The following is a 55224-nucleotide window of genomic DNA, read 5'->3' as shown; positions in this document are numbered from 1 at the left end:
TGGAACCATGTATGGAACAATGTATCTAATGGAACCATGTATCTAATGGAACCATGTATGGAACAATGTATCTAATGGAACCATGTATCTAATGGAACCATGTATGGAACCGTGCATCTAATGGAACCATGTATCTAATGGAACCATGTATGGAACCGTGTATCTAATGGAACCATGTATCTAATGGAACAATGTATGGAGCCGTGTATCTAATGAAACCCTGTATCTAATGGAACCATGTATCTAATGGAACCATGTATCTAATGGAACAATGTATCTAATGGAACCCTGTATCTAATGGAACCATGTATCTAATGGAACCATGTATCTAATGGAACCATGTATCTAATGGAACCATGTATGGAACCATGTATGTAATGGAACAATGTATCTAATGGAACCATGTATCTAATAAAAAATATATATCTAATCGAACTATGCATATAATGGAACCATGTATCTAATGGAACCATGTATCTAATGGAACAATGTATCTAATGAAACCCTGTATCTAATGGAACCATGTATCTAATGGAACCATGTATCTAATGGAACCATGTATCTAATGGAACCATGTATCTAATGGAACCATGTATGGAACCATGTATCTAATGGAACCATGTATCTAATGGAACCATGTATCTAATAATACGATTAGAACCATTGACAGCGTACCTTTGCTGAGATCTTTATATCCCATGATACCACGAATCGCTAAAGTTCGAGTCTTTTTAACTTTGAATATTAACAGACGAAAGTTAAATAAACTTCATGGTCAGACGTCACTCGTAAGGGAACATTATTATCCCGTAACGTTTATCCTACCAATGTACCGTGTTAAACTGTTCCTAACAAAGGAGCTAAATTCTGTTAACCGTAATAAAGTTCGTAAGGAAGGAAAATTCATTATCTATTCTAGATAAACGACTAGTGTCTGTTGTAATTTATTTGTAAGTTATGTAACTTTACAAATTGAAATATTGATGTAATGCATGGAAAATGTCCGTGATAAAATCAGAACGCCGGGGAAAATACAGCGGGCTGAAGTTAGCAGTGGGTTCCTTATTCGAATTCCCAATAACGAATAACGAATCCGCTGCTAACTTCAGCCCGCTGGAAAATACTAAAGAATCGTAACTCGAGTGATTTTTTTTCTGTCTGTTTATTTGTCTCAAATGATATTGCCATGTGTATTTACAATAAATTACCAGTCCTTTTAACAAAAATTTAAACGAAAAAAAAAAAATCTAGACGAAATGTGGCCTTTTTGTCAAAACGCCCTGCGTCCAGGTTCCGTCGTCAGTCCTAAGTTAATTCTTGCTATATCCTGACAAGTACTGTATGGATCTCTCTCAAAATTCCTCAAATGGTCCCTAACTGTGCTCGTTTGATTTTGGGACTGATCAGAAAAAACAAAATGTAAAAACAGGTGACTTATTCAATTACGTAACTCAAAATGAACTTATTTCATTGGCTAAAATTATTGATATCAATGAGATAATTAATCCACGATACTGATGTCCATCCTGTTTAGAGAATAAACAAACGCGATGGGCGATCGAAACGAAATATGTGCGATAGATGTCATGGTTGATATAGAAACTGACTAAGAACAATGTCAAAATGATTTTATAGTAAGATTGCCTATATTATCCTACGTATAATTAGAAGTACTATTGTAAGCTTATCTATATTGTTTCTCAGCAGCGCCAGTTTGTGATCAAACAGGGCCCCTTTGAGACAGGACCATGTTTTGACTGTACATTTCAAGCGCGAACATACATATAATCAGCATCAAAGCACATGGCAGAATAAAAACCGACGATTCTACGATCAACACCAATCGGCCAGACATGCTCGCTCAGTAGGCAATGTCCAATTCAATTAATCAACGACCATCAACTCTGTTTAAGATACACAAATTTGTGAGGACGATGTGTGCCCGTTGTTTTTGTTGCCTTATGCGATTCCACAACTGTATATACATTGTAGTACATTCTCTAAACCCTTGTCAATTTCTTATAACTGTATATGGTTTTTTGAAGCTTATACTATATGGACGATTTATGCTGCTCCGATAGGGGGAATGTTTCAGTACCCTGTGTTATGTATTATAGGGGAGGTAATGTGTCAGTACCCTGTGTTATGTATTATAGGGGAGGTAATGTGTCAGTACCCTGTGTTATGTATTATAGGGGAGGTAATGTGTCAGTATCCTGTGTTATGTATTATATGGGAGGTAATGTGTCAGTATCCTGTGTTATGTATTATAGGGGAGGTAATGTGTCAGTACCCTGTGTTATGTATTATAGGGGAGGTAATGTGTCAGTACCCTGTGTTATGTATTATAGGGGAGGTAATGTGTCAGTACCCTGTGTTATGTATTATAGGGGAGGTAATGTGTCAGTACCCTGTGTTATGTATTATAGGGGAGGTAATGTGTCAGTACCCTGTGTTATGTATTATAGGGTAGGTGATGTGTCAGTACCCTGTGTTATGTATTATATGAGTGGTAATGTGTCAGTACCCTGTGTTATGTATTATAGGGGAGGTAATGTGTCAGTACCCTGTGTTATGTATTATGTGGGAGGTAATGTGTCAGTACCCTGTGTTATGTATTATATGAGTGGTAATGTGTCAGTACCCTGTGTTATGTATTATAGGGTAGGTGATGTGTCAGTACCCTGTGTTATGTATTATAGGGGAGGTAATGTGTCGGGACCCTGTGTTATGTATTATATGAGTGGTAATGTGTCAGTACCCTGTGTTATGTATTATAGGGGAGGTAATGTGTCAGTACCCTGTGTTATGTATTATGTGGGAGGTAATGTGTCAGTACCCTGTGTTATGTATTATGTGGGAGGTAATGTGTCAGTACCCTGTGTTATGTATTATATGAGTGGTAATGTGTCAGTACCCTGTGTTATGTATTATAGGGTAGGTGATGTGTCAGTACCCTGTGTTATGTATTATAGGGGAGGTAATGTGTCGGGACCCTGTGTTATGTATTATATGAGTGGTAATGTGTCAGTACCCTGTGTTATGTATTATAGGGGAGGTGATGTGTCAGTACCCTGTGTTATGTGTTATAGTGGAGGTAATGTGTAAGTACCCTGTGTTATGTATTATAGGGGAGGTCATGTGTCTGGACCCTGTGTTATGTATTATAGGGGAGGTAATGTGTCAATACCCTGTGTTATATATTATAGGGGAGGTAATGTGTCAGTACCCTGTGTTATGTATTATGTGGGAGGTAATGTGTCAGTACCCTGTGTTATGTATTATAGGGGAGGTAATGTGTCAGTACCCTGTGTTATGTATTATAGGGGAGGTAATGTGTCAGTACCCTGTGTTATGTATTATAGGGGAGGTAATGTGTCAGTACCCTGTGTTATGTATTATAGGGAAGGTAATGTGTCAATACCCTGTGTTATATATTATAGGGGAGGTAATGTGTCAGTACCCTGTGTTATGTATTATAGGGTAGGTGATGTGTCAGTACCCTGTGTTATTTATTATAGGTAATGTGTCAGTACCTTGTGTTATGTATTATATGAGTGGTAATGTGTCAGTACCCTGTGTTATGTATTATAGGGGAGGTAATGTGTCAGTACCCTGTGTTATGTATTATAGGGGAGGTAATGTGTCAGTACCCTGTGTTATGTATTATAGGGGAGGTAATGTGTCAGTACCCTGTGTTATGTAATATAGGGGAGGTAATGTGTCAGTACCCTGTGTTATGTATTATAGGGGAGGTGATGTGTCAGTATCCTGTGTTATGTATTATAGGGGAGGTAATGTGTCAGTACCCTGTGTTATGTTTACTCTACAGACCAAACATACAGTAAAACCATCGTAAACATATCAATGACGGTCATATAACAATTTCCTGGTAACATAGACTGATCATCATTTAATACGAGGTACAATAGAGGATGTAATGAGACAATGGTAGGGTATAAAGTGAGCTAGTGTACATTTAACGTCAGTATATCAGATATAGGTACCCTGGACGTGTACACCACCTTACGTTCTGATCGATATTCCGCCTAGTTGGTTGCTTTCTTAATGACCTGGTAAAAATATCTCTAGTCTGCAGACATTATACGGGCTAGCTTGCAAATTGGAAAGGAAGAAAATTCATTTGATATAACATCGTTATTGACTTTCCTCTGGCTCTGACTTCTATGATTATGTAACAAACTTTGCGGAAAAAAATCGTAATCAGAGGGATTGGTTCCGACTGTTCACAGTGTAAACTTACTCCAGCACACTAATAATACATAGAAACTTAAACTAGCTATAACAAAATCGTAACAATTATAATTAGTGTGACACGAATTTTGGTGTCCACTTCACTGCTGACGTCATATCACTCGATCGAGGAAGATACATGTACTTTAAAGCACTTTTTTAAAGTAATTAATTAGTAGAGGGCTATATGGACCAATCGGAACCCCTCGTCATTTTCTCCGAAACTAGGACGAGGTGTTCCGATTGCTATATGGACCTAACTGATATCAACGCGTTCCGAACAACCGAGAGGTTCCGAACGTGCACCGGTTGGTCATCGCAATTGTCAAATGTGCATGGATAAATATTAATGATAAGTAGTTATATAATAACATATTGAATGCACCCGAGGAATCCTAACTACTGCTGTTGGACTTGTTGTACAGGCCCTTGTGTCATTATACTGATAGGCATTAGTCGGGGGAGGGTTACATTACACATTAACCTTGACTTTATTGCTCATATTATACTCTGTTCTTTGATCTTTTTTCGTGAAAGTAGAACTGCCTAATAATAATGATAACCCTATTAGATAAAAATAAACCATGAAAATTACTATTGTGACGTCACCTTATTCTAAATGACAGCCCTTAGATTTTTTTCCGAATGTTTTTTTTTTCATCTCTATTTTTCTAGTTTAGCCAGTAATTGCATGTAGTCAGAGAATGCAGCCATTAGCTGTTGAACGACCCTGTGGCATGCCACTTCGCTCATCAACCCGTCAGAAAACGATACCGCTAGAACCGTCCAAAACAATCCTCATGGATCATCGTGGAAGTCGTGCCAAGACAATGATAAATTCAAGTCGTGCATCTCATGCATGGCTAGTACTTAGTCGATATTTCGTAATGTTGATAATGTTTAATGTTCGTTCTCACTCCTATAAGAGTATTACTGAAGAAAGTACATGTAGCCATAGCCATTTATCTCTAATGAATACCAGTGTCCGTTCATCTCTAATGAATACCCGTGTCCGCTCATCTCTAATGAATACCCGTGTCCGTTCATCTGTAAAGAATACCCGTTTCCGTTTCTCTCTAATGAATACCCGTGTCCGTTCATCTGTAATGAATACCCGTGTCTGTTCATATCTAATGAATACACGTGGCCCTCATCTCTAATGAACACCCGTGGCCGTTCATCTCTAAAGAATACCCGTGTCCCTTCATCTCTAAAGAATACCCGTGGCCGTTCATCTCTAAAGAATATCCGTGTCCGTTCATCTCTAAAGAATATCCGTGGCCGTTCATCTCTAAAAAATACCCGTGTCCGTTCATCTCTAATGAAAACCCTTGTCCGTTCATCTTTAATGAATACCCGTGTCCGTTCATCTCTAATGAATACCCGTGTCCGTTCATCTCACTTAAGAATATCCTTGTCCGTTCATCTCTAATGAAAACCCTTGTCCGTTCATCTCTAAAGAATACCCGTGTCCCTTCATCTCTAATGAATACCCGTGTCCGTTCATCTTTAATGAATACCCGTGTCCGTTCATCTCACTTAAGAATATCCTTGTCCGTTCATCTCTAATGAATACCCGTGTCCGTTCATCTCTAATGAATACCCGTGTCCGTTCATCTCACTTAAGAATATCCTTGTCCGTTCATCTATAATGAATATTCGTGTCCGTTAATCTCTAAAGAATACATGTGTCCCTTAATCTCTAATGAATACACGTGTCCGTTCATCTCTAAAGAATACCCGTGGCCGTTCATCTCTAAAGAATACCCGTGTCCGTTCATCTTTAATGAATACCCGTGTCCCTTCATCTCTAAAGAATACCCGTGTCCCTTCATCTCTAAAGAATACCCGTGTCTGTTCATCTCTAATGAATACCCGTGTCCGTTCATCTCACTTAAGAATATCCTTGTCCGTTCATCTATAATGAATATTCGTGTCCGTTCATCTCTAAAGAATACCCGTGTCCGTTCATCTCTAAAGAATACCCGTGTCTGTTAATCTCTAAAGAATACCCGTGTCCGTTCATCTCACTTAAGAATATCCTTGTCCGTTCATCTATAATGAATACCCGTGTCCCTTCATCTCTAAAGAATACCCGTGTCCCTTCATCTCTAAAGAATACCCTGTCTGTTCATCTCTAATGAATACCCGTGTCCGTTCATCTCACTTAAGAATATCCTTGTCCGTTCATCTATAATGAATATTCGTGTCCGTTCATCTCTAAAGAATACCCGTGTCCGTTCATCTCTAAAGAATACCCGTGTCTGTTAATCTCTAAAGAATACCCGTGTCCGTTCATCTCTAATGAATACCCGTGTCCGTTCATCTCTAATGAATACCCGTGTCCGTTCATCTCACTTAAGAATATCCTTGTCCGTTCATCTATAATGAATATTCGTGTCCGTTCATCTCTAATGAATACCCGTGTCCGTTCATCTCTAAAGAATACCCGTGGTCCGTTAATCTCTAAAGAATACCCGTGTCCGTTCATCTCTAAAGAATACCCGTGTCCATTCATCTCTAAAGAATTCCCGTGAGGAATCCCATTCTGTAGTTACCAAGTACTCGTTGTCTTTACGGAACCGTGAGTTACTACAGTAAATTAGAATTAACAGAAGGTAGGGTTTTCATGTTGAAGTTAGTTAGCTGCCCTGAAACAAATGGAAAGTTTAAAACACGTGGAATACTTTAAATAAATGTGTGTTATCGACGTAACAGTACAGTCATTCAGTTCCTTTCATCTCTCGGTGTAAGTGTGACGTCTGACCCACAAGTTTCTTCCAACGCTTGTACCGTACGGGATGCATTTTATGTAACCGGAAATTGGAAGTGGACAGCCAATTTTCACCAAGGGCTTTTTCGAGATGTGCAATTTAAGATCTGATTACTTAATAAGCCCATACACATGTGTTATTTTCGGAGCAGACACATTGATCAAGGCGTCGACTTAAATCTACTTAATAACATTTTCTCAACATTAGCAGTTTAGCATGGCCTGTAAATTACTTGGCTTATATTTTGGGAACACAGTTTTGATCTCAGCTAAATGTGATCTGCGAGTATGAAACTATTATTCTTCCTCACAGATAATGCTGGCACGAGCCAAACTAGAAACGCACTGATGTTCAATCTCTGACACGTGGCCTCGGCTTTTCAGAATTGAAATATTACCGGTAATTGAGTTTTTTTCCTAGTTAAAACAATTTCCATAATATTATGCTTATCATAACTTTAAAACGCAAAATATATACATAAACCCACCTTTATATCTCCCAAACAATGGATTTCAAATAACCCCGCCTACCATCTCCAATACAAACCCAATCGGAACACCTCGCCTCTAGTTTCGAAGAAAATGACGAGGGTTCCGATTGAACGTACACAGTCTCATATCACGTAAATTCCTCATTCGCTTGTGGTGAGGCAGTGCTGGTTGTGTTTTGACCGTTCCTGCCACTTTCGGCGTTCACATCATGCTATGATTGTAACATACCATTATAATAGTGCATAACTTCATCAGTATGATGGTCGACTCTGACAAGCGTCTTAGCGACTCCGACGTAGACAGAGATTTTGTCATGTTACTATCGTTTGTTATGTAATATACAATCGGGAACCGTCGGCACTTTCCGTAAACGAGAAAGTATTTTCGCGTTTACGGAAAGTGCCGACGGTTCCCGATTGACAATCGGGAACCGTCGGCACTTTCCGTAAACGAGAAAGTATTTTCGCGTTTACGGAAAGTGCCGACGGTTCCCGATTGATGTAATATATAGTCCTTATTCTGTTTCTTTGGGTATGAATTAGATTTAACTTTGAGTTTCCGCCGGAAGTTTGAAATAAATTACACGAAAGCGAAGCATATGGAGTTCGACATCGGACCGAGAAGGACCACCTAGCCGCGTCATGTCCGTCCCAGGGAGATGTCCGGCCCTGTGGACGTACCGGATGGATAGGACAAGACTCACCTGAGGGGGACACAGGCACCGGAGGCACTCGACCACCGGCCCCCGCACATCGCCTGAACATAGCTAACGCAGTGTCAAGAGTTTGTCTTTTATTCGTCAAACTGCGAGTCATTAGGCCTACAAACACGCTATTACACAACACGCTTTAAATGGCGGAGATCTGCACCAGCAGCATCACTTCGAGCTCTACCCGGATTTGTCTCTTCGTAGAGATTTGCGCTTCGTTCAATCGAAGGGAACAGTTCGTAATAGAAGAAATTACCCCCAGAAAAGTTTCGTTTCTTCGGATTCACTTGGCTGAAATAAAAATGCAGCTGTTTTTAGATTTTGATACCAATGTATTACTTTAAGGTCTGTGAAATTCTTTAGTCAGCCGAACATTTTTTTTTCGAAATATTTTACAGAGATATTTTCCAGTATTAAGTTCATTAAAACCTTACACCGACAGCCTCCTCGACTAGTACATGAATGGCTGTACCGGCTTATCAAATATTGAGGGTAGTTTCTCCCGAACACTAAGACAATTACCTGAAGTCGATTGGAATATTTCAGGGGATAGCTGTGGATTGTGTATACCAGAGAACCGAAAAATATCTTAGTGGTTGACACAGAGGGATTGCTACCAATCAGAGACCTCCAGGTACGAAACCAGATGATTGTCGTTAGCTTTCAACGTTTTCCGTAGATAAGACTACAAAATAACCTATCTACTGAAATACCTTCTTCTTTAAAGGATTAAGATGTGTGTATTTTAATTATCTATTTCATGTAAAAATAATGTGAACGCATATTTTACTGTGTGTGCAAATTATAATAAAACAAATATATATGGTTATGGAAAAGTTATCGTTTATATTTGTATGGTTATATTGAAATTAAACTGCAGTAAAAAAACAACAATGCAAAAAACCAATAAAACCTGAAGACATTTTTTTTCTATATTAGTACAATAGCGAAACAAATTTTATACTAACTTATATTGTTCATTCTCGTGATTGAAGCACGTGAAGGGATCTCATTGTACCAAGGTACTCTAGATGAAAGAGCACTTACCACTGCGCCACTGTATTTCAGTTTACTCTTCATGATCTCACTGTCATAACATGCGCACTGTATTTCAGTTTACTCTTCATGATCTCACTGTCATAACAAACATTTCAGTGAGATAACGCTATATAATTTCAGGGAGTGCCCTTCACCTTTTTCTCAATTAGGCCAGGATGTAATCTCCTGGAAACGCAATTGTTTTTTCTAGTTACTGTCAGTGTCTTATTGACTTCTTACAAAATTAGGGTCGCACAGACTCGCTATCAGAAATAGATAGATGTTCTTGTTCCTGGCATTTTTTTTCTTTTAATTTGTTGCGTCTGGCCTGGAGGATAGTCGAGGATATTACTTAATCCTGGCTGCACGAAACCGTTTTAGTGAAAATCACCATTTAGAGTGCAGTAATAAGAAGACTTGATTAACTTATTTTCACGTTAAAGTCTTGACACGAGAAACGTTTTTCCTGCGATAATCCCACGTTACTGCCGTGGTGTCCTACACATCAGTAACGACAATGGCGAGTCAGAAAATGACACAATCAACGGACATAGACAATAAATATTACACATACATGCGCGCACTCTACGACAGGTAAGCCAGGTGTGCCAATGATATATTGATGTATACACGTGCTTTTGTTTAAATCGTGTAAAATCAACCCCTGTGGGTATTATACGCTGTACGTACGCCGTGTAGTTGTACGAGATACCACCATTACTCCAGCCTTTACGGCGAGCTATACAGTAGGTTTGTGAAATCAAACTCGCAGTCACCAGTTATTGAGCATCTGGTTAACGATACAGGTCGCTAGTGTCTCTCGCCTGATGTTGTGGCGAGGAGATCGCTTGCGTGCAAAGGATTTAGACCCGGAGATCCAGTAACCTCCAGAATACATCCTCCTACATGTACTAGATTGCACATTGCACTTTAGCACGTGAAAAGAAATCGACGGATTGAACGTTTTTTTCTTGAAGTACTTTAGTGTTAACTTTAAATATATATGTTTCCTACTGATAAATACTTATGTTTAATGACGTGAATTGTTGAGAATTCCTCGATTTAGTTTTTGTTCTTGTGTTATGGGGACGTACCTCGCAGTGTACAAAACGGTGTGGAGCACTCAGGTAAGATTTCCTAAATTATTCTTACTATAGTATTATATACTACATTTGGTTTTGTATATTGACAAGTTTTTTTATTACATCTGTACATTATTTCTGGCTAGGCGATTGGATGCCGTAGATCGTGAGTTCGAGGCCCGGTCAGGGCACGAGTCATTAAGCCGTCTTCCTTCGTTAGTTGTGTTACTATGTTATATATCTATTTATTAGCACAATGTATCATATGCACTATGTGTTGGTGATCCGAAGATAAAGATATGAATTTCCTGTCGTAGTTGTACTGTGATGAATACTTATTTTAGATATAATGTACATATCTTATATATAACCTAGTAACACAAATGACGAAGGCGGACAACTTTTTCACTCATGCCCTGACCGGGCCTCGAACTCTCGATCTACGGCACCCAATCGTACCGCTGCGCCACATCGGCGTTCTTAAAAAAGAACGTTTCAATGGCGCAGTGATGGTCGGCCCGATACTCTGACATGATCATTGTGGAAGTCGTCTATACGATGATATGGATATCTGGATCGCAATGTATTTACATACATGGATACAAATTGTACATATACATGTATTATAAATATTTCTCTCGGTAAAACTACGACAGGAAATTCAAATATATATCTTCGGATCGCCAACACATGGTGTATATGATACATTGCACCTGATCGCCTTGCCAGAAATATCCATTTTATAGCCATTTAAAACCACTGTTATACACAAAAAAACAACAACATTTAAATGGCGCAGTGCTGGTAGGCCCGATACCCTGAACTGATCACAATGACATCGTCTATAAGATGAATACATCCCAATGTACATATGTTCAACACAGTACAATATTACAACAGGAATTTCAAATCTTTAACCTTGGATTAACAACACAGTACATGATGCATTGTGTTTATGGTTAGATAAGTGACATAGTAACACAAATGACGAAGGAAGACAATATTCCATTCATATTTTATTGAAAAAAACAAACAAAAAACACGAAAATAGTCATTGCACATTCACAATAATTGCGCATGTGCGCACCAGTCCGGCTATGAACAATGAATTCTGACGCGTCAAATTTGATGTTTTCACACTTGTAAGCGATGTTTTCGTTAGTAAGGTTATATACCGAACCCACACCAGAAATAGAAAAATAAGTGTGTGAATTATCTAACAAAGTACTTAATAGGCTTAGTATCATGGATATAAGTCGTGGACATTTCGTGATATTTTCATGAACTTTTTTGTTGAATGAAATTGAATTAGACTATTAAGGGGGTGTATGATAACCGTTTACCTTATTTCATGTATTGCTGAATACATTTCAAACTGATGTATTTTGTTGCTAGTCTTCACGACTGCCTTTCTTAAAAAAAAACAAAAAAAAAACCCAGCAGTAACACAGTACATATTCAGAAACAAAGGACACTTCAGATGAGTTATAAACGTGACCTCTTCGATATCAAAGAACCGACTTCCTCACGTACAACCTCACTCGGAACACCTCGGCCGATTCTCTACGGTCATCTAAACCTCGGATGTATCACGGCACTCGGAGTGGTACAACCTACAACCTACCACTCCCGGAAAAAGCAAACACGACTTGGCCATTATGGCCAGGTCTGATATGTACTAATCGGCACGTGAGGTCTAGGTCACAACCGTAAACACGGAGTTTTTAATGTTGCGTCCTCTGTGTTTTCTTTGTCGTGTCAAAGAGTTATAGAAGGTAGTAGTCTAGATGCAGAAAAATAAGTTTAGCAGTTAATTCGTAATGTGGGAGTAAGAACGACGTAAACGTGCCGTGCTGCCCGCAAGAGTGACGTCAGAAGTTCGCAGTAAAACTCCCGAGAATTTGCACGTGCGTGCTTCGTAGATGTAGTAAAGTTGTCTTGCGACATACTTACGGCAGACGCACATACGGCACACTTATCATTGCGTCCCTACCACTTTCAACGCACGTGTGGCCGTTCTGTCCCTCTACGTGTCTTGTACGTACCAAGACGATGACCGCCTTATATTCCGAATCCCCTATAGTCCGAATTCCCTATAGTCCAAAGGCCCAATGGCCCGAAGGTCGATTTAGTTCGTGAGTTGTAAGTGCGTCCGTCGTACTAGACAATAAGCAAATGATGGAGAAAAAACAATAAGTAAATTATGGAGACAAGCCAATAAGTAGATGATGGAGACAAGACAATAAGTAAATGATGGAGACAAAACAATAAGTAAATTATGGAGACAAGACAATTAGTAAATAATGGGAGACAAGACAATAAGTAAATTATAGAAAGAAGACAATAAGTAAATGATGGAGACAAGACAATTAGTAAATGATGCAGACAAGACAATAAGTAAATTATAGAAACAAGACAATAAGTAAATGATGGAGACAAAACAATAAATAAATGATGTAGATTTGACAATAAGTAAATTATGGAGACAAGACAATAAATAAATGATGGAGACAAGACAATAAGTAAATTATGGAGACAAGACAATAAGTAAATTATGGAGACAAGACAATAAGTAAATTATGGAGACAAAACAATAATTAAATGATGGAGACAAGGCAATACGTAAATTATGGAGACAAGACAATAAATAAATGATGGAGACAAGACAATAAGTTAACGATGGAGACAAGACAATAAGTAAATAATGGAGACAAGACAATAAGTAAATGATCTAGACAAGAAAATAAGTAAACTATGGAGACAAGACAATAAGTAAATGATAAAGACAAGACAATAAGTAAATGATGGAGACAAGGCAATAAGTAAATTATGGAGACAAGACAATAAGTAGATGATGGAGACAAGACAATAAGTAGATGATGGAGACAAAACAATAAGTAGATGATGGAGACAAGACAATAAGTAGATGATGGAGACAAAACAATAAGTAAATTATGGAGACAAGACAATAAGTAAATTATAGAAAGAAGACAATAAGTAAATGATGGAGACAAGACAATAAGTAAATGATAGAAACAAGACAATAAGTAAATGATGGAGACAAGACAATAAGTAAATGATGGAGACAAGACAATTAGTAAACGATGCAGACAAGACAATAAGTAAATTATGGAGACAAGACAATAAGTAAATTATGGAGACAAGGCAATAAGTAAATTATGGAAACAAGACAATAAGTAAATGATGGAGACAAGACAATTAGTAAATAATGGGAGACAAGACAATAAGTAAATTATAGAAAGAAGACAATAAGTAAATGATGGAGACAAGACAATTAGTAAATGATGCAGACAAGACAATAAGTAAATTATAGAAACAAGACAATAAGTAAATGATGGAGACAAAACAATAAATAAATGATGTAGATTTGACAATAAGTAAATTATGGAGACAAGACAATAAATAAATGATGGAGACAAGACAATAAGTAAATTATGGAGACAAGACAATAAGTAAATTATGGAGACAAGACAATAAGTAAATTATGGAGACAAAACAATAAATAAATGATGGAGACAAGGCAATACGTAAATTATGGAGACAAGACAATAAATAAATGATGGAGACAAGACAATAAGTTAACGATGGAGACAAGACAATAAGTAAATAATGGAGACAAGACAATAAGTAAATGATCTAGACAAGAAAATAAGTAAACTATGGAGACAAGACAATAAGTAAATTATGGAGACAAGACAATAAGTAAATTATGGAGACAAGACAATAAGTAAATTATGGAGACAAGACAATAAATAAATTATGGAGACAAGACAATAAGTAAATTATGGAGACAAGACAATAAGTAAATTATGGAAACAAGATAATAAGTAAATGATGGAGACAAGACAATTAGTAAATGATGGGAGACAAGACAATAAGTAAATTATAGAAAGAAGACAATAAGTAAATGATGGAGACAAGACAATTAGTAAACGATGCAGACAAGACAATAAGTAAATTATAGAAACAAGACAATAAGTAAATGATGGAGACAAAACAATAAATAAATGATGTAGATTTGACAATAAGTAAATTATGGAGACAAGACAATAAGTAAATGATGGAGACAAGACAATAAGTAAATTATGGAGACAAGACAATAAGTAAATTATGGAGACAAGACAATAAATAAATGATGGAGACAAGACAATAAGTTAACGATGGAGACAAGACAATAAGTGAATTATGGAGACAAGACAATAAGTAAATAATGGAGACAAGACAATAAGTAAATTATGGCCGTAAATGATCTAGACAAGACAATAAGTAAACTATGGAGACAAGACAATAAGTAAATGATAAAGACAAGACAATAAGTAGATGATGGAGACAAGACAATAAGTAAATTATGGATACAAGACAATAAGTAAATTATGGAGACAAGACAATAAGTAAATGATTGAGACAAGGCAATAAGTAAATTATGGAGACAAGACAATAAGTAAATTATGGAGACAAGACAATAAATAAATTATGGAGACAAGACAATAAGTAAATTATGGAGACAAGACAATAAGTAAATTATGGAAACAAGATAATAAGTAAATGATGGAGACAAGACAATTAGTAAATGATGGGAGACGACAATAAGTAAATTATAGAAAGAAGACAATAAGTAAATGATGGAGACAAGACAATTAGTAAACGATGCAGACAAGACAATAAGTAAATTATAGAAACAAGACAATAAGTAAATGATGGAGACAAAACAATAAATAAATGATGTAGATTTGACAATAAGTAAATTATGGAGACAAGACAATAAATAAATGATGGAGACAAGACAATAAGTAAATTATGGAGACAAGACAATAAGTAAATTATGGAGACAAGACAATAAATAAATGATGGAGACAAGACAATAAGTTAACGATGGAGACAAGACAATAAGTAAATAATGGAGACAAGACAATAAGTAAATGATCTAGACAAGAAAATTAGTAAACTATTGAGACAAGACAATAAGTAAATGATAAAGACAAGACAATAAGTAAATGATGGAGACAAGACAATAAGTAAATGATGGAGACAAGACAATAAGTAAATTATGGCCGTAAATGATCTAGACAGGACAATAAGTAAACTATAGAGACAAAGACAATAAGTAAATGATAAAGACAAGACAATAAGTAAATGATGGAGACAAGACAATAAGTAAATTATGGAGACAAGACAATAAGTAAATTTTAGAAAGAATACAATAAGTAAATGATAAAGACAAGACAATAAGTAAATGATGGAGACAAGACAATGAGTGAATTATGGAGACAAGACAATAAGTAAATAATGGAGACAAGACAATAAGTAAATTATGGCCGTAAATGATCTAGACAAGACAATAAGTAAACTATGGAGACAAGACAATAAGTAAATGATAAAGACAAGACAATAAGTAGATGATGGAGACAAGACAATAAGTAAATTATGGAGACAAGACAATAATTAATTGATGGAGACAAGGCAATAAGTAAATTATGGAGACAAGACAATAAGTAAATTATGGAGACAAGACAATAAATAAATTATGGAGACAAGACAATAAGTAAATTATGGAGACAAGACAATAAGTAATAAGTAAATGATGGAGACAAGACAATTAGTAAATGATGGGAGACAAGACAATAAGTAAATTATAGAAAGAAGACAATAAGTAAATGATGGAGACAAGACAATTAGTAAACGATGCAGACAAGACAATAAATAAATTATGGAGACAAGACAATAAGTAAATGATGGAGACAAAACAATAAATAAATGATGTAGACAAGACAATAAGTAAACGATGCAGACAAAACAATAAGCAAATGATGGAGACAAGACAATAACTAAATGATGGAGACAAGACAATAAGTAAATTATTGAAAGTAAACAATAAGTAGATTATAACTATATAATTTATAAATCATGAAAACTGAACAATAATTAAATGATGAAAACTAGACATTAAGTAAATTATGGCGCCTATCAGACATGTTCTCATCATACGTCGATTTCAAATATTTCCTCAACTTTTCTTGTCAGGATTTTTATGGCTCTGCCGTTTACCTATTATGATTTAATGTTTGATTCTGCGTATCGATAGAAATATAGGTCTATAGAAGTATAGGTATATTTATGATATTTTAGCTTCAAATCAAACATTGATAAATTATTCTAGCTAATTAAGATTAAATACTGGATATTAGACGCCCGTTTCAGCGCCGAATATTGTCATTGTTTGGTCGATTTGGGGCGACGGACGTCTGTATGTCGACAGAAGAATGGTGAGCAAATGTCTGAGAACAATGTTTCTTTCTTGTCTATGTTCAGAAATCTAAAAGTATGTGCCTCGGCCGGGGATCAAACCCAGGACCCCTGGTTTACTGGTCAAATACTCAGCCGATCAATCCATCTAAGATATTTCGATATTTTTATCGACCAATCGGTCTTCTCCTTTCATTGTCATTCCATACGTACTCCCTTTTAAAGGATAACATTATTTCAGATGTTTGAAGTGAGTTATGTTGGCGGCGATTTTAACAGAAGCAAATTGTTTATACATGTATATTACTTTCAGAATAATGGGGTATGAATACTGGTATGATGCTAACTTCTTGGGAGACATTGCCCGAGCTCGAGTGTCTATCAGGTACAAATTGTATATGTAGTTACTATGTTCCGAAAGACTCAGTCAGAAACGAGACCAATTGTATATTTTGTAGACCGAAAGGTTGCTACGGTTGTGAGATTGTACTATGTTTCTAACCTTGATGCACACATCGTTCATGCATGCACTGTGCGTACACTCTGGTCTTTTGAATCAAGGTTACTCAGACTCTTCAGGGACCCGATGTTTTTAAACAACTTTGTACGGTTTCCGATCGCATTTCAAGTCATGCTTTAGATCAACAGACCTTTTTAATTCTGAGATTACCCTACATTGGTCGATGTTGATCATTATGTGCCCCTATAATCCCTTGTGACTTAAGTTTCAGGGTCAGTTTAACTGGTGACAATTTTACTGTTACATTATTCAATGCATGGTTTTTGTGAGGTGTCGATGACTTATATAATATTCCGATTTTGTTTTCTCATATTATCGTTTACTTTTGTAATCCGAACTTTCATCATTCATTAGGGTGAGCTGAATAGCAAATCCTTTGATATCAGTGATATCTTACAATCCTATATATCACTACTACGGTCCAATTAAACATAAGTAACTTGATCAGGTGTTAGTATGTGTCATGGCTAACCAAGGACATTGCTGCACGGGGACATGTCATTTAATAAGCTGGCTGTTAATTTCGACAAAACCTGCGAAACATGCATTTTTAGTGGGACGCAATAAGCTGATTTGGATCTCCAATATTACACAAAATAACCATGCCGTTTCGCTCACTAGTGTCTATATCGAACAATAGAAACATTGGTTTGACCGGATTTGATTAACATATGTATAAACAAGGATTCTATTTTGACCTTTCAAATGGCGACTGTGAATAATATTACACAAATATGGCATGTCAGGAGGCATTTCAAACATAAACAATGCTCAACTGTGAACATGGCAAGAAGACTGCTTTTAAGAAAACAATGTTCAACGCTGAGTTTGAAGTAAAAAGTGCATATTTCTGAAAAAAAGGCCACCAACTCAACAGTTTAACTTTTGGTAAACATCCTGCTTGCTATGATCAGATGGATTACGAAATAAGAGCCTTTATATTGATTGAAATGCCTCCATTTATACTTTATTTGTGTATTATTATTCACAGCCGCCATTTGCATTTCAAGTTCAACAAAATAAGCGTTTATACGCACTGAAGTGAAATCTGGTCAAACAAAAGCTCCTATCGTGTGGTATAGACACTAGTGGGTATAGCAGCTTGATATTTTCCAGGTTTAAGTGACATATGAATATTGCCCTGCTTTATATTACCACAAAGTAACTCTACAAAAGAAACTGTGTGCATCTACAACAAATTATTGATGATTTTAAGAAACTACATTTTGGTATATTACTACATGACCAGTTTTGTACAAATGTGTAGATATTTTATTCGTTTTTAAAATTCAATATTATTCTATATACAGTCAAACCTCGATGATTCGAACTTCGTTGATTCGAATTTCTCGCTGTATCGAACTTTTTGCTTGGTCCCGAATTTTTTCACTATATAACACTACTAACGAAACTATGTATGATTCGAATTTTTATAAATCGAAGTTTTCGATGTATCGAATTTTTTTCATGACCCGTTAGCTATGATATTATAGATAATTGACATCTCATGATTCGAACAAAAAAATTACCTGTACTGACCACTGGACAGGTGTTTGTCGTGACCCCTGCGGCAAGATTTCACACCTCTCCCCCAAATGCCCTGACTGACAATAGGGATAACGATAGCGTGTGTTGTCACTCCCGGTCATGGGGTTAATTTAATAATCAGACCAAATTGATAGATAAAAGGTGTATTTAGAAGCCATGACATTTAATCACTCCGGTAAAACATTTCGGTAGTCGTCTCTGATAATCTCCGCCGCCATTGAAATCAGCGGTCGGTGAGTAAATTTTACGGAACTGTAAAACAACCGGACCAATTTTAAACACAAACAATTAGCGATAGCTTCACTCATATTCAAAGTGTCACGTTTCAAACTTATACATAAATATCCAAGTAAATCGATTATTTGTCATTCAATCATGCATTCTCCAACCGATCGGCATTCCGTATTTTATATGCACATAACGTAAACGCACGTGTCTTTAGCAGAAAAGCCTAACGACTTACGTAAGTGTGCATTGTACTTCTTTTGCTTTATCTGTTAAACGCGATAAAAGTGTTTTGTAACCGATACATATTTTGTTTAATTAATAAAATGCTTAGGTATAATTAATGAAAAGAATTTTTATTTTGTTGTGTTTGAGGTATAAATTAACTAAACTTTTCGATATGAGCCTGACAGGCGACGATCAACACGAAGACACTGAGGACATGTAACGTTAACAGATATGGTAATTATCAAGAAAACATCGATCTATTGTCAACCATGAATAATTCGAAGTCCCGCTGTTTCGAAGTTTTTCTGTTAGTCCCTTGAACTTCGAAACATCGAAGTTTGACTGTATATATATATTGAACTCTTCGATATACTTTCACGTGCGGGGGAATTCAAAATATCTCTGCCGTTGGTCGCATAGCGTTCTAGTGTTGAACATGATAAGGTCACGCTAGTATCCGCCTTCGGCCCACGTTTGCCGAAGGGTTCATTGTAACGTTGTTTCTCCAGTTACTAAAACATTATTCTTATTGTATTTTATTGTATTTCCAGTACTTCTTATATATATTATGTGATTGTATTTGTAATTTTTTGTGTTTTGATAAAGGGGCGGATTGCCTCGAAAATTTAACAAACCTTATTGTTTACACTGTTTGAATTACTTCTTTGCCCCATATAATCATTACGAGTAATTCGTATCCTCCATACATTTATGTGAGGATCCAGTGTTATCTGGATTATACTGTTTATATTACTTCTTTGACCCTTATATATATATACATGTATATATATGACATGTAGACGTGTATACATCGCTGTGACTCTTATTCCTGTCATTATGTATCTGTAGACCTGTATTTTAACAGTTTGTCCCCAAACATATGGGTAGTATAATCAGGATTGATTCGTCCAGGTAATTACTTGTTGGTATATTACTCCATCAGAAACTTGACCAGTTAGTGTAGAGTGAAACTGGTCATTTTTCAAAACAATCAGTTAGTGTAGAGTGAAACTAGTCGTTTTTCAATATAATCAGATAGTGTAGAATGAAACTGGTCATTTTTCAAAACAATCAGTTAGTGTAGAGTGAAACTAGTCGTTTTTCAATATAATCAGATAGTGTAGAATGAAACTGGTCATTTTTCAAAACAATCAGTTAGTGTAGAATGAAACTGGTCATTTTTCAAAACAATCAGTTAGTGTAGAGTGAAACTAGTCGTTTTTCAATATAATCAGATAGTGTAGAATGAAACTGGTCATTTTTCAAAACAATCAGTTAGTGTAGAGTGAAACTGGTCATTTTTCAAAACAATCAGTTAGTGTAGAGTGAAACTAGTCGTTTTTCAATATAATCAGATAGTGTAGAATGAAACTGGTCATTTTTCAAAACAATCAGTTAGTGTAGAGTGAAACTAGTCGTTTTTCAATATAATCAGATAGTGTAGAATGAAACTAGTCGTTTTTCAATATAATCAGATAGTGTAGAATGAAACTGGTCATTTTTCAAAACAATCAGTTAGTGTAGAGTGAAACTAGTCGTTTTTCAATATAATCAGATAGTGTAGAATGAAACTGGTCATTTTTCAAAACAATCAGTTAGTGTAGAGTGAAACTAGTCGTTTTTCAATATAATCAGATAGTGTAGAATGAAACTAGTCGTTTTTCAATATAACCAGTTAGTGTACAGTGAAACTGGTCATTTTTCAATATAATCTGTCTTTACACCTATTTACGGTTGAAATCGCCAATCATAATCACTTTTCCTTTGCTAGAAAACAGTTCCATATTATTCTCCAGTTCCTCGACCAACTTGACTTTCTGGTGGATTATAAACACAACATAAGTATATATTACCTTCTCCGAAATTTGTAACCACAGCTGAAACCTAGGTCGTTATGCTGAAATCAATAAATGTTCTCATTTTTTCACCTTGCTTTTGGTTTGATTTTAATCGCTCAACACAGATGGCTTTAAACCCACCCAGCTTAACAATACTGCTAGCATTCACTTAGGAATATAAAATCGTAGATTTTTTAATATACACGTATTTCCCTATTCACCAACTTGGATTCCAATCTTCTATTTATATTCCACGGAAGATGTGACCCCTGAGGATACTCTCCTTGGATTCTATTATATTCCATGGAAGGATTTAACCCCTGTATATACTCTCCTTCCTTTCTTATTTGTTTCCTATTTGTTTATACTCTCCTTCCTTTCCTATTTGTTTCCTATTTGTATATACTCTCCTTCCTTTCCTATTTGTTTCCTATTTGTTTATACTCTCCTTCCTTTCCTATTTGTTTCCTATTTGTATATTCTCTCCTTCCTTTCCTATTTGTTTCCTATTTGTATATTCTCTCCTTCCTTTCCTATTTGTTTCCTATTTGTATATACTCTCCTTCCTTTCCTATTTGTTTCCTATTTGTATATACTCTCCTTCCTTTCCTATTTGTTTCCTATTTGTATATACTCTCCTTCCTTTCCTATTTGTTTCCTATTTGTATATACTCTCCTTCCTTTCCTATTTGTTTCCTATTTGTATATACTCTCCTTCCTTTCCTATTTGTTTCCTATTTGTATATACTCTCCTTCCTTTCCTATTTGTTTCCTATTTGTATATACTCTCCTTCCTTTCCTGTTTGTTTCCTATTTGTTTATACTCTCCTTCCTTTCCTAGTTGTTTCCTATTTGTTTATACTCTCCTTCCTTTCCTATTTGTTTCCTATTTGTATATACCCTCCTTCCTTTCCTAGTTGTTTCCTATTTGTATATACTCTCCTTCCTTTCCTATTTGTTTCCTATTTGTTTATACTCTCCTTCCTTTCCTATTTGTTTCCTATTTGTATATACTCTCCTTCCTTTCCTATTTGTTTCCTATTTGTTTATACTCTCCTTCCTTTCCTATTTGTTTCCTATTTGTATATACTCTCCTTCCTTTCCTATTTGTTTCCTATTTGTTTATACTCTCCTTCCTTTCCTATTTGTTTCCTATTTGTATATACTCTCCTTCCTTTCCTATTTGTTTCCTATTTGTTTATACTCTCCTTCCTTTCCTATTTGTTTCCTATTTGTATATACTCTCCTTCCTTTCCTATTTGTTTCCTATTTGTTTATACTCTCCTTCCTTTCCTATTTGTTTCCTATTTGTATATTCTCTCCTTCCTTTCCTATTTGTTTCCTGTGTCTGTGTTTCCTCCTCTATTGTACCGACCATCCAGTATGGTTGTCCCCTCCTTTGATCCGCCTGTCTCTCTCTCTGATTGATATAGAGAGATTTGTCCTTTACCAGAATTACCTTCTTATTTTCGTCCTTTGATCCGCCTGTCTCCCTCTCTGATTGATGTGGAGAGATTTGTTTCTTACCAGAAATGACTTCTTATTTTCGTTCTTTGTACATTTCATTGTTGGTTATAACGCCTTCCATTTCGCATTAATTGAAGTCGGAAACTATTCACTGGTCCCAAAAGTTGAATTTAGGCTGCTTTCCCTGTACACGAAGTCTGTGACCCAGGCAATTATCGGACTATATGGCTCCGGTGAGATAGGTAGTGGCACAGCTCCCGACAGATGAGATAGGTAGCGGTACAACTCCCTACAGGTAAGATAGGTAGCGGTACAGCTCCCTACAGGTAAGATAGGTAGTGGTACAGCTCCCGACAGATGAGATAGGTAGCGGTACAGCTCCCGACAGGTAAGATAGGTAGCGGTACAGCTCCCGCCAGGTGAGATAGGTAGTGGTACAGCTCACGACAGATGAGATAGGTAGCGGTACAGCTCCCGACAGGTAAGATAGGTAGTGGTACAGCTCCCGACAGGTAAGATAGGTAGCGGTACAGCTCCCTACAGGTGAGATAGGTAGCGGTACAGTTCCCGACAGGTAAGATAGGTAGCGGTACAGCTCCCGCCGGGTGAGATAGGTAGTGGTACAGCTCCCGACAGATGAGATAGGTAGCGGTACATCTCCCGGCAGGTGAGATAGGTAGCGGTACAACTCCCGACAGGTGAGATAGGTAGCGGTACAGCTCCCGGCAGGTGAGATAGGTAGCGGTACAGCTCCCGACAGGTGAGATAGGTAGCGGTACATCTGCTGGAGTTTTAGTACTACTTGAGGCTGGCGGAAATGTGGTTTCAGATATACTTGAGACATGGATATCAATACTAAAGTAATGAACAGCTGGAACACTATGAGGATGTTAAAGCTAAATAACAAACGAATGGGGAATGTCTATGTTATATAACGTCGTTCCATCTTGCTTTGAAAACGGCATTTCCCCCGTGATATAGAGGATAATAAAACATAGAGTGACACCAAACTCTACCAATCTAATGGGTCCGCTGGAGTTTCGTGTGAGAAGTCCTCAGTCTCTGTCTTGTAAAGCGTATTGTTGCATTCTCAACAAACGTCTAGCGCCGTTGTTGGAGTTAGAAAACATGAAAGAGGATGACCAAATGACTTACGGTACCAACGAGTTGCCTGGAGCATATCTTCTCTCTTTATAACGTTAGTCAGAAAAATAACGCCAATGTCTCGGCATTTTAGTGTTTCATTCAACTACAGAAGGCTTTTGATACTGTTTATAGGGTATGCTTGTGGTACAAGCTCTTTTAAACGTGTGGTACAAGCTCTATTAAACGTGTGGTACAAGCTCTTAACTTGTGGTATAAGCTCTTAACTTGTGATACAAGCTCTTAACTTGTGGTGTGCGCTGCAAAATTTATAACGCGGCCATGTCTCTGAATAGTAACGTTAAGCGTCACGTCAGATTAAATGAAGTTTTAATGGAATGTATCAACGTTAACAGTCGACTAAAACAAGACTATTTGTTATTGTCAGCATTTTTTCTATCTGAAAAAGTCTGACTTAGGACTACATATCGGTATTATTACAAGCTCCCTGTTTTACACAACATCTTTATTATTGCTTCAACTGCCGAAGTCGCCGCAACAAGTACTTTAAAAAGTCATTATTGATAGTTTACACAAGGTTAAAGCGACTCTAACTGTAGATTTCACACTCATTAAACAATGATTTCTTCTTTAAGTAGTAAAGGTGGGTTTAAGATATAGCAATTTACGAGCCTATACCGTAAACATGCTTCATAGATAGATATATTTACGAGTTTTAAAACACTATTTAACTCACTGGATGTTTGTAAAGAATTTTTTATGTAGAAAGTCGAATGGAGTCACATGGGTGGCGAGTCCGCACAACGTCCTAATTACGCGTGATATCATACATTACTGTAGGACCTACATAATTGTACTGTTTGGATTTACAGAAAAAAGTTGCGAACTTTTTAATTCTCGTAATTAAGGGAAAGGTTAAATGTCAAGCCTGATGATATCTTCCAACAGTGATTTCAGTTATAGTCGCTTTAAAAACATTGAAGTTCTTCATTATAGAAGTGTTTCTCCAAATGGAGTCACTTGATTGTGAAACGGTATTTTTCTACAGAGTCACTAACTACCACATCTTGGTCTAACTACTAACACACTACGGTGTGGTCGTGACCTAACTACTAACACACTACGGTGTGGTCATGGTCTAACTACTAACACACTACGGTGTGGTCATGGTCTAACTACTAACACACTACGGTGTGGTCATGGTCTCCTACTAACACACTACGGTGTGGTCGTGATCTAACTACTAACACACTACGGTGTGGTCGTGGTCTAACTACTAACACACTACGGTGTGGTCGTGACCTAACTACTAACACACTACGGTGTGGTCGTGGTCTAACTACTAACACACTATGGTGTGGTCGTGGTCTAACTACTAACACACTACGGTGTGGTCGTGATCTAACTACTAACACACTACGGTGTGGTCGTGGTCTAACTACTAACACACTACGGTGTGGTCGTGGTCTAACTACTAATACACTACGGTGTGGTCGTGGTCTAGTTACTAACACACTACGGTGTGGTCGTGGTCTAACTACTAACACACTACGGTGTGGTCGTGGTCTAGCTACTAACACACTACGGTGTGGTCGTGGTCTAACTACTAACACACTACGGTGTGGTCGTGGTCTAACTACTAACACACTACGGTGTGGTCGTGGTCTAGTTACTAACACACTACGGTGTGGTCGTGGTCTAACTACTAACACACTACGGTGTGGTCGTGGTCTAGCTACTAACACACTACGGTGTGGTCGTGGTCTAACTACTAACACACTGCGGTGTGGTCGTGGTCTAACTACTAACACACTACGGTGTGGTCGTGGTCTAACTACTAACACACTACGGTGTGGTCGTGGTCTAACTACTAACACACTACAGTGGGGTCTTGGTCTAACTACTAACACACTACGCTGTGGTCGTGGTCTAACTACTAACACACTACGCTGTGGTCGTGGTCTAGTTACTAACACACTACGGTGTGGTCGTGGTCTAACTACTAACACACTCCGGTGTGGTCTTGGTCTAACTACTAACACACTACGGTGTGGTCGTGGCCTAACTACTAACACACTCCGGTGTGGTCGTGGTCTAACTACTAACACACTACGGTGTGGTCGTGGTCTAGTTACTAACACACTACGGTGTGGTCGTGGTCTAACTACTAACACACTACGATGTGGTCGTGGCCTAACTACTAACACACTACGGTGTGGTCATAAATCTCAGTTTATTGTCATTCATTCCATAATTCTGGAAAAAACCATGTCTGTTCCTCTCAAATGTGTATTTTCCATTTAATTTCATCGAGTACATTTATACCCATCCGTAGCGCGGCCGATCATCTCGTTGAGATCCCATAAGCGCGTGCAAGCTAAGTGCTTTCTAGTTCCATGTTATTATACGACCATTTGGAAACCTTATATAATATTTTGTCCTGTGGTACCCACTAAAGGCGACTTAAGACAGAACACTTCAAATCGATGTTTTCCTACGGAAGAGATCCAACCCATATCTCCCGGCTTCCCTCACGGGAAGTATTTCCTGCTACAGCATTGCTGTATTTTGAATGTTATTTATAGCACGGTGCTCGATATGTCAAATTACGCACTAATAGCATCACGTGACTTTTGCAAACGCGGCATTTCATTCGTAAAAAGTAACATATTATTTGTAAAAAGCTGACGTGCAGTACGTAAACAGCTGTTTTTCCGATTCCGTTGTTGGTTTTACGGATATTTTCTTAAGCTTTGTTGAAGAGTATTTTCCCCCAAAGTACTCTATCAATAAGAACTAAAGACAAGCCGTGGACGACCTCCGGGCCCATACAAATCAGGGATAGGTTGCATAAATTCGCAAGGTCGACCAAATCTCTTTCAGACGTTAATAAATTTAAATTGTGACGAAATTACAGTTGATAACATGAAAAGTCAATGCGCGTATCATCCTTTTTGTAAATGTTCCTGGTATTATTGATGGGTATTCATCTTCCAATCCTATGTCATATTGGTGGCGCCTTACGTGCCCTGTTAACGGTTAATCAAACCTAATCCAACTTCGCTAGCCAAGGGTGTTCAATGCGGTACTCTCCTTTTGAACACACTTGGCTAGCGAAGTTTTTACTCATCCAGTGGATCCATTTTCTGATGATATTGTAACTAAAGACAAAGACAAAGCTTAGTTATTTTATAATTATCTTAGTAGTATAGCAAGAGTAGATGACAGTAACACAGCTATTCCTGTGGTTCAGTCATAAACTGGTAAACAGATTAGTGTTATAAATACTACCGAAATACTCGATATACTACAATATAATGAATCCTTGCAAGGCCTCGGGTGGACAGGGTGTCGGCCATCGTAGGTTACATCATACACTGTACACCTCTCGAAACATTTCTTAATATGTCTGAGACCAATACCTGGAAATTAGCTGGTGTCATGTCTTTATTTAAAAAGGGTGACAGATATCTTCTAACTACAGGTCGATATATCTACTCTCCACTGTTGGAAAGGTCATTAAAAGATAGAAATATTCCATAGAATATTCTATAGAAATTCTTATTTTCACAAACACCAATCAGGTTAAATGCATGATGTATTTAGAATCATGGGTGTGCTGCATTTGAAGAGAAACATATAAACAGTATGTGCAGTTTTGTTTGTTTGTTTGTTGTTGTTGTTGTTTTTTTTTTTTTTTTTATATTTGCAAAGCTTTTGATAGGGTTTGACATAGGTGTATGTAGGTTAAATTAAAGTACAGGATCCCTTAATTGAGGCTATCTCCTACCAGCTCTGCTTTTATACCTTCCACACTTCATAATTAGAGTGCCTTAAATGGTGCCGCGCGTTCACTACTTTCATTAGATTTTTACAGTCTCCCACGACTATATATTTTGGGTCGGATATCATAAGATAGATATTTTTCACAGAAGGCCTATTCAGTGATTAAAGATCTTTTTAGCCAAACCTTATACATTATGCAGCATGTACTTGCGGTTACCATTTTTAGAAGTCTTTCAAAACTTTTAAGAATGTCGTCTTTTTATAACTCAAAGGGTACTCTTATCCAAAATGCTGATAACGTCTATTACATATTTCAGTAACCCCAAAGCATTACGCTTCTCTCCACAAATGGATACACACATACACAGACCACATATGATTCGATCATCTTTTATGTAAATAAATCCCGGTCGGGGGGCTTTTCCCCAAAGACGGTTGCTTTCGGAGCAATAGTGCGATATTATCTTAAGCAACTGTAAAATGTCTAAATTGTTATCCTTGTTCTTATTGACATTTTATGGTTCATTGATGTCACAATGTAAACTCGCTAAAGTACTATAATCCCAACAAACTCCCGAGAATCAATCTACATCGCCCTCCATGTTGTTTCCGGAAGTAGATGATATCACGTGATATGCAAATGTACTAGGGAAGATGAAACCTCGGAATATTCAAAACAGTTTTCATAGCCTTTCTATTTTCTGGTGTTTACCGCAGGAAATAGTTGTATTTTTGTCTGTTTTATCATTATTGATATTTTCCAACACATTTTAAAATGAATAGTCAACGGTTTTGGAGTGTCATTGATTTTCAGCTCTATAGTTTCAGAGGAGGATGCGATGGATTCCATTTGGAAACAGTTTTGCCTGGAAGCCCGCGTCTTACCGTGGACCTGAATTAAAATGTCTTGATATATGTGCACACTTTTAGTAAGTCAAACAAACTATTTTGACAGTAATACATATTTATTATTGTAGGAATATGCATGTTTTTCATTGTTTCACTAGTCTTCTTTTGTAAATGTTTTTGCGAGAAGGTGTAGATAAGTTGTTATAATTTTTGTCTTATCCTTTGTTATCAGATTTGCAAAAGATATAAAAACAAAAATCAAATCATGATATGTGCGAACGATGTATCAACGATGTGCTTGGTGCGTTGTGATCATCTTTATCGGCCATCTTAAAAAAAACCATTCACAAACTTGTACACGACTGTGAGTATTTCGCCCTCTTGGACAAACTTGTTTCTTATTCATAATACATACCACAGCTGTATTGGTTGTAGTATGAGGGGACAATAGCAGGTACAAGGAGACATACTAAAAAGTATTTTTCTTTACCCATCAAAACTTTTAACCAAACAATCCGATTGAGTATTTGCCTGGCGTTGTTTGGTCAGACATTACCTGGTTTCCACGATTGTCTATGTATATTCGACATAGAAACATCACACATTGGCTTGTTCTGGATCTTTGTTCATATGAAGCCCAGTTTAGAACTTTATATAAAATAAAGGTTGCAAGTATCCATCAGTATCGGCGTTAAGTTCGTCCAGCCTTTGCCGATCAAGCTTTATATAGCGCGCTGATCTAAATGTAGAAAACTCTTGTATTTGATGACACTAGGATTAGTCGCCAAGGAACTGCTCGGAATGTGATTTTCAACCACCTCGCATGGTTATAAACGGTCTTAGTTTCTAGCTGTTTACATACAAATCGTTTGTTTCCATAGCAACACTGATTAATTGACTACTTTTACTGGTACGTACCTTAAAAAGACATATATGGCTCTTTACGAAGGGTGATTAACATGGTACCATTGTAGGTATTATAGAAAGGTTTTACCAATAGCCTATCTAAATCAGAGACAAATGTAAAACGATATGTCATACATGTACATTTATACACTCTAAGTAACAGAGTCCCCCAATTTCACTTACAGGTATATCGACGATGTGTTAATAAAAAAACCTTTATTGGTCGTATCGACGGATATACTCAGTAGGACTTTAAATCAGTCATTCACATCGATCTTTGCTTACATGGCAAACCATAAATGGCATTTTATAACTGAAGGTGATGATTTCAATTTCCAAAGTGTTAATTTACCATTTCTAGATAGCAACATTCCTGCATCCCCTACTGACGATATTAACAGTTGATTCGATATTCAATGGCGTGTTATCATTATATATTTCTTTGACAGATGTCCAATACTGATGGAGACATTAACAAGGTTTCCAGAGATGATGATGTTGATGAAGATAGTAGAGTTTTACGGTGGACATCATGGTCTCATTGGGAAAAAATCGATTTCCTGATGCGATATGAAGTCAGACGTGCTTAAGGCTTGTTAGTATACCAAACGGTTCCATTGTCACCACTTTAACTCTCCTTTGAACATGTGACGTAACCAGAATTTTACCTAGATTGGTATGGCGACTGTCGTCGTGACCTAGATTGGTATGGCGACTGTCGTCGTGACCTAGATTTGTATGACGGGTGTCGTCGTGACCTAGATTGGTATGACGGGTGTTGTCGTGACCTAGATTGGTATGACGGGTGTCGTCGTGACCAAGATTGGTATAATGGGTGTCGTCGTGACCTAGATTGGTATGACGGGTGTCGTCGTGACCTAGAGTAGTAAGGCGACTGTCGTCGATACAGCGGAAGACGCTTACTCTTCTGGATTTTATGGTCTTATTCTCCGTTTACTTTTCAGAAGTCTTTAACATTTGTAATGATTTATATATTTTTGTTTGTATCCCTCTCCATTCATCGGTTTTGAGTTATAATGATTGTTTCTTTATAACGTTGGTGTTGTGGAGGTGTTTTTTCTTTGTACTTACATGTACCTGTAAATCAGACACCAGTTTAATTTTGTTATGTTGGCATGATATGAGAAAGCTGTACTACTTCCTTTCGTTCCTTTTGTCCATTCACGCATAATGTAGCTCTACCATTCGCTGCATGAAGTGTCATCGTCGCTAGGCAACTTAGCAACACGATGTCCTACAGTATATCGCCGAAGCTGGCCTTAATTGGCGTGTTGTACTAAACGATCGGAGGTAAAAACAGGAAGTACTGAAAATTACTTAAATACACATTCCATCAAAACCAATACCGTTATGGTCTTTCACATGTTCAGACAAGACATACCAACACGCGTATGCACTCTTATTCTATTTTCTTTCGTCTTGCAAACAAAACTAAAATGACACCGTTATATCCAGAATTTGAAACGTGCCCTACTCTGAAATGGTCAATTTAGTAACCAAGAATGATCTCTACCATTATTTTGTAGGATTTTATTAGTTGGATCAATTTTAATGATGTGTGTTTGTAATACTTAACATAGCCTACAGGTAAATCAACCAATAAGTCACCTTTTACATAGCCTACAGGTAAATCAACCAATAAGTCACCTTTTACAAATTACAGGTAAATCCAACAATAAGTCACCGTTCATGTAGCCTACAGGTAAATCCACCAATAAGTCACCTTTTACATAGCCTACAGGTAAATCCAACAATAAGTCACCATTTACATAGCCTACAGGTAAATCCAACAATAAGTCACCATTTACAAATTACAGGTAAATCCACCAATAAGTCACCTTTTACAAATTACAGATAAATCTACCAATAAGTCACCTTTTACATAGCCTACAGGTAAATCCAACAATAAGTCACTTGTTACAAATTACAGGTAAATCCACCAATGAGTCACCTTTTACAAATTACAGGTAAACCCACCAATAAGTCACCTTTTACTTAGCCTCCAGGTAAATCCATTGATGTATTCCAAATTTTCAATCTTTTCGTCTTTTTATACATCATTTGTCATCTCTGATGACCATTTCGAACTCACATCCATCATTTGGCGTCCCCTGATACCCAAACGCTTTACGCAGTTGGCACAGTCAGATAGTATCCCTTCGGTTTTAGGTTGAAAGTTGTTTTATCACAGCATATGTCGGATAAGTAAAAACAATCGATTGCATATGTTAGAATGTTGTTTAGTGACGTAATAGTTTAAACCAAGATAGATTTTTCAGATTTCGCAAATATTGTTTGCATTTAGTCGTTGGCAAGTATTGGTGAGCGTAAGGGCCGATAACTCTGTATAGAGATTTGTTGTTTCGAGCGTGAAGCAAAGCCGCTCAGGATGAGTTAAAATGATGGACAATGTAGATCACGGGTTTATAATACGACTGGAGATATTATTATTCTTTATGGGGAGGGGGGGGGGGGGGGGGGGGGGGGTATATTGTGTATTTTGGGTATTAGTTATACTCTGATTGTATCATGGCTTTGCTATCCGAATAATACAAATATACCTACACTCAAAATTCGCCATCTTGAACGCTGATAACTCGAAGACCATGTTTAACTCAAAGAAAAAAAACCCAGTCCTAACAGTAAAATGCTTTATAGAATAAAATCAGTTACCCGTAATACTCGGATATCTTTATCTTATATGATTTTTTTCATGACCCGACTGGCTTCGAGATAACGAGACTCGGATTGGAAGTTCTCTATACGGACTGGGCCAAAGGAAAGTGGCGGAAAGTACACCAAACCTCATTTTGGCAATTTGATAAAATCTACATATAAGTTAATAAATATATCCTCAATATAATTATATATAATATACAAATATACAAAATATTGTTAAACAGTGACCCGGATGTACATATGTGTATTGGTAATCAGTGGCCCGGATGTTCATGTGTATATTGGTAATCAGTGGCCCGGATGTACATGTGTATATTGGTAATCAGTGGCCCGGATGTACATGTGTATATTGGTAATCAGTGGCCCGGATGTACATGTGTATATTGGTAATCAGTGGCCCGGATGTACATGTGTATATTGGTAATCAGTGGCCCGGATGTACATGTAAATATTGGTAATCAGTGACCCGGATGTACATGTAAATATTGGTAATCAGTGGCCCGGATGTACATGTAAATATTGTTAAACAGTGACCCGGATGTACATGTGTATAAGGTGTGTGGGTAATCAAACCGGGCACGATATATGTCTAGCTATGTGTAACTGTTAATTTGGCTGATTTCCACGTCATTTTAAATCACAATCTTTTATAAACGCTGTGCGTGATAACTGTTCCATTAATGAAAAGTGTTTCTCGCTTTCTCGATGTATGGTATAAAACTTTTTGCCAGTCTCTGAATCTTATGTAGGACTATAATTTTACGTTCGCTAGCTTATATTGAAGGGTGGAATTAAAGTCGTCATATACTAGTAATCAACTCCTCAATATTTAGACCCATTTTGTACTGTTTATATTTCCCATTTTGTACTGTTTGTATTTCCCATTTTGTACTATTTATATTTCCTATTTTGTACTGTTTGTATTTCCCATTTTGTACTGTTTGTATTTCCAATTTTGTACTGTTTATATTTCCTATTTTGTACTGTTTGTATTTCCCATTTTGTACTATTTATATTTCCTATTTTGTACTGTTTGTATTTCCCATTTTGTACTATTTGTATTTCCCATTTTGTACTGTTTATATTTCCTATTTTGTACTGTTTGTATTTCCCATTTTGTACTATTTATATTTCCTATTTTGTACTGTTTGTATTTCCCATTTTGTACTGTTTGTATTTCCCATTTTGTACTATTTATATTTCCTATTTTGTACTATTTATATTTCCTATTTTGTACTGTTTGTATTTCCCATTTTGTACTGTTTATATTTCCTATTTTGTACTGTTTGTATTTCGCATTTTATTTTGTACTGTTTGTATTTCCCATTTTGTACTGTTTATATTTCCTATTTTGTACTGTTTGTATTTCGCATTTTGTACTATTTATATTTCCTATTTTGTACTGTTTGTATTTCCCATTTTGTACTGTTTGGTTTCCCCATTTTGTACTGTTTGTATTTCCAATTTTGTACTGTTTATATTTCCTATTTTGTACTGTTTGTATTTCTCATTTTGTACTATTTATATTTCCTATTTTGTACTGTTTGTATTTCCCATTTTGTACTGTTTGTATTTCCAATTTTGTACTGTTTATATTTCCTATTTTGTACTGTTTGTATTTCCCATTTTGTACTATTTATATTTCCTATTTTGTACTGTTTGTATTTCCCATTTTGTACTGTTTGTATTTCCCATTTTGTACTGTTTATATTTCCTATTTTGTACTATTTATATTTCCTATTTTGTACTGTTTGTATTTCCCATTTTGTACTATTTATATTTCCTATTTTGTACTGTTTGTATTTCCCATTTTGTACTATTTATATTTCCTATTTTGTACTGTTTGTATTTCCCATTTTGTACTGTTTGGTTTCCCCATTTCGTAATGTTTGTATTTCCTATTTTGTACTGTTTATATTTCCTATTTTGTACTGTTTGTATTTCCCATTTTGTACTATTTATATTTCCTATTTTGTACTGTTTGTATTTCCCATTTTGTACTGTTTGTATTTCCCATTTTGTACTATTTATATTTCCTATTTTGTACTGTTTGTATTTCCCATTTTGTACTGTTTGTATTTCCTATTTTGTACTATTTATATTTCCTATTTTGTACTGTTTGTATTTCCCATTTTGTACTGTTTGTATTTCCTATTTTGTACTATTTGTATTTCCCATTTTGTACTATTTATATTTCCTATTTTGTACTGTTTGTATTTCCCATTTTGTACTGTTTGTATTTCCCATTTTGTACTATTTATATTTCCTATTTTGTACTGTTTGTATTTCCCATTTTGTACTATTTATATTTCCTATTTTGTACTGTTTGTATTTCCCATTTTGTACTGTTTGTATTTCCCATTTTGTACTGTTTGTTTTCCCATTTTGTACTGTTTGTATTTCCCATTTTGTACTGTTTGTATTTCCCATTTTGTACTGTTTATATTTCCCATTTTGTACGGTTTGTTTTCCCATTTTGTACTGTTTATATTTCCCATTTTGTACGGTTTGTATTTCCCATTTTGTACTGTTTATATTTCCCATTTTGTACTGTTTATATTTCCCATTTTGTACGGTTTGTATTTCCCATTTCGTACTGTTTGTATTTCCTATTTTCTATTACCTAAATAATACTTACAGTATGTCGGAATTATGTTTATTTCTGTCGCTATTCTCTGTTACGGTTCAATTTTCACTCAACCAGGTTCAGTTTGACTTTAAATTCCTTGAATGGTAGACACAACAAAGGGGGTATAAGATACTAAACAAGTCTTACCTATACACAGAGGGTGTAATTTTCATTTTATTTTTATCCGTAACAAATTCACGGGTCCCTGTGCCAACAACAACAGTACAAATTAAGACCAACTCTCACACATAATCTACAAATTCCACGGGTAACCTACAAATCGACTGTAAACCTGCAACGGCGAAGAAAATTCTTTGCCTATTGATGAAATATGTTGTAGCAGGCAACGGTTTCTACACTGTCTCCAAAACTCGTTTTGTCTTTTTCAAATGTCAGTTCTCAATACTTAAACCAGGAACGAATTCCATTTCCAATTCGAAACCAAAAATGTTCCAATTTTTTTTAGTCAATCCATAACATTTTCCACTGAACTTGTTATCAATTTCTTTTTAACGTAAACGAAATCACTTCCCCCTTTTAATATCATAGTGCTTTGAGCCTAAACATTATATTGCTTAAATGCGGATGTCCTTTGGGAGTCTTTCTGGCAATGACGATAAACACGAGGCTGTTTTGATCATTTAATATGAACAAAAACTCACGATGAATCACGCCTCGAGTTTTACATTTCGCCCAACTTTGCGGAGAATTCACAGTTGTTTATGAGCTAACATCAGCAGATAAATGTCGTTATATAAATGTTAGCTATTTCTGAGTCAGACTTTTTACATATATCGGTCAGAGTGTACTTATAAATAAATGATTTTGTAGCTTAAAGTGCACATCCAACTCCTGTGATCATCTTGATCCGCCATCATGAAAGACCATTCCCTAACGGGAACACGGCAGCGATTATGCTATAGGTAATACTATGGAGTAATGGAAATTATCGTACCCTCGCTGAGGCTCGAACTAGCGGCCCGTTCTCCGAGTGGACATCAATCTAAATGGACATTCTGCCTATCCTGAGCTATACAGATTGTTTTATACTACACACTCTCGACTTAACCAGTTCCATTGTAGGGAGTAAGAGGTTCCAAACACTTTCAGGAACAATTGTGGTATACTTGTGAGGCCTGATGGTGGACTTGTAAAACCTGATGGTGTACTTGTGAGGCCTGATGGTGGACTTGTAAGGCCAGATGGTGTACTTGTAAGGCCAGATGGTGGACTTGTAAGGCCTGATGGTGTACTTGTAAGGCCTGATGGTGTACTTGTAAGGCCAGATGGTGGACTGACTTGTAAGGCCAGATGGTGTACTTGTAAAACGTGATGGTGGACTTGTAAGGCCTGATGGTGTACTTGTAAAACGTGATGGTGGACTTGTAAGGCCTGATGGTGTACTTGTAAGGCCAGATGGTGGACTTGTAAAACCTGATGGTGGACTTGTAAAACCTGATGGTGTACTTGTCAGGCCTGATGCTGGACTTGTAAAACCTGATGGTGGACTTGTAAAACCTGATGGTGTACTTGTCAGGCCTGATGGTGGACTTGTAAAACCTGATGGTGGACTTGTAAAACCTGATGGTGTACTTGTCAGGCCAGATGGTGTACTTGTCAGGCCAGATGGCGGTCTTGTAAGGCCTGATGGTGTACTTGTATGGCCTGATGGTGGACTTGTAAGGTATGATGGTGTACTTGTAAGGCCTGATGGTGGACTTGTAAGGCCTGATGGTGGACTTGTCATGCCTGATGGTGTACGTGTAAGGCCTGATGGTGGACTTGTAAGGCATGATGGTGGACTTGTAAGGCCAGATGGTGGACTTGTAAAACCTGATGGTGTACTTGTAAGGCCTGATGGTGTACTTGTAAGGCCTGATGGTGGACTTGTAAGGCCTGATGGTGTACTTGTCAGGCCAGATGGTGTACTTGTCAGGCCAGATGGTGTACTTGTACGGCCTGATGGTGTACTTGTCAGGCCAGATGGTGTACTTGTTAGGCCAGATGGTGTACTTGTACGGCCTGATGGTGGACCTGTATGGCCTGATGGTGTACTTGTATGGCCTGATGGTGGACTTGTAAGGCCTGGTGGTGGACTTGTCAGGCCTGATGGGGTACTTGTCAGGCCAGATGGTGGACTTGTATGGCCTGATGGTGGACTTGTAAGGCCTGATGGTATACTTGTAAGGCCTGATGGTGGACTTGTAAGGCCTGATGGTGTACTTGTAAGGTCTGATGGTGTACTTGTAAGGCCTGATGGTGTACATGTAAGGTCTGATGGTGTACTTGTGAGGCCTGATGGTGGACTTGTAAGGCCTGATGGTGTACTTGTAAGGCCTGATGGTGGACTTGTACGGTCTGATGGTGGACTTGTCAGGCCAGGTGGTGTACTTGTAAGGCCTGATGGTGTACTTGTCAGGCCAGGTGGTGGACTTGTCAGGTAGCGCCTCTAGTGATAAGTTCTGTAAAGTTATATTAGGTAAACAAACGAAAGATGTGCTTGTTGGTTTAAGTTTTTTCTTATTTAATAGAAATCAATAAAGCGAGTATGTAAGGGAAGCTGTGTTATATCGTTGGTTATTACTTTACAAAATCACATGATTTAATGACGATAGTGCCAGTCTGGTTGTGAAATATCGATTTAGTATAACGTTTACCACAAGTAAGGACTCGGTTGTGTTGAATGCCAAAAGTTATAAATTCACTCATTTGTTTCATACCTCAGGGTTTGCTTCAATATAATATCAAACGATCTCACTATTAAACTGTTATATCTCTACAGATGTTATACCAGTAGTTTGGGAGATATTTTTAGAGATCTTACTTCCAAAAAAATAATGTTTTTCCTATATTTGAAGATTAGATAACTCGAGTTAGATAAACATGATAATCAGTCGTTACTTGTTGGGGAAGTAATATTTATCTGTACATATATCTGTCAGTAAGTATATATATCTGTATTTTGATATATATATATTTCTGTCCCGCGTACGATCGGGTCGCAGACCGAGAGACACAGGAGCTACTTTTCCGGCGGCGATGTCAACATTTGTGTTAAGTTGTTCAATAATTACAAGTGTTTTAATCAGGAAACATGTAATATCGCTATATAGCTAACCCAGAGCATCTCGACACATGCTTTCTGTTACGATTTAAGTCTCCACATGACAGTTAATTGGATTTTGATAATCATCATTCCAATGTTAAACGTAATTTCTTTCTTAGAACGTAACTGAATCTGGAATTTACTTATACAATGTACGTTACATTATATCCACAAGCGAGGACAAGCGAGACATAGATCATCGCGATCTATTCTTGTTTCAATTGAGATATCTGTGTTTAACGCAGAAATCTGAAACTGCTTATGTAAAACCCAAACGACCAGCCAAGACATGGTCATTAAGTAGACGTCAATGATAACGTAAAATTACAAAGACGGTGAACAGATGTTGATTAAAATCAGCTGCCGATCAGTTTTCAATTCAATAAAATATCTCAGGTTTCTTTGATAGAAAGGCACAAAGTTCGACTGGTTAATTGAATGGGTCCAATTTAAACTGTCTGAGTATTTGCAGTTTATATGATAGATTGAAAACTCGTGGACGTTGGGTTATGATTGGCAATATCGTAAAATAATACCTTGGGGTTTCACAGTGGTAAAGAGACGTAGACTCATATATTTTATACATATAGATATCTTTGTCGTAATACGTTATCTCTATATAAGTATTAAGAAAGAAATACGCCCGCCCGATAATTAAATATTGAACTGGCAAACTAAATGTAGTATAGGAATCTGTGAGATTGACAGACAGCTTCTCTCCTGTATAGTTTCGTTTATGGATTTCCAATGATGAAAAGAAGATGGGCTCCACTCCAGTGTCTACAGAACATGTCTGTTCCAATGAAATCGTTAGTTTAACTTTGTATATGCATTCAAATTTGATAACATTTGCATAGACACGAAACAAGGAGTGACTCTGACAGATGCTGGGATCATAAAAAAGCCACCGCGTATGTCAGGAATCGTGGCATTGAAAACGGTAGAGGTGGCTTACAAATTCCTCTACTTGATTCAGCGCCAAACCGCGAACAATTTCCATTAAGCAATAGATGTCTGTATCTGTTTGCTAGCACACATATATAAGTTATATGACAAACGGTGTCATAAACCAGTCTTCCGAAACACTGTGTAAAAAGCAAATTTGACGAGACATGGAATATGTTACCCTACGCCTATATGGCTGTGCTCGTCTCGCGCGGTCGAGTCCAGCTTGCCAAACTTACACATGGTAATTTCCGTTTTAACTTCGAGTAGTGATTTTTGACATGCGTAGTTACATTATTCTTTCGCTGTCACGTGATAATATGTAACTGTTATGCTTTTCGAGTATTATCGCATTCATTATAAATATAAATTGGACACATTCCTTCAAATCGCCCCGACAATACAGTCTGTAAAGTCGAACACCCAGGATCATTTTGAGGTGGGGTCTCCGTGTAATAGTTGGTGACTACGTCACTGAGCAACATACGGGAGGCCCATCGAATACCATCCAGGACAATAAGGGTAAATTGTCTTGCCCAATGACACATTCTCAGCTTCCTGAAAAACACAACCCGACACGGGGAGGGAGCGTCAAACCACAACCTTTGAGATAAATTTAGGACGAATGTAGATACGAAAATAAGGGTTGACGAGAATTAAATGATTTTCGGTATGTTTAGAATGTAAACATAGCTTTTGTTTAGTAGATTGCCATGTCTCGGTCACATGATCGATACATTTAATTAGTTCTTTCCATGGCACGGCTCAATTCACCCAGCAGCTGTTATAAGCATTGCTCTATTACGTAGGTACATAATGTAGGTAGTTAAGATGTGTGAGGGATCGAATATAAGTACACTGTATACCAGCTGTATGTAACTGATAGATTTGTGATAGATAGAAAACGTCTTTGAAACCTGATATCTTCTATGTATCGATGATAAGTATCCCTGTGGATACCATACAATTGTTCCTTGATATATTTGGAACACCCCAATACCGTACAATAGACTGTTAATAAACAGGACTAATGGATTGGATCAACTGATGTCGCACGGTGAGATCACGCATGCGCGGACATTCCAACAGGCGGAGCTTTATAGAGATGTTCGTTCATTAGCACGCTTCTCCGGTTATTTAGTAATTGGAATATAACACTGGTGTTTGTGTGATAAATAATAAACTAATTAATCAATTGGATATTACATACCTGTGTTTTAATCTTACCACATGCACCACAACAAACATTTTGTTGTGATATGTCCCTTCTTTAATGATAAACTATTTCCTATCAGAAACAGAGGTATCGCTGATTTAATGATAAACTATTTCCTATCAGAAACAGAGGTATCGCTGATTTAATGATAAACTATTTCCTATCAGAAACAGAGGTATCGCTGATTTAATGATGAATTATTTCCTATCAGAAACAGAGGTATCGCTGATTTAATGATGAACTATTTCCTATGAGAAACAGAGGTATCGCTGATTTAATGATAAACTATTTCCTATCAGAAACAGAGGTATCGCTGATTTAATGATAAACTATTTCCTATCAGAAACAGAGGTATCGCTGATTTAATGATGAATTATTTCCTATCAGAAACAGAGGTATCGCTGATTTAATGATAAACTATTTCCTATCAGAAACAGAGGTATCGCTGATTTAATGATGAATTATTTCCTATCAGAAACAGAGGTATCGCTGATTTAATGATAAACTATTTCCTATCAGAAACAGAGGTATCGCTGATTTAATGATGAATTATTTCATATCAGAAACAGAGGTATCGCTGATTTAATGATAAACTATTTCCTATCAGAAACAGAGGTATCGCTGATTTAATGATGAATTATTTCCTATCAGAAACAGAGGTATCGCTGATTTAATGATAAACTATTTCCTATCAGAAACAGAGGTATCGCTGATTTAATGATAAACTATTTCCTATCAGAAACAGAGGTATCGCTGATTTAATGATGAATTATTTCCTATCAGAAACAGAGGTATCGCTGATTTAATGATAAACTATTTCCTATCAGAAACAGAGGTATCGCTGATTTAATGATGAACTATTTCCTATCAGAAACAGAGGTATCGCTGATTTAATGATGAATTATTTCATATCAGAAACAGAGGTATCGCTGATTTAATGATAATCTATTTCATATCAGAAACAGAGGTATCGCTGATTTAATGATAAACTATTTCCGAACAGAAGCTGAGGTGTCCCTGCTTTAATGAAACCTCCATTGTAAATGATTTTCATCAGATTATGGTCGTTATTAAAACACCGAAAAGACCTAGAGTGTACAGACACCTGATTTCCCAAACTCTTTACTAATTACCGATCACGTCTATACGGAATGTTCCGGAACTGTAGAGACCCCCGTGTAGTCAGATAACTGGGCGGCGGAGTACCCAAGGGAGGAAGCTGTGTTAAAGAGGATTGTGATTCTCTTCTCTTTTTTTCTCATTATACAGTCAATCGTCATTATCTCGCGCTCTGATAACTCGAAGACCGTTTGTAACTCGAAGTAAACATTCAGTTCCGATAGCGTAAATTCTGTATAAAAAAATACCCGGTTATCTCGAATACTCGTGATATCTCGAAAGTTTCCATGACTTGACCCCCACCGACGATGAGATAACGAGGTTTGACAAGATAAAAATACAGATAACAGGGACATGGTATTGGTGGACTTTAAAACGTGCATGCAGACATCGTTAACGATCTCAGGTGAATGAACCAGGTACAAATAGGTAACAGGCCACACAGGTAAAAATCTCAGGTGAGTGAACCAGGTACAAATAGGTAACAGACCACACTGGTAAAGATCTCAGGTGAATGACACAGGTACACATAGGTAACAGGCCACACAGGTAAAGATCTCAGGTGAATGAACCAGGTACAAATAGGTAACAAGTCACACAGGTAAAGATCTCAGGTGAATGAACCAGGTACAAATAGGTAACAGGTCACACATGTAAAGATCTCAGGTGAATGAACCAGGTACAAATAGGTAACAAGCCACACAGGTAAAAATCTCAGGTGAATGAACCAGGTAAATAGGTAACAGGCCACACAGGTAAAGATCTCAGGTGAATGACACAGGTACACATAGGTAACAGGCCACACAGGTAAAGATCTCAGGTGAATGAACCAGGTACAAATAGGTAACAGGCCACACAGGTAAAGATCTCAGGTGAATGAACCAGGTACATATAGGTAACAGGCCACACAGGTAAAGATCTCAGGTGAGTGAACCAGGTACAAATAGGTAACAGGCCACACAGGTAAAGATATCTTGTGAATGACACAGGTACATATAGGTAACAGGCCACACAGGTAAAGATATCTTGTGAATGAACCAGGTACAAATAGGTAACAGGCCACACAGGTAAAGATCTCAGGTGAATGAACCAGGTACATATAGGTAACAGGCCACACAGGTAAAGATCTCAGGTGAATTAATCAGATACATATAAGTAACAAGTCACACAGGTAAAGATATCAGGTGAGTGAACCAGTTACATATAACTAACAGGACACATTGAAAATAGGTTAAAGTCATTCATTTGAACAAATTTGGTAGTCTTTCATCCCATCATGCTACATTACTACATAACTATTTTTTAGAAAAATTAACACATTTTACTCCTGTGTCCTGAAAGTAGGTCAATGTCATTAATTTGAACAAACTTTGTGGTCCTTCATCCCAGCATGCTTCTGGTCATATACCAAGACCCTCACCTTTTGATTAATGAGAAGAGTAGTTTAACATTAAGATTTTAACACCTTTGACCCCTGTGATCATGACTCCTTGAGAGTAGGTCAAATGGATTTATTTGAACAAATTTGGTAACCTTTTATCCCAGTCTGCTACTTACCAGATATCATAACCCTGGAACGCCGGCGAACGATGGGAAGTGGGGCGTCGCACCACGTCATCAGCTCGTGAGCCTCCACTAAGTTTTTATAGAACTAGAATTGGAGCCTGCCTTACGGACCACCTCTATACACCACATACATGTCAAAATAGAGCAATTGTGTTGATTACAACTTGATATAATAATTATTGAACTTGTTTATAATGCCTAGTTTTCTCTGCCAACAATTGTTTTTTACAATTGGTTAATTGAAGTTGCTTTCTGCAGGAAACTGTTATTGTTCTAGTAAGGAAATTAATTAAAGAAATGCACCATTTCACACTATTTTCGCTACTATTCTTCCATTTTATTTATGTGCAATTACTTGTATCTCACAACTATGCGGTTTTCGACTGATGAGATAAAAATAGATCTTCTGCCTCTGTTGCAAAACTTGGATCTTAAATCTTTCCTTATCTTCCTCGCTGCTCTATCTGTCTTTGCTTTGTTTTCTTAATCTAGGTGTTCCCTTGACACCCGTCCTCTATCTGTCTTTGCTTTGTTTTCCTAATCTAGGTGTCCCCTTGACCCCCGTCCTCGTGTGAACCAGGTTGTGCGTGGACGTTAGACCCCTAACCAGGATTGGGTGATCAATGTAACGAAATGCCAAAAATGTCGGAATATGTCGTGTCATTAATTGGTCTGTAATCTGAGTTCGTACAAAATCGACTGAAAACGAAACTTTAGTTATCTTTGTAGACCAACACAGTTATATTATACATGTTAATATTGATCTACATCTTATCAACGAACTGTTCTTAGCAGCTGTAATCAGTCTTCAGTTTTAGAAAACAAAGAAATGTGCTGATTTTGTAATACTTAGGTACGCTTATTACAGTCAGTCTCTTACCTTCTTATGTGTCACCTGTGTCCACTCACCTGAGATCTTTACCTGTGTGGCCTGTTACCTATATGTACCTGTGTCATTCACCAGATATCTTTACCTGTGTGGTCTGTTACTTATATGTACCTGGTTCATTCACCAGATATCTTTACCTGTGTGGCCTGTTACTTACGAGGACTGATTGATATGTTGTAAGCTTCGTATTGAAGGACGTACTCAAGGATGTTCTTTTTAAGTTGAACTATTCTCTGACCATATAGGGCCGTGTTCCCAAGGACTGGTCTCATTTGGTTTGTATATATCGACGAGGTAGCACTCTTACGTAAACAAGACAAGCGGCTTTAGCAAAATGGACAAAATCGGTGAAAGAGCAGTGATCCAATATTTGCATGTTAAAGGTTTCACACCTCAGGATATCCATAATGTTATGGTAGCAACACCAGAGAAAGATGCCCCTTAATATGCTGAAGTGAAAAGGTGGGTAGCGGAATTCAAGCGCCTTCAACAGCCTTTAGGATGACCCCGTCCTGGAAGGCCTGTCAATGTTGCAAACCCAGAAATGGTTCATGATATTGTTATGACTGACGAGTCACAGAAAGATATATTGCCGGTAGATTTGGCATTTCACAGAAAAGAGTACATTCCAATTTGGCCGAGGATCTTGCAATGAGAAAACTTTCGTCCCGATGGGTACCAAGACTTCTGAAAGCTGATCAGAAGCATACCAGGGGCACATTATCGCGTGCTAATCTTAACATTTTGAAGGAAAATCCTGCCAACTTCCTTCAGAGCTTTGTCACTATGGATGAATCATGGGTCCATCACTTTATCCCAGAGGCCAAACAACAATCGAAACAATGGAAGCACCCCGACTCTCCTCGCCACAGAAGGCTAAGACTGTCCATCAGCTGGGAAGGTTATGGCCTCCGTTTTCTGGGATGCATATGGTATTCTCCAAAAGGGACAAAGAATCAATGGCACATACTATGCTTCACTTCTGAGGCAGTTACGGGAAAAAATAAACTTAAGCGCATCAGAAAGTTCACTTAATGTGTGTTATTCCATCAGGACAATGCTCCTGTTCACAAGTCTGCCATTGCCATGGCTGCTATTCACGATTGTAGCTTTAAGTTGATTGAGCATCCGCCTTATTCACACGATCTCGCTCCATCACGCTTTCATCTATTTCCAAAACTGAAAACAGCTACTTCAGGCACCCACTTTTAGTCCGATGATGACGTCATACATGTAGTGGATGACTTTCTGAACAGTCAAGAAAAGGAGTTCTAAAAAAGAGGCATTAAGGCCATTAACACAGCTGGCAAAAGTGTATAGATACTGCAGGGGATTATGTTGAAAAATGATACAATATGTCTGCCAAAATTCAAATCCTTCAACACGAGGCTCACAACATATCAATCAGCAGCCCTCGTATATGTACCTGGTTATTTAGTACTATAGTACCACAGGGGCCTGTATAGTACCTCCACTTTAGTTCTATAGTACCACAGGGGCCTGTAGCGTACCTCTACTATACTACTATAGTACCACAAGGGCCTGTAACATACCTCCACTTTAGTTCTGTAGTACCACAGGGGCCTGTATCGTACCTCCACTTTAGTACTTTAGTACCACAGGGGCCTGTAACATACCTCCACTCTAGTTCTATAGTACCACAGGGGCCTGTATCGTACCTCCACTTTAGTACTTTAGTATCACAGGGGCTTGTAACGTACCTCCACTTTAGTACCACAGACGCCTGTAACATACATCCACTTTAGTTCTGTAGTACCACAGGGGCTTGTATCGTACCTCCACTTTAGTACTATAGTACCACAGAGGCCTGTAACATACCTCCACTTTAGTACTATAGTACCACAGGGGCCTGTAACGTACCTCCACTTTAGTACTATAGTACCACAGGGGCCTGTAACATACCTCCACTTTAGTTCTGTAGTACCACAGGGGCTTGTATCGTACCTCCAATTTAGTACTGTAGTTCCACAGGGGCCTGTAGCATACCTCCACTTTAGTTCTGTAGTACCACAGGGGCTTGTAACGTACCTCCAATTTTGTACTGTAGTACCACGGGGCGAGGATTATGATTGGAAGAAGGGCCTAAATGAATAAACTTAACATTCTCTTTGATTTGAAGGAACAGGTTATCAGCTTATAATCCATATCAAATATGTTACATAGACCCGAGTTTCATCTGGCCATGGCACCAGGCTAATATTACCTTAGTACCATACTTTGGTATGCTTCTGCCTCAGTAGATACTGACCAATTGGGCCTGTTGTTCAAGAAAATGACGTAAATAGTGCCAAGTTAATCTTAATTACAGTGTTTCGTGCTATTTTCCAATACCGGCTGATTAGGAGCGAACAAAACTGTTGGGAGGCTAATTAGAGCCCTGCCCCATTGTTTATCGTTAGTTGAGTGTGGCTTCATATTGTATGATGATAGTGCGTGCACGATATGTGGGCATGTGTAATGTATTACACGTGTATAACAATAAAGGGACTACAGAAAGGGTATACGGCTATCGTGATCACGAGAAAGTGATTACCTTAAAACGAGGGGATACGGTACAGTCTATGGCCATTTCATGCGTGTTTTAATTGACATTACAAAATAGGTATGAAAAAAGTCCAATCAAGATTTAAAATATGCAAATCAGCATCTTCCATCATACCTTATTTACGTCTGTTCAATTTGAATTGTTTATTTATGTTTGATTTAAAATGTTTATTTACGTCATTTCCGACTGTTTAATTTGCTTGTTTTCATGTAATTTCCATATATTCATTTCGCTATGATGGCCTTTCGTCTTTGGGCTTCAGCTGTTTTTGTCATTATTTTATTTTGCCCTTTGTCTTTCTGTCCCCTGTGATAATATTAGTGATACAGGTATAATTCTGAAGGACCCAGTGGTACTAAAGTGGAGGTATGTTACAGGCCCCTGTGATACTATAGTACTAAAGTGGAGGTACGTTACAGGTCCCTGTGGTACTATAGTACTAACGTGGAGGTACGTTACAGGTCCCTGTGGTACTATAGTACTAACGTGGAGGTATGTTACAGGCCCCTATGATACTATAGTACTAAAGTGGAGGTATGTTAGTAGTTACAGGCCCCTGTGGTACTATAGTAGTAAAGTGGAGGTACGTTACAAACCCCTGTGATACTATAGTACTGAAGTGGAGGTACGTTACAGGCCCCTGTGGTACTATAGTGGAGGTACGTTACAGGCCTCTGTGGTACTATAGTGGAGGTGTTACAGGCCCCTGTGGTACTAAAGTGGAGGTACATTACAGGCCCCCGTGGTACTATAGAACTAAAGTGGAGGTATGTTACAGGCCCCTGTGGTACTATAGTAGTATAGTAGAGGTACGCTACAGGCCCCTGTTTTACTATAGTACTAAAGTGGAGGTACGATACAGGCCCCTGTGGTACTAAAGTGGAGGTACATTACAGGCCCCTGTGATACTATAGTACTAAAGTGGTGGAGGTATGTTACTAGTTACATGCCCCTGTGGTACTATAGTAGTAAAGTGGAGGTACGTTACAGACCCCTGTGATACTATAGTACTGAAGTGGAGGTACGATACAGGCCCCTGTGGTACTATAGTAGTATAGTAGAGGTACGTTACAGGCCCCTGTGGTACTATAGTACTAAAGTGGAGGTAGTTACAGGCCCCTGTGGTACTATAGAACTAAAGTGGATGTACATTACAGGTCCCTGTAGGATAAAAGGGTTATATCCCCTATCATACTAATATATGATTACAAGTAAATGTTACATCCCGTCTCGGAATTCTTATCATGGCAAAGAAAGCACCAAACAAACGACGTAACAAGAAAGAGATGAAAGCTATATTTTATTTGCTGAAAAAACATTTTTTTCTCCGTCCATTTTCCCCGAGTTCAGCCGATATCTACAAGACAAAACTTTCATTTGCTCTGCATCGCCACTATATAACCTCACCATACAGAACAGTGTTTGTGACATCGTCTCTATATAAACTTACCATACAGAACAGTGTTTGTGACATCGTCACTATATAAACTTACCATACAGAACAGTGTTTGTGACACCGTCACTATATAAACTTACCATACAGAACAGTGTTTGTGACATCGTCTCTATATAAACTTACCATACAGAACAGTGTTTGTGACATCACTATATAAACTTACCATACAGAACAGTGTTTGTGACATCGTCACTATATAAACTTACCATACAGAACAGTGTTTGTGACATCGCCACTATATAAACTTACCATACAGAACAGTGTTTGTGACATCGCCACTATATAAACTTACCATACAGAACAGTGTTTGTGACATCGTCCACTATATAAACTTACCATACAGAACAGTGTTTGTGACATCGCCACTATATAACCTCACCATACAGAACAGTGTTTGTGACATCGCCACTATATAACCTTACCATACAGAACAGTGTTTGTGACATCGTCACTATATAAACTTACCATACAGAACAGTGTTTGTGACATCGCCACTATATAAACTTACCATACAGAACAGTGTTTGTGACATCGCCACTATATAAACTTACCATACAGAACAGTGTTTGTGACATCGCCACTATATAAACTTACCATACAGAACAGTGTTTGTGACATCGCCACTATATAAACTTACCATACAGAACAGTGTTTGTGACATCGCCACTATATAAACTTACCATACAGAACAGTGTTTGTGACATCGCCACTATATAAACTTACCATACAGAACAGTGTTTGTGACATCGCCACTATATAAACTTACCATACAGAACAGTGTTTGTGACATCGCCACTATATAAACTTACCATACAGAACAGTGTTTGTGACATCGCCACTATATAAACTTACCATACAGAACAGTGTTTGTGACATCGCCACTATATAAACTTACCATACAGAACAGTGTTTGTGACATCGTCACTATATAAACTTACCATACAGAACAGTGTTTGTGACATCGCCACTATATAAACTTACCATACAGAACAGTGTTTGTGACATCGTCACTATATAAACTTACCATACAGAACAGTGTTTGTGACATCGTCACTATATAAACTTACCATACAGAACAGTGTTTGTGACATCGTCACTATATAAACTTACCATACAGAACAGTGTTTGTGACATCGTCACTATATAAACTTACCATACAGAACAGTGTTTGTGACATCGTCACTATATAAACTTACCATACAGAACAGTGTTTGTGACATCGCTCACTATATAAACTTACCATACAGAACAGTGTTTGTGACATCGTCACTATATAACTTACCATACAGAACAGTGTTTGTGACATCGTCTCTATATAAACTTACCATACAGAACAGTGTTTGTGACATCGTCACTATATAACCTCGCTATACAGAACAGTGTTTGTGACATCGTCTCTATATAACTTACCATACAGAACAGTGTTTGTGACATCGTCACTATATAAACTTACCATACAGAACAGTGTTTGTGACATCGTCACTATATAAACTTACCATACAGAACAGTGTTTGTGACATCGTCACTATATAAACTTACCATACAGAACAGTGTTTGTGACATCGTCACTATATAAACTTACCATACAGAACAGTGTTTGTGACATCGTCACTATATAAACTTACCATACAGAACAGTGTTTGTGACATCGTCACTATATAAACTACCATACAGAACAGTGTTTGTGACATCGTCCACTATATAACCTCGCCATACAGAACAGTGTTTGTGACATCGTCACTATATAAACTTACCATACAGAACAGTGTTTGTGACATCGCCACTATATAAACTTACCATACAGAACAGTGTTTGTGACATCGCCACTATATAAACTTACCATACAGAACAGTGTTTGTGACATCGCCACTATATAAACTTACCATACAGAACAGTGTTTGTGACATCGCCACTATATAAACTTACCATACAGAACAGTGTTTGTGACATCGCCACTATATAAACTTACCATACAGAACAGTGTTTGTGACATCGCCACTATATAACCTCGCTATACAGAACAGTGTTTGTGACATCGCCACTATATAAACTTACCATACAGAACAGTGTTTGTGACATCGCCACTATATAAACTTACCATACAGAACAGTGTTTGTGACATCGCCACTATATAAACTTACCATACAGAACAGTGTTTGTGACATCGCCACTATATAAACTTACCATACAGAACAGTGTTTGTGACATCGCCACTATATAAACTTACCATACAGAACAGTGTTTGTGACATCGTCACTATATAAACTTACCATACAGAACAGTGTTTGTGACATCGTCCACTATATAAACTACCATACAGAACAGTGTTGTGACATCGTCCACTATATAAACTTACCATACAGAACAGTGTTTGTGACATCGCCACTATATAAACTACCATACAGAACAGTGTTTGTGACATCGCCACTATATAAACTTACCATACAGAACAGTGTTTGTGACATCGCCACTATATAAACTTACCATACAGAACAGTGTTTGTGACATCGCCACTATATAAACTTACCATACAGAACAGTGTTTGTGACATCGCCACTATATAAACTTACCATACAGAACAGTGTTTGTGACATCGCCACTATATAACATCACCATACAGAACAGTGTTTGTGACATCGCCACTATATAAACTTACCATACAGAACAGTGTTTGTGACATCGTCACTATATAAACTTACCATACAGAACAGTGTTTGTGACATCGTCCACTATATAAACTTACCATACAGAACAGTGTTTGTGACATCGTCCACTATATAAACTTACCATACAGAACAGTGTTTGTGACATCGCACTATATAAACTTACCATACAGAACAGTGTTTGTGACATCGCCACTATATAAACTTACCATACAGAACAGTGTTTGTGACATCGCCACTATATAAACTTACCATACAGAACAGTGTTTGTGACATCGCCACTATATAAACTTACCATACAGAACAGTGTTTGTGACATCGCCACTATATAAACTTACCATACAGAACAGTGTTTGTGACATCGCCACTATATAAACTTACCATACAGAACAGTGTTTGTGACATCGCCACTATATAAACTTACCATACAGAACAGTGTTTGTGACATCGTCACTATATAAACTTACCATACAGAACAGTGTTTGTGACATCGCCACTATATAAACTTACCATACAGAACAGTGTTTGTGACATCGCCACTATATAAACTTACCATACAGAACAGTGTTTGTGACATCGCACTATATAACCTCACCATACAGAACAGTGTTTTGTGACATCGCCACTATATAAACTTACCATACAGAACAGTGTTTGTGACATCGCCACTATATAAACTTACCATACAGAACAGTGTTTGTGACATCGTCACTATATAAACTTACCATACAGAACAGTGTTTGTGACATCGCCACTATATAAACTTACCATACAGAACAGTGTTTGTGACATCGCCACTATATAAACTACCATACAGAACAGTGTTTGTGACATCGTCACTATATAAACTTACCATACAGAACAGGTTTGTGACATCGTCACTATATAAACTTACCATACAGACGGGTTTTTTTTCAACAGCCTTTAGGATGACCCCCGTCCTGGAAGGCCTGTCAATGTTGCAAACCCAGAAATGGTCAACAAAGTTCATGATATTGTTATGACTGACAAACGAGTTACAGAAAGATATATAGCCAGTAGAGTTGGCATTTCACAGAAAAGAGTACATTCCAATTTGGCCGAGGATCTTGCAATGAGAAAACGTTCGTCCCGATGGGTACCAAGACTTCTGAAAGGTGATCAGAAGCATACCAGGGGCACATTATCGCGTGCTAATCTTAACATTTTGAAGGAAAATCCTGCCAACTTCCTTCAGAGCTTTGTCACTATGGATGAATCATGGGTCCATCACTTTATCCCCGAGGCCAAACAACAATCGAAACAATGGAAGCACCCCGACTCTCCCCGCCACAGAAGGCCAAGACTGTCCATCAGCTGGGAAGGTTATGGCCTCCGTTTTCTGGGATGCATATGGTATTCTCCAGAAGGGACAAAGAATCAATGGCACATACTATGCTTCACTTCTGAGGCAGTTAGGGAAAAAATAAACTTAAGCGCCTCAGAAAGTTCACTTAATGTGTGTTATTCTATCAGGACAATGCTCCTGTTCACAAGTCTGCCACTGCCATGGCTGCCATTCACGATTGTGGCTTTAAGTTGATTGAGCATCCGCCTTATTCACACGATCTCGCTCCATCACGCTTTCATCTATTTCCAAAACTGAAAACAGCTATTTCAGGCACCCACTTCCAGTCCGATGATGACGTCATACATGTAGTGGATGACTTTCTGAACAGCCAAGAAAGGGAGTTCTAAAAAACAGGCATTGAGGCCCTTAACACAGCTGGCAAAAGTGTAAAGATACTGCAGGGGATTATGTTGAAAAATGATACAATATTTCTGCCAAAATTCAAATCCTTCAACACGAGGCTCACAACATATCAATCAGCAGCCCTCGTATATGTACCTGGTTCTTTAGTACTTTAGTATCACAGGGGCCTGTAACATACCTCCACTTTAGTTCTATAGTACCACAGGGGCCTGTAACATACCTCCACTTTAGTTCTATAGTACCACAGGGGCTTGTATCGTACCTCCACTTTAGTTCTGTAGTACCACAGGGGCCTATAACATACCTCCACTTTAGTACCACAGGGGCCTGTATCGTACCTCCACTTTAGTACCACAGGGGCCTGTAACATGCCTCAACTTTAGTTCTGTAGTACCACAGGGGCCTGTAACATGCCTCCACTTTAGTTCTATAGTACCACAGGGGCTGTAACATACCTCCACTTTAGTTCTATAGTACCACAGGGGCCTGTAACATACCTCCACTCTAGTTCTATAGTACCACAGGGGCTGTAACATGCCTCCACTTTAGTTCTATAGTACCACAGGGGCCTGTAACATACCTCCACTTTAGTTCTGTAGTACCACAGGGGCCTGTAACATGCCTCCACTTTAGTTCTATAGTACCACAGGGGCTGTAACATACCTCCACTTTAGTTCTGTAGTACCACAGGGGCTTGTAACGTACCTCCAGTTTAGTTCTGTAGTACCACAGGGGTCTGTAACATACCTCCACTTTAGTACTATAGTACCACAGGGACCTGTAACATACCTCCACTTTAGTACTCTAGTACCACAGGGGCTTGTATCGTACCTCCACTTTAGTTCTGTAGTACCACAGGGGTCTGTAACATACCTCCACTTTAGTTCTGTAGTACCACAGGGGCCTGTAGCGTACTTCTACTATACTACTATAGTACCATATGGGCCTGTAATGTACCTCCACTCTAGTTCTATAGTACCACAGGGGCTGTAACATACCTCCACTTTAGTACTATAGTACCACAGGGGCCTGTAACATACCTCCACTTTAGTTATATAGTACCACAGGGGCTTGTATCGTACCTCCACTTTAGTTCTGTAGTACCACAGGGGCCTGTAACATGCCTCCACTTTAGTTCCATAGTACCACAGGGGCTGTAACATACCTCCACTTTAGTTCTATAATACCACAGGGGCTTGTATCGTACCTCCACTTTAGTTCTGTAGTACCACAGGGGCTTGTATCGTACCTCCACTTTAGTACTATAGTACCACAGGGGCTTGTATCGTACCTCCATTTTAGTTCTGTAGTACCACAGGGGCCTGTTACATACCTCCACTTTAGTACTCTAGTACCACAGGGGCTTGTATCGTACCTCCACTTTAGTTCTGTAGTACCACAGGGGTCTGTAACATGCCTCCACTTTAGTACTCTAGTACCACAGGGGCTTGTATCGTACCTCCACTTTAGTTCTGTAGTACCACAGGGGCTTGTATCGTACCTCCACTTTAGTTCTGTAGTACCACAGGGGCTTGTATCGTACCTCCACTTTAGTACTATAGTACCACAGGGGCATGTATCGTACCTCCACTTTAGTACTGTAGTACCACAGGGGCCTGTAACGTACCTCCAATTTAGTACGGTAGTACCACGTGGCGAGGATTATGATTGGAAGAAGGGCCTAAATGAATAAACTTAACATTCTCTTTGATTTGAAGGAACAGGTTATCAGCTTATAATCCAAATCAAATATGTTACATAGACCCGAGTTTCATCTGGCCATGGCACCAGGCTAATATTACCTTAGTAGCAGTGAGCGATACTGACCCATTGGGCCTGTTGTTCAAGAAAATGACGTAAATAGTGCCAAGTTAATCTTAATTACAGTGTTTCGTGCTATTTTCCAATACCGGCTGATAAGGAGAGAACAAAACTGTTGGAAGGCTAATTAGAGCCCTGCCCCATTGTTTATCGTTTGTTGAGTGTGGCTTCATATTGTATGATGATAGTGCGTGCACGATATGTGGGCATGTGTAATGTATTACACGTGTATAACAATTAAGGGACTGCGGAAAGGGTATACGGCTATCGTGATCACGAGAAAGTGATTACCTTTAAACGAGGGGATACGGTACAGTCTATGGCCATTTCATGCGTGTTTTAATTGACATTACAAAATAGGTATGAAAAAAGTCCAATCAAGATTTAAAATATGCAAATCAGCATCTTCCATCATACCTTATTTACGTCTGTTCAATTTGAATTGTTTATTTATGTTTGATTTAAAATGTTTATTTACGTCATTTCCGACTGTTTAATTTGCTTGTTTTCATGTAATTTCCATATATTCATTTCGCTATGATGGCCTTTCGTCTTTGGGCTTCAGCTGTTTTTGTCATTATTTTATTTTGCCCTTTGTCTTTCTGTCCCCTGTGATAATATTAGTGATACAGGTATAATTCTGAAGGACCCAGTGGTACTAAAGTGGAGGTATGTTACAGGCCCCTGTGATACTATAGTACTAAAGTGGAGGTACGTTACAGGTCCCTGTGGTACTATAGTACTAACGTGGAGGTACGCTACAGGTCCCTGTGGTACTATAGTGGAGGTATGTTACAGGCCCCTGTGATACTATAGTACTAAAGTGGAGGTATGTTACTAGTTACAGGCCCCTGTGGTACTATAGTAGTAAAGTTGAGGTACGTTACAAACCCCTGTGATACTATAGTACTGAAGTGGAGGTACGTTACAGGCCCCTGTGGTACTATAGTGGAGGTACGTTACAGGCCCCTGTGGTACTATAGTACTAAAGTGGAGGTATGTTACAGGCCCCTGTGGTACTATAGTAGTATAGTAGAGGTACGCTACAGGCCCCTGTTTTACTATAGTACTAAAGTGGAGGTACGATACAGGCCCCTGTGGTACTAAAGTGGAGGTACATTACAGGCCCCTGTGATACTATAGTACTAAAGTGGTGGAGGTATGTTACTAGTTACATGCCCCTGTGGTACTATAGTAGTAAAGTGGAGGTACGTTACAGACCCCTGTGATACTATAGTACTGAAGTGGAGGTACGATACAGGCCCCTGTGGTACTATAGTAGTATAGTAGAGGTACGTTACAGGCCCCTGTGGTACTATAGTACTAAAGTGGAGGTAGTTACAGGCCCCTGTGGTACTATAGAACTAAAGTGGATGTACATTACAGGTCCCTGTAGGATAAAAGGGTTATATCCCCTATCATACTAATATATGATTACAAGTAAATGTTACATCCCGTCTCGGAATTCTTATCATGGCAAAGAAAGCACCAAACAAACGACGTAACAAGAAAGAGATGAAAGCTATATTTTATTTGCTGAAAAAACATTTTTTTCTCCGTCCATTTTCCAGAGTTCAGCCGATATCTACAAGACAAAACTTTCATTTGCTCTGCATCGCCACTATATAAACTTACCATACAGAACAGTGTTTGTGACATCGCCACTATATAAACTTACCATACAGAACAGTGTTTGTGACATCGTCACTATATAAACTTACCATACAGAACAG

At 37.8% G+C, this 55224-nt stretch overlaps 1 protein-coding gene across 1 annotated transcript; it reads right to left on the bottom strand.

Annotated features, from left to right (window-relative positions):
- Positions 1 to 8353: 8353 nt before the first annotated feature.
- On the bottom strand, positions 8354 to 52967 carry LOC117333961 (mucin-1-like). The gene is made up of 3 exons (XM_033893381.1): positions 52836 to 52967; positions 35540 to 36861; positions 8354 to 8519 (listed from the first exon to the last, which is right to left on the bottom strand). Exons 1-3 carry the CDS (start codon positions 52965 to 52967, stop codon positions 8354 to 8356), a joined length of 1620 nt encoding a protein of 539 aa, XP_033749272.1.
- Between the last annotated feature and the right edge of the window lie 2257 nt (positions 52968 to 55224).

Source organism: Pecten maximus, chromosome 9, assembly GCF_902652985.1.
Source record: "Pecten maximus chromosome 9, xPecMax1.1, whole genome shotgun sequence".
Taxonomy (NCBI): domain Eukaryota; kingdom Metazoa; phylum Mollusca; class Bivalvia; order Pectinida; family Pectinidae; genus Pecten; species Pecten maximus.
This window is presented reverse-complemented; position numbering and strand designations above follow the sequence as displayed.

Bases quoted from the DNA above. Each gene is read 5' to 3' on its own strand.
- LOC117333961 (XM_033893381.1), bottom strand. From the start codon at position 52,967: ATGGAGGTACGATACAAGCCCCTGTGGTACTATAGTACTAAAGTGGAG. The intron at 36,862-52,835 runs GTATGTTACAGC...ACTTATCACTAG, and splicing joins ATTATAGAACTAAAGTGGAG to AGGCGCTACCTGACAAGTCC. The intron at 8,520-35,539 runs GTATACCACAAT...TTTTTATTTCAG, and splicing joins TCCACCATCAGGCCTCACAA to CCAAGTGAATCCGAAGAAAC.